The 67,922-nt window shown below is 40.6% G+C and overlaps 4 protein-coding genes across 4 annotated transcripts in view; 2 read left to right on the top strand and 2 right to left on the bottom strand.

Moving 5' to 3' along the window:
• On the top strand, positions 7,289–12,150 carry LOC109706839. Its single transcript, XM_020227850.1, has 3 exons — positions 7,289–7,547; positions 7,671–7,850; positions 11,692–12,150. The coding sequence occupies exons 1-3, from the start codon at positions 7,399–7,401 to the stop codon at positions 11,933–11,935; spliced, it is 573 nt and encodes a 190-aa protein (XP_020083439.1). The 5' UTR covers positions 7,289–7,398; the 3' UTR covers positions 11,936–12,150.
• LOC109706550 (nifU-like protein 3, chloroplastic) lies at positions 12,822–26,541 on the bottom strand. Its single transcript, XM_020227467.1, has 4 exons — positions 26,256–26,541; positions 25,992–26,151; positions 25,326–25,615; positions 12,822–13,215 (listed from the first exon to the last, which is right to left on the bottom strand). Exons 1-4 carry the CDS (start codon positions 26,364–26,366, stop codon positions 13,024–13,026), a joined length of 753 nt encoding a protein of 250 aa, XP_020083056.1. The 5' UTR covers positions 26,367–26,541; the 3' UTR covers positions 12,822–13,023.
• LOC109724357 lies at positions 31,806–35,392 on the top strand. Its single transcript, XM_020253155.1, has 9 exons — positions 31,806–31,809; positions 32,044–32,270; positions 32,377–32,580; positions 32,690–32,752; positions 32,855–32,953; positions 33,041–33,406; positions 33,868–33,999; positions 35,084–35,138; positions 35,226–35,392. Exons 1-9 carry the CDS (start codon positions 31,806–31,808, stop codon positions 35,237–35,239), a joined length of 1,164 nt encoding a protein of 387 aa, XP_020108744.1. The 3' UTR covers positions 35,240–35,392.
• LOC109724283 overlaps positions 67,318–67,922 on the bottom strand; it is a 645-nt gene continuing 40 nt past the window's right edge. Inside the window, exon 1 of the mRNA XM_020253058.1 lies at positions 67,318–67,922. This exon is cut by the window's right edge and continues 40 nt beyond it. Coding sequence (XP_020108647.1) covers positions 67,318–67,922 — 605 coding nt within the window.

Raw genomic sequence — 67,922 nt, 5'->3', positions numbered from 1 at the left:
GAAATCTCTTCCAAAGCTCCAAAAGAGAGCTAGAACCCTTCCAATCCAAGCCCAAGGAAGGTTCTAAACCAAAGAATCTAGCCTCAAAAGCCCTAGATTCAAAATGCCCAAAGTTAACCCTAAAATCCCATTCTAGGATTCCATCTACTAAAAATCCTCAAATCAAGGTCTAGAGGGAGGGAAAGAGCAACAAACCTCCTTAGAAGCTCCAATCCAAGCTCCAAGGGTGAAGATCTCCCCCGTTGCAAGCTCCAAGTCCAAGCCTTCAAGCACCAACGAAGAAGAGAGGGTGAGGAAGATGCCCCAAGTCCACTATTGCTCTCAATCTTCTTATTCCTTCCTTCTTCTCCTTCTCCTCCTTCTTCTTCTTTTCTATCAAGGGTGAGGAAAGAGTTGAGAGAAGAGAAATGAGGAGAAGAGAGAGTGGATGGGTCATATAGACCATCTATTGCAACAAAATCCAGCTAGGTCCCTCAAAAATCCAAAATTGCATCAGCCCGATCTGGGCAATTTTCGCCCAGAGGAACCGGTCTCTCCTTAGCAGGGACCGGTCTCTCGTGTCGCACCCGAGAAACCATCGTTCGGGAACCGGTCTCTCCCTGCGCGGGACCGGTCTCTCACTGCGAAGACGCGCTCGGGGACTGGTCTCGCCCGCAAGGGACCGGTTGCCTCGCCGACAGCGCAACACTGCTCACTGGGGGACCGGTCTCTCCTATCAGGGACCGGTTCCCGAGAGTGAAAACTCTCAGGACTCGTCTAAAACTCGAGTTTTCGAACTTTTTAGGTAAGAAAACATTCTACGACCCTCTACCAAGTGTGGAAAAGCTCGAAACACATCCAATCACTCGAACCTCGCAATTTGCAAAGGTCCAGTGTGCTACACAGAGAGTAGACTCCACGGATAACGTGGCAGGCCCGTTGACTAAACCACTTAGCCAGCAGAAGACTGAAGTCTATCTTGAGAAGATGGGGCTTAGGTATATGGCTGATTGGCTTAGTGCAAGTGGGAGATTGTTAGATGTATGCCCTAGAAGCCAACCAGGCCGACACATATATTCTTTTTAGGACATAAATTTGTATTTGACTTTTAAATATTATGAATAACTTTGGATTTTTATTTCCATTCATGTTGTATATGTGTCCATGAATCGTCCAAGGAATTAATAAGATGATGACATATATTCTCAAGTGTTGAGAATTTGAGACATGTGTCATTAGTGGTTAATTCCTAAATGCTCCAGATCAATGGATCATCACGGGGACGGTGATTGATCCAGTGAGATTGGTGCATAGGTCGCTTCCCTTTTGGGTAGACGAGTCTCGAGTCGACAGTGTGGGGACACTGAAGCGAATATGCAGGTGGTTGTTAGAGAACAAGGGTACCGAGCGTGACCAACGCGAGAAGTCACTTGGATGTCTACTCACTCGTCAGTGACTTACTCAATTGTTGCAGTAGTGTGACTGGTCCTTTGACCTGCGGTGCCTCGGCTATTCACAATGAGGTTACTGTAGTTTGACTGTACATACACTTGGTCCCTAGCCATTCGGGTCCTTGCGGTGCATGTTGGCTGCAGTAGGTTCATTGTAGGAATAGGGTGCGCACTTAGATGGAATCTATCTCCCTTGGTAGATAGGGGTGTTAGTCCTATGTGATTTATGAGACCGAGTTTAGAAGACCTTGGCCAGGGCAGAATAAATAGCGGAAAAGGGTTTCCGATATTAGAAACTCGAGTCGAATAAATTTAACATATGACAGACGATGGGGTTTGACGAGTTATTCCATAACCTCCGTCTAGTCGGGACTCATGATAGAAGGATTGTATCACACGGTAACTGCACCAAGAGGTTCAGTATTCCATTCTACTGGAATGCCACTACATGCTGCTAGGCGTCACTGGTGGATTGTGAGACTCATGAGAATTATCTAGATGATCGATAATTCTCATTGGGCTGAGTTGGAATTGTTCTAATCCATTGAAAGGAGTTTCAGTGATATTGTTGATAGTGATCAAAATATATCTCACTACCAGATAGAATAGAACCTATGGGGTCACACACATAAGAGGTTGTGATTGATCGGATAGCTAGATCGCGATTATTGAATCGCCGGAGGACCTAATTGTCAATATGTTGATAATTGGACTAATTTGTAATTGTTACAAATTAGTGGTATTAAAGTGTAAATGTTACAAGAGAGGACTTACTAATAGTTAGTAAATTATAAGAGGACTTATGTGCAAATGTTGCATTATTAATTTGATAAGATCAAATTAATATAAAATTCAAGTCGAATCAAATTAGGATTTGATCGATCTAACCAATTAAGGAAAAGATAAATTTAAATCTAGATTTATACTTATCCTTAATTGTCATTATATTATTAGGCATAGGATTATATTCCTATATATAATATACGGGAGTTTTTAGAAAACCCTAGCCGTCATCTATCCTCTCTTCTCTCTTCCATCTTCTAGCAAGAAAGACGTCCTTTTGCAAGGAAGCTAGCACCCCGATGAGGACATCAATCAAATCAAGAACCTCGTGTGGATACCTATAGAGGCCGGACGCGTGTGCGGCTTCAAGAGAACCGAATTCCACGATCATCAAATTGAGGTGAAGATTTATCCGCGAATAAAGTAAAGATTCGATCTTACTTTTCTCCTTTAATCTTAAAGGACATGAGGGATCCTAATTCCGTGGTTTTTGAGATTGGATCTCGAGAGTTTTCAAAATCAAATTTGTTTGATTTCTTTTTCCGCTGCGTTTTTTTTATCGTACGCAATTTTCTAACACGTTCTCAGCCAGGGAGTGGAGGCCCAACGCGTGTGGGTGACTCTGAGTGGCTCACGGCAGAGATGAGAGGAACCAAGGTGGAGAGATCGATGAAGGGGAGGCAATGCTGGTTTTCCGGCAGCTGGGGGCGGTTGCCGGCGGCCGGGGTGCGCACGTGGCTAGGGCACGGAGGCGCTGGTGATGGCTGGGGCGTAGCTGAGCTAAGGGAGAGTCCGAGGGCTAGGGTTTCGTGCATGAAACCCTAGTTGCACCATATATATCAAGTGAGCATTTTACAGAAAGGTCCCCCAAAACTGATTATTTTCAACCAAGTCCCTCACAGCACGAGCGATTTGTGCTTACCCACCTTGACATTCGAAATCACGCAAAACGGTACATAAAATGTAGGGTTTTTTTTTGCATATTTTCCGTTTTGCCAATTTCGACCTCTTAGCAAACATTATGCGATTCTTGAAGATCCGTCCATCAGATTTTCGATCGAATTGCGCAAGCGCGTTAAGAATGTCTAGGGCAATGAATCTACAATTTTGTTTCATCAGATTTGGTCGCCGATTTGCGACGAAACCCATCCCCTCACCAATTTTCCAAAAACCACACATATATATGTGTAAATCCAATAAAACCTCTTTTTCTCGAAAATCGTGCATCAAAACCCAAATCTGTCTGTGCCATTGCATCCAGGATAGTCGCACCATCGAAAACGAATGATTGGATCACTATGAACGTAGTTCAATACGCACTAGAAGTTATCTCCACTGATTGGCCTCTCCGGAAAACCAGAGTTACTATTCACTTTAAGTGATTAGTACAAGTCGCGTAACTTCTCCATCCTAACTCGTTTTCTCCTGAAACTTGACGAATGCGTACGTAATTAAATTACACACAAAAATATCATCAACAAAGGGTTTATCTGCACCGTAAAAATCTCAGTCCTCACACCAAGGGCTAGAAACTCAAAAGCACCAAGGGGTTGGTGTTTTTGAGAGTATTCTAGCTCAATTATATATATATATATATATATATATTAGAGGAAATAATTTATACATGATGGGAGTTTTGCAAAAGGTCAATTATTGGAATTAATCTATGTTAGTTAATTCGCGAATTATTCGCGAATCATTGACAATTCGAATTAAACGGTCCGTTTACGAATTTTTTCCAAAGATAGAGAATTATTCGCGAATTTTTTGGCCAGCCTTATTCGCGAATTATTCCCAAATTATTAAAGATATGAATAAAAAATATATAATTTTATATTTAAATATAGATTATCTTATATTTTATATCTTATATTTTATATTTTATACCGAATCTATTTTTTAAGCCGAATTTTTCAACGAATTTAAAAATTAGAAAACGAATTTTATGTGTATTATATCTGTACCGAATTTTTACCGAATCGGAATTAACTAACTATGGAATAACTTATGTAGGAGGTCCCTAAACTTTTGCGCACGTTTTAATTTATACATGATGGGAGTTTATTGGCTTTAATTAGCATTGGGAGCCGAAATCCCCGACCCTTGACCCGATCAAAGATCCTCCTCGAGGAGCATGTAGGGATGAAAAACGGCTTAGTATAGTGACCCTCGAAGTTTGCGCCCTTCGATTGATCAAACGATTCGGCTAACGAGGGATTGGATCAGCCGGGTTCGAAACCTCTACAGTAAATTCGGTTCGGCTAGATTGAGCCGAATGTACAGAAACACCAGATCTGGGGTCGGCTGATGAGCCGAATAGATGGAATACACAGTGATTGGTCGGCTGAAAGAGCCGAATGCCTTTATATATTAAAATAAAGTTGGAAACTCATACAAAACAGTGTGCCCGAAGGGCATGCAGACTCTGAAAATCTAGTTTACAATAGAGTGTGCCCGTGGGGCATACAGACTCCAGAGATCTAACTTAAAAACTACTCCTAGGAAAAGAGTAAATGCAAGAAAGGAAAGATATGAAAATGCGGTGGTCTTCTCGTTCATTGGAGAGAAAGACCTCTATTACAGGCTTTGAAGTTACTATTTATAGTGATGTCTTCTCAGCCCACATTATTGGTCGATTTTTAGTAGTGGGGGAAGTGGTGTAGACATGATCTTGGAAGTTACACCCCACTTCTCTCTCATGGAAGTTACGCCCCACTTCTCATGGAAGTTACACCCCACTTCTCAACCGTTCCGGCCTAAACGCTCTTAACCTTCAGGCGTCTTATTGCCGACTTCTGGTGTACCATGTGTCCTTATTTCTTTCGCTCATACGTTGGTTAGGTCGGCATGTGTTAATTTTTTGGTATCAACAATTAGTAAAACGATCAAAGATTAATTGGGCAATTTATCCAACGGAATTTTTCTATATGTATGTTGGTTTGAATTAATAACAAAATCAAAAGGGGTAACTTTCATATATGTTCCTTGCTTTTCGAGCAACTTTAGAATATTTTCATCTTTTTATATAGGTTCATGAGTTCTTACCTATTTTTTCCATGTCTCTTTTGGAGAACATGCTTCTTCTATGACAATTATCATTGCAATATTATAGTATAAAATGGTGAAAGATTAATAGAACGCTTCCAAATTTTTGGATCTTCCAAACTACAAAATAGGAGCTTTAAGTTCCGACATTATCAAATTAGAGCTTAATATCTTTAGAAAAAAAATTATGAATATTCAAGTAACCTTATTAAATATTATTTTCATTTTCTTAGATTTATCATCATAAACATCAAAAGCATATCCCTTCATGCATTGGTGGTCCCGGCCGGCGGCGATGCAAATCCGAGGAGCTCGAGTCACCTCTTCTCACAGCAACAAAAAATGGAGAGAGAGAAAGAGAGAGAAGAGAAGATGGGTTCTCTCTGCTTCCGGCAACAGCGATGGTGGTGACGGTGCGGCATAGGAGGGTCAAGAGGGGGAAGGGGAAGGCTGGCTAGGGTTAGGGTTTTCATGAAGAAACCCTAAAATCCACCTTTATGGTATGCCGACTTCCTTCACAACTCTCTCAAAATGCAATATTTTCAGTTGAGGTCGCGTCCATATGTGTATGACAACTTCCCGCATTAGCCCGCCGAGTTTCATGGAATTTCGCGCATAAAATATAGGGGATTTCGTGCAAAATGTGAAAATATCAATTCGACCCTTCCTATATAAACACGCGATATCTAGCGATTCGTCTGTTGGATCTCCGAACGGATTGTGCCAGCACGTTTAGGACGACCGACACATCGAACCCACAATTTTGTTTCATTCGAATTATCGCCGATTCATGACGAAAGCCATCGTCTCTCCGATTCTCCAAAATCACACATATATATATATAAAATAATAGTCCCTCCGAAACCCCTCAAACAAGCATATTTGCAGCCAAGATCCCTCTACACAACCTCCTCTTGCAGAAAGGTCCCCGCCCGACGATCCACATGCACAAAACGGAGTGACAAGAAGTTTTAAAAAGAAAAAACGATAAAGAATAAAAGTCCACTTTGTGATAAAATTCAGTTTTTTTGAAAATCGTGTGTCAAACCCAAATCCATCTGCGCCATTGGGTCCGGATAGTCGTACCGTTGAAAATGAGCTATTGTATCACTATGAACGAAGTCCGATACATGCCAAAAGCCATCTCTACTCATTGGCCTCTCCGAAAAATTTGAGTTACTATTCACTTTAAGTGAATGGTAAAGATCTGTAACTTCTCCATCTTAACTCGTTTTCTCCCGAAACTTGATGAGTGATTATGTAATTGAAATACACACAAAAATATCGTCAACAGAGAGTTTAGATATACAGCAAAATTCTCAGTCCCCACACTTTAAATATAATTAAAGAATCAAAATTACAAAATTATAGTTTTCATGTTTCGTTTTATAGTCAACCAAATAATTGAACTGAAAAGCTATTTTTGCAAAAATGACTTTTTTCATTTCAGTCACTTTCGGACAACCAAACTTGTCCTAAACCAAACTTTTAGAATTTTCTCTATTTTCTCTCATTTCTTTTCTCACTCTCTACTTCTATTTTGATTTCTCTAATATTCTTAAGATAAGAAGTTATCAAATATGGGATATTAAATCAAAAGAATCACTATCCAAAAAGTTACAAGTATGAGACCCATATACATAGTAAGAGAACATAAAAATAAGAGATTTCACTTTACCAGAATTACATAATCCAAGTAACGAGGCTCTAAAATAAATAAGCCTAATGTAGTTAATTAGCTCAACATAATTAATAACAAAAAACTAATAAAACTATAAAATTTAACAAAGTTTTAAAAATTAAAAAATTAATGGGTGTCAAAAAAAAGGTGTTAAAGTTGAGGAGTCGTTTTCAAAATTATATATAAGTTCAGGGGGTTTCTCAGTACACAAAATTATATATAAGTTCAGGGGGTTTCTCAGTACATTTACCAGACAAAAATCTCGCCTCTTGAAACTTCCAACACACCATTGCTTTCCTGCCACGTGGTAACTTTCGAATCTCTACAAAGATAAGCTTCCCCGTTTGGCAGCTTCACTCACCGACGCAAAAAAAAGAGGAAAAGGAAGAAACCCAATTCTACTTCAATAATAAGAGAAAAACTGATACTCCCAGAAGCAGAAGCAGAAGCAGAAGCAACATGGCTTTAGCTTCCACTTCCCAACACAGCTTCCTCACAGGGAAGCCCCTCTCTTCATTAATCCCCAGCAGCAAAACAAAGCTCTCATCATTCCCTACACAGATCTCATGCAGGTCCACACAGGAGAAAGATCGTAAAGACCCATCTCAGTAAGTCTCTCTCTCTCTCTCTCTCTCTATATATATATATATGTTTGATCCGTTAGTTAGAGATTGATATAAGGTGCGGGATGCATGGGTGTTTACTCATTTGTTGCTGTTGGAGATGCGCAGGAAGAATATTGGGAGCGATAATAAGTTGGCGAAACTGGCGATGGTCACGCTCGCAGCCGGGGTTCTTGCTCTTGGACCAGTCGATGGTGCGTTGGCGGCAAAGTCTGGTGGTAGAGTTGGGGGGCAGGCCTTCCGGTCGGCTGCGCCGAGGCCGTCAGGACCGAGGATCAACAATTCAAGGTACCATATTGAATACACAAGATATATAAATGGCAGTATATATAACAGTTGAGCTAGAATATTTTTAGAAGTACCAATCTTTTGGTATTTATATATAAAAGTTGAGCTAGAATATTTTTAGAAATACCAATCTTTTGATATTTTTATATCATATTCAATGATGGAGCATTCAAATTTACGATTGACATGGTTAAATATGATCTATATTTCATAAACTTGGAAAAATCAAAATTCATGGTTAATCAACATCAACATAATTTATCTATTGTTTGAGTGGGCTCAAAATAAATGAATTTCACCATATTTATAAGGCGTATTTAAGACTATATATATGATCACCGGTAAATAACATTAAAAAATTATAATTTTTAGGGTGTTCACAAGGCATGGTCTTGGATAATATATAGTGATGTCAATCGATCCTTGATTGGGAGATGCTATCATATTAATATGAAAGTATAAAAGGTTTGTACTTTTTGAAGTATTTTAGCTCAGTAGTATATATATAGCCAAAGACGGAGCTATTGTGAGACTCGCAGTAAATCATGGCCCTCCTCAACTTTTAAAAATTACATATAAGTTCTTTATAGTAAAAATTATAATATTACAATATTTAATTTTAGGGAGGCCAATTTTTTTTTTTTAAATAAAACTTGTGTCGCAATTTTTTTTCAAACCCCTCGGCCATTTTCCTTCAGCTCTTATAATCTTACTTCTCCTTAAGTTTATTGTCGCTGCTGTCGCTGCTTAGGTTATTAACTAGATTGAACTAGTCCAATATAATCCAATTGTTGCTTAGTTTTTTAATTAGATTGAACTAGTCCAACATAGTGCTCTTTTTGATAAATATCCTGTATAGGATGATCCAATGAAATGGTTCAACAAGGGCAGGGGATCCTAAGTAGTGTGCATGTGGAGAGTACGTGCAATGAGCTTGTGGAAGTGTTCTCTTAAAAAAAATATATAAATATTAATATAAAAAATTAGGGGAATGTATGTTGATAAGCCGCGCTGGAAAAGTATATATAACATGATGAAACCATCTTTATAGATACAAATGAATACATGTTAAACAAGATAGATAAATAGATTTGGAGGTGTGTGATGAAGGAGACCATACAGGGCTCATTATTGATAGCTCAAATAACTTAATTTATTCTTTAGGTGGAGCTCACCTTATAATACATGAAAGTACAACCAATATTAATTTGTAATATTACTTAAAGCCATTTCTAACCATCTAGCATAAACGAAGAATACAAATTGTCAGTTCACGTCACTAGGTAGCTCGCTTTTTTATCTCTAAGTGGCTTTGTAACTCTTGCATTAATTTGCATGTCTTAATTAATAAGTTAAGAATTTTCGATTAACTTCAACAACTCCCTTAATTCAATATTCCTTCTCATAAGGTTTTTCTCGGTTTTTTCTTCTTTTTTTTCCCTTTTCTCTTTTTTTTCTCTTTTGTGTGTTGTATCCTAAGGCTATACTAGCTTTTCTCTTTTTTTCTTCTCAAGGGTGTATTACCCCCAACTTTAGGAATTGCACCAAAATTCTCTTCTTCCATAGATAGCATATCTGAATTCTTATTTAGTAGGAATCCTTATATTCACTCTCCCAAATATGCTAGAGGAGCAATCGAAATTCACTTTGCTTCCTGCTACATAAGTCATCGCCCTTTTTGAATTTGAGATCCAAATTTCATCTTTGTGGATCAGTGTCGAGTCTTTCACTGAACTTCAGGCTCTTGTATGAGTAGCAATCATTCTCACACTATATAATTTTTCAAATCTTCAAAGTTTCTCCTTCAATTGGTAGCTAGAGCAAGTTGTATAGCCTCTTGTTGATAATCTTTGACGAAGAGTATTATAACTTCTTCTTCCGAAATAAGAAATACTCGATATGTAGAATTGGCACTAGTTTTTCTTTCATTTACCACCACAATATGGTACCTATATCTTCATTGAGATCTTGAACAAATTTTGTTTTGTTTTAATGGCCTCTTAAGATTCCCATGCTCTGATACCACTTGTTTAAGTGGCATAGCAAGTATAACATGATGAGGCCCTCTTTAAAGATACAAATGGATGAATATAAATAAAAAGAGAGAAACAGATACGAAGATGCATGTATGATCACGGTTACCACACAGAACTTATTATTGAAGAGAAAATTACTCCATTATCTTAAGGGCGCGTTTCGTTCACACTATAAAAGATTACTAGAAGTAAAAAGATATCCGAGAATCTTATTCCTATTCATCCTATTACTAAGAATGTAGTATTCCGATGTTTGGTTCGTACGATCATATTATTTAGTCATGTTATTTAAAATTACAAAAAATATACAATTTATTTATTTATTTATTTATTTATTTATTTAATTTTAAATAATATTATAAAAATTTCAACTTCTTTTTAGAAAAAAAAGAGAGAGAATATAGGTTAGAAAGAGAGACCATAATTAAAGAAATAGGAAGAGAAATATAGTGAGGTTAGAGCTAGAGAATGAGAGGGTTGAGATTTTAAAAAAAGAGGGGGAGAAATAGCTTAATTTAGAAAGAGAAAATGAGTTGAAGTTTAGAGAGAGAAAAAAATAAGTTTAGAGAGAGATGTGAGGTTAGAGTGTGAAGAAAACAATACCCACTAGTCGGCGGGTAGAGAGAAAGAAAGAGATTAGACATATTATAATTACTCTAATCCATTAATATAAGGATACCACCCTCCTCAAAGGAATGAGATTAGTACTTTGGGATGCATCTTATTTCCAATTAAATCCAGTATCACCAACTAGATTACTTAGTGCGTTTAGCCAAGCGCCGTCATATTTTTTTATTCCTATTGGATTATTAGAAATCTTAAAAAGATATCACGAACCAAACGCACCCTAATCGGTGGAGCTCACCTTAATACATGAAGTTCAATCAATATTTATATTATCGCTTGAGCCTTTTTACCCTCTCGCATAAATGAAGAACATAAATACAAATTGTTAGTTCATATCACTAGGGAACTCTCTCTTTATTTCCTAGGTAACTTTGTTACTCTTGCATGACTTAAATAAGTTAGGAAATTTGGATTAACCCCAACAATGTATTCCATTTGTATGCACCTTTTTCTTCTCTTGGGTAGCACTCAGTGTTGTTTTGAGATTTTAACTGTCCTCTAATAGAACAAAAGAGTGTGTTCACAAAATGCTATTATTTTAATCTAGAGAACCGACCCTGCTATTGAACCAGTGAGGCAAGAGGCTTACGGGTCACAAGTTCTTCAACCAAGGTCGAACTGGATGCATGCATGGAACCATATTATAATATATAATATTTTTAATCGATACATCTTAAAGATCTTGTTATTTAACAACAAATTTGTTTCTTATTAGGTGGTTAGCTTCCAATCTTTTATATATGAAGACATGAAGTTCAAGTGTTGAAATTGCGTTTTTTTAATTTTTTTTTATCTGAAATGATTAGAAAATCGCCATACCACATAGAGTTGGAAGGGTACGATAAACTTTTTTTTTCTTGTTAGTGAGAAACTGATTCGATCGGATACTCGAATATCAAACTCCCCTACTTCATGATAATATAAGATCCCTATTAGTTGCGAATTTAAAATAATTCCATCACTTCCTCAAAGCCTCTTATGTCCTTTCAACCCAAATTGCATAGCAACGCTCTCGTCATTTGAATAGAAAATATATATATAAAAAAAATTGCATATTAGTTATAAATCGGTGTATTACGAATCAGCGAAACGAACGGGTTCACGGAGTAAACGTGAGCTTATCAACTAAACGTGAAGCAACCAATACTGCTCACAAAGGGTTTTCAATTTTGGTGCAGGACCAACATCTACATCAACCCCCCAGTAGCACCACCTCTGGTCGGCGGGTACGGCTACGGCGTGCCGTTCTTTGGCGGCGGGTGGGGTTGGTCACCATTTACGTTCTTTGTGCCGGGTCCCAGCGTTGCCGTCGGCGTCGGAGGGGGATTCGATATCTTCGTGGCATTCTTAGTTCTTGGCACGGTTGCGACGGTGATCAGAAGTTTTTTCAGTCGGCGGGACGACGACGATGAGGACTACTGAGCCATTTCAGTCGACACCACCATGCAAAATTTGTATAACTGTACGTTTATAGTATGTGTTGTAAAATTGAAGCCTAAATTTTGTATTTTTGACCTTACTTTTCTATTTGGTATTTGAGGATACAATTACATTGTAAGCCTACTATGGAATGAGATGCATCTTTGTAAATCCATACAAGTGTTTAAAGTAAAGATGACGTTCTTAATTATTAAGCATCCGTAAGGGTCGATTATCCTCTCTGACATCGTTTTGTTCTCTCAAAGCATCTACTGTAAATCTGCCCCTGCCCTCTGACTCCTCTTCTACAAATTTCTATTAATGCCTCTCTTCTAGCCAGCGAAGAATTTTAAACCCTTCGATGACCCAACGACTCTTTGAGGTCTTGGAGCGTGCCAATGTTTTGGCTAGACCTTGTTTGAGAAGCTGAGTTTCTTGCGCGAAATCAGTTAATGACGGTATGCATGCAAGTCTATTGCACTGCTAATGGATGTGAAGAAATAAGCAATTTATTGCTATTAGACTCTGCTGCTGGCTGACGCCTTTAGTTCTCTGAATGATCCTCCCCATAGCTTTCGACCTACAGTCAGCAGCTATTAATCTCCTCGCAGAATCTACGGCCATAGAACAGCGGGCCAGCTAAAATTCAGATGGAATCATGAAATTTTCAAGCAATAAAATTGACAAAACGTATGGATATCCCACTAAATACATGTCATTTCGAAATAGCTCGCTGAATGTTTAACTTCTCAAATTTGCCGTCGTGACTAATAAAAGAACGATTTATCAAACACAGGTTCCCCCGAATGATCTTTTAGAAAAGGTTCAGAATATTCTTTCAAAGTCCAGGGATCACTAAGTTCTGGCAGAATTCACTGAGATCAAATGATTTTTTAGCTGCGGAAATCAAATCCAAAAAAGAGATTTTGCGATCACTTTGTACAACTGAGCATACACTAAATAAACATATATTAACAGTTTCATCCTGGTGTAACTGAAGGTAAGAAGTGAAACTTGTGTCATTGATTAATCTATGATTATGCAAAGAGCCAAAAATTATGTTATACCAGTGATTTGCTTGAATTTGTATACTACTCTGAGATCTGGACAGCTGCGATTATAGGAATTTTTTCTCTCAACTTTTGTGTTACAGCTACTCGGACAGTCATAACTCCTGCTGCAGGCCCGCTAAGCCGGATCTTCACAATATAATCGGTGATCTGAACAAGCTCTAGCGCACCACCTCCTGTTCCAGCAAGGTATGGTCTGATCTCATCAAGAACCTGAAATAACAAAGGAAGTTCCATTTTAGAAGATAAAAATAAGCTCTCATGCCCAAAATTCAAAAGCTCCAACTAAATCTTCTGCATCTGACTTCAACAAACGAAATAATTGGAGAGGGATTCAAGTGAAATAACTGGATTTACTAAAATTAGTGTATGTTTAAATAGTGATCTTATGAAGCTCAACCAAATCAACCAGGCCCCGGATATGGCAGGACAAATTTAGGCCAACATAGAGTGTGCTTTGGCCGTGCTGTTATGTGACCTACTTGATCTCGTCGGTTGTTCAGATAATCTGACAGTGAATATAGATATTGATATTCTCATAGGTGCGATCAACTAGCCTTAATCTTATATTATGATCTCCATTACAATATTGTTGTTATATAGTTTGTGGACAGTGGTCCTCCATTCCGTTAAATGTCTTCTTTTATATAGGGTATAATGGTTTATTTGGTGGATGAAGTTTTGAAATACAATAGAAACATGGAGAGCGGGGCCTATTTACTCGGGAATAGGTGTGCTAGCCTATTTATCGAAGAGCATGTATGCTAAAATTTTATGGCCGGTGGTGACATCTTTCACATATGTATGGATACAATTAATGGCAAAAGATGAAGAGAGAGTGCATTCTGACTTACTCTTCATCACATAACATGCTTAAGCACGCATAGAGGATGTTTCTTTTGGCTATATGAGAATACTAGAGTTGATACGTGTTCAGTGCCTAAAAACTAGAGTTCTTTTTTCACTTAGACAAAGAACCTCCTCTGCTTCTTTAGGTATTTAAAGAAATACATTTAGGATATCTTTTGTGGAACTTCTCTTGTAACAAGGAAGCGTGGCTACACTATTAAACTATTGTATTTAGATTGAAAGAATTATAATTATGACTTGTACTCTGGTATCTTCAGATTAAGGATACATCTCTCTTGCTCTTTCCATAAACGTAGGTAAGTAGTTGAACCGTGTAAATTGCTGTCCCTTCTTTGTGTATTTGTTAACTATTATTTTTCTGAATATTTTTGCCATGTATTTCTATTAATAGTACATGCAAGACGATCCTAAATTTGAACACATTATATAGTGCCCCACGACCAAAATTTAAAACCAACTCCAAACCTAAGATGATGGGATCACTATTAGGTTATCAAACTAAATGAGGGGAAAATTTAAATAGAAACCTAGATAAGATAAATTATTATATCTAAAGGCCTTTAATTTCTAATTGAGCAAACATAAGTCCAATTATAGCTGAAGTTCTAAAGTTTACGGAGAAAATTTTTCCAGCCACAGTTATTTTACATGAAATTGGTAAAAACCACACAAACATTTAGTATGACAGATCTAGCTAGCGTTTACTAGTATATATTTAAAGGGTAATTGCCTAGGTATACCCTCATGACGTTTGAGAAATATTGCGATTTACACCGCTACTTTTTTTTCTTTCTAAACCGCCTCATATGTTCCACCGTTATTGCAAAATACCCCCGTAGTTATTCCTGTTAAAGTTAACCTGGGTTAAACGTGAGTTTAAATATCTCCACAGTTAAAAAAATTAAAATGCAATTTTGCCCTTAACTAGGGCAAATAGAAAGCGTTTGGTGCGGTGAGGGGTCATATTGAAAAAGACCAAAAAGTCAAATACTTTTTATCCCCCTGACTTTAAGGACAAATAAGAGAAAGGAAGTGATGGTGTGCAAGGTAATATTTGAAGAGCAAAAACAATAGTATTTTACAGGAGATAACGAGTATTACTTATACAGATTTTAACTCTAAGGGTTATTAGAAATAGGTGGAACGTGGAGGTATTTCAATAGTTAGCCTCTAAGAGGGGTAATGGAAGTCCAGGGAACTTTTCAGGGGTATATAGCAATTGCCCTATTCAATATGAAGAAATAAAACGAAGGATTTAAGTGCCGTGTACCTCAGTGGTCCGTCGTGCGAAGTGTCTGGCATGGTACGGTGATCTGCATGTAGGGCGTGTCAAACTGGCTGCCGCGGCCACAGAGTGGCAGTTGAACGGGTTCCGTGCTGGGCCTTACTCCGCGTGCGGGCCAGTGGCCGGCACGGACACGGACCTTGGCCGTGCGGTCTGAGAGTGAGCCCCGGCGCACGAGGCACGGCACCGGGCCTAGGCCCATTGTGGCCAGTGCCTCTCGAGCCAGGCCCGGGCAGGAGTTGGTTGCAGCCAACTCCAAGCCCTGCCACCACCCACTCCCCTAATGCACATTGGGAGTTGGGTTTTTGGCTTTGGCTGTTCAAGGGTATGCTTTGACAGGACCTCTTGGCATTGGCCAAATGTCCTTCCCAACAGACAAAAAGTTGTTCTGTTGGGAAGAGGATTTTGGTCCAAAAAATTTAATTTAAAATAATTTAAATTTTAATATTTTTGTAAATGTATTTTAAAATTTTTAATTTTTTTACTATATATTTTTTTAATATATTTTTATTTTTATTTTAAAAAATTAAATAAAATTAATAAAATAAAAAGGGCTGGCCGAAGCCCGGCCCGGGCCGGCCTGTACAGTCGGCGGCGTGCATGGGGGGCCGTGCTGCGGCGGTCCAAGAACTTTGGCCGGCCGCAGGACCGCTTGGGACTGGGCCGTGCCGGGCTGGCCTCCGGCCAGTTTCGGCAAGAATAAATATAGGTCGTGCTGACCCGACACGGCCCACATTATATCCCGCGTGTCAGACCGTGCCGATGCATTCCGATCACAAAAAATACAAGTGTGCCGACACATAATGGCATGAACTATTTATTTTATTTAGCAACAAAATACTCCAACTGTTTATTATGTATTTTTATCAAGTAATTTAAATTTTATTGAGAAAATTACTTACTAATTTAAAGAATAGAGGGTTTTAAACTGTGTCATCGGCACACAAGAGTTGTATCGTACCGATATTTTGCTGGCACGATATGGCATGGTGGATACAACCCGTACCAATGGGCACTTAAATTCTTGTAAAGAACAATATATTAATAGATTTTAGTTTACAACAATATTTGGTTAAATTGCTACTATTCTATCATTTTGTGTATTTTGTAATCTATTTTGTGTTGTGTAACAACAAAATAACGAACTTTACTATTCAACTATGAAAAATTTAATAATACATAGCATTTCAATTTCAACAATAAAATATTCCCAAACTTTTCACAGTATAAAATTCTGCTAATAACTAAATAAGTACGTATAGATAGCAATATATCACATTTCATGTAATGCTGTAACTTCCAGAAACGTAGTATTTATTGGTACTATCAAGACCAATTTAAAGAAAAACCTACCTGTACACCGTATTGCTGATGCATTGCTTAAATAAGATGAAATAGCCTCTACTGTAACTTAGTTCAACTAATACTTATATTACCAAGTTCTTCAGCAAGGACTATCTGAAAGAAAATTCCTCTACTTTAACCCAATATTGGAAAAATATAAAAAGTTGCGAACTTTAGCCTTAGCAAAGAGATAGAACTTAACTATTTTAAAACTAAAGACCTTGAGTTTTTATGTTCCATTAAATATCTAAGAACCAGATCATTCATTGAATGTATTCTCTCTAAACCCTAATTCAGGAGAATATAGTTGGAATATCATACTATCAATGTTGGGTGACAAGTTCTTGAAATTTCCTTCTAAAACTAAGTGATAAATCCTATGAAATAAAATTACAGTCATTGTTCACTAGTTTTATAGATAATAGTCTGAGGTCTTTAAACTCAAAAAATTTGGCCTTGTAGAGAGGATGCTGGTAAAGCTAAAAGTTAAAGGGCACTATTTTTTTTTTTTTGAGAGAGAAAGGTAGCATGCTACCGTTTCATTCATTTAGAAAATGAACTGGGCTACAACCTAAGGCAACAAGGCCTCGAGAAAAATAAAAAAGAAAATAAAAAAGAAAATAAAAATAAGCAAAGAGTAGATTATAATATATATATATATAGATATAAATATAACTAACAAAAAAGATTCCAGCTGTTCCTAAGCGAGCGAATCCCAGACGTTAATAAACTCGTCGTACGTGGTTTTTTGGAAGATTCTTCTATTGCACTCCAGCCAAACAACCCACCATGTTGTGGCGATTGTCGCTAACTCCTTTCCTCCAATCGCTTCCCCTTTTCTTCTACTCAACTCCCAAAGCAGACTAGCAGAAGTGCAATTACGCAATCTTGCTTTATTTGGGAGAAAACCCTCCAGCAGTGCTCTAGTGCCATCACATCCCATGAAGAGGTGATCAATGGTCTCAACCTTGTTCAAACAGAAAACACAAGTCCTCTCGCCACACCACCCACGTTTCAGCAGGTTGTCTACAGTGAGCACCTCTCCTCAAAACTAACCAAACGAAAATCTTAACTTTCAGAGGGGATTTAAGCTTCCATAGTTGTACGTAACTTCTATCTTTTACCCCACCATCTTGCAGAAAACCGTACAGCGATTTAACCGTGAACTCTTCCGACCAGGTCCATCTCCATCTTACTTCATCTCTTCCGTTGTTCAAGATAGTCGCCGAAATTGCCTCCTTTAATTGCAAGATCAGGCCAAAGTCGCACTGGGAGCTAGGGATAAATCCAACTAAGATTTTACGCCACCTCCATCCTGTCTCCCCCCAGCAGTTCATTACCTTAATTATTTTGTTTACAACATTTTCATAATTGTTGTGGTAAAGAGTTCGAAGTGAAACGTGGTCGCTCCATATTTCGTTCCAGAAGTTGACGTTCTATCCATTCCCGATTAGATATGTCACACCACATTTAAATATCTCTCTCGTCGCTAGAACCCCCCGCCACCAGTAGGAGTACGGTCTAAATGATGTCCCTTCTCTAAGGGGCTTCCTCCGTGTCTAGTAAATACCTTCGAGTAGAGGGCCCCACTGATGATTCCTAATTGTAAGAAATCGCCACCACCACTTGGCAAGTAAGGCTATATTCATATTCTCAGGGTCTTTTACCCCTAATCCTCCCTCCACTCTACTCCTACAAACAACCTTCCAACGCACAAGGCAATAGCTCCCAGCAACAGATACAGCTCCTTTCCAGAAGAAAGCCTTCCAAACCGCTTCGAGTCGACGAATTACCTATTTGGGCGCTTTAAAGATAGAGAAGAAGTACAGTGGCAGGTTCGTGAATACAGAGTTAACCAGGACTAACCTTCCTCCTTGCGAGAGGAGTTTAGCTTGACACCCTTCCACCCTTTTCTCTGCTTTGTCAATAACAAACCACCAGTCCTCTCTTCGTAGCCGACCTATCGTAAGTGGTAGGCCAAGATACCGTGTCGGGAATGACCCCACTTTGCACCCTAAGATCTCCGCTAGACTCTCACCCCGATGTTCTTGGTGCCCCAAATAGAATAACTCCGATTTATTTTTATTAATCTTCATCCCAGACGCCCACTCGAAGATTTGCCAGACAAAAAGCAAATTACTGACTTGCTTCTTCTTTGCTTCACAAAAGAAAATTGTGTCATCTGCATATTGGATGATGGCTACCTTAGCTCCTTCATTGGGTCCAACCCCTCTAATCAACCCATCGCTTGTGGCCTTTTCCATCAATCTCGCAAGCCCTTCCGCCACCAATAGGAAGAGGTATGGAGAGAGTGGATCTCCTTGTCGCAAGCCCCGCTTCATTTTTATCCATTTGGCGGGAACCCCGTTGACTAATACTGCAACTTTGGCGTTAGAGATACATTGTTCAACCCATCCACACCATTATGATTCGCCCCGAGCCACAACATGACCTTTCTCAAGAAGTCCCATCCAACTCTGTCATAAGCCTTCTCGAAGTCCGCTTTGATTCCAACACACTCCTCGCCCACTTTCGAGCACCAGCCGACAATTTCGCTAGCCATCACAAAGGAGTCTAAAATGGATCGTCCTTTGAGAAAAGTTGCTTGCACTGGCGAGATGATCTCTTTCATAACCCCTTCTAATCTGTTTGCGAGAACTTTAGAGATAATCTTTTGCACTTCGTTGATGAGATTGATGGGCCTGAAGTCACTAGCCGATTTTGCTCCCTCCCTTCTATGTATAAGGCAAATGTACGAATAATCCATAGGCTCGGAGTTCAGTCTTCCATCGTAGAGGTCTTGGAATATGTTATAGAGATCGTCTTGAACTACCTCCCAAAACCTCTGATAGAATCTTATATTGAACCCATCCGGCCCCGGTGCCTTGTCACTACCTAATTGGAATATCGCCTTTCTAATTTCTTCCTTTGAGAAAGGTGCAGTAAGATGATCCGGGTTTGAAATTTTTCGAGTCCTAACTAGCCCGCTCCAATCACCTGTAAGCGAGTTTTTAGCAACATCGGGGGCAAAAACATCTTTAAATTTATTGTAAAATTATTCTCTTTTTTCCTCTTCTCTATAAAGGTTCCTGCCATTATCTTCCACCATATGAATAGCATTTTCCCGTCGCTTCCTGTTGGCCCTTGCGTGAAAAAATTTTGTATTACCATCCCCTTCCTTTAACCAATGTTGTCTGGATCTAGATTTCCAGAGGATCTCCTCGTCTACTGCGACTTTCATAAGCTGTGTCTTAAGATGTTTTCGTTTCTCAAACTGTTGTGATGTCAGGCTTTGGTTTTCCTCCAGGTGATCCAACTGCTGAATCTCTTCGTATATAGTTTTCATAGCTTTAGATATATTGTAAAAGCTTGTAGAACACCATTCTTTAATTCGTTTGCGACAGTGACGTAATTTAGCCACTACTGTGAGGACACTGGATCCTTTTTTCGGCATCTCGTTCCACCATACTGGTACAAGGTTATAGAAATCCTCTCGTGCTAGCCAAACCTCCTCTATTCTAAAGAGACGTTTAGTCATCTTGTCACTACTGGAAAGCAGTATCGGCGAATGATCAGACGTAATTCTGGGTATCACCATAACTTTGGAGAGAGGGTAGGTGTGATCCCATTCAGTAGAGATTAAAAAGCGGTCAAGTTTAGCTAATGTAGGATTACTCTGCATGTTAGACCACGTGAAATTCTGGTTCCCCATTGGCAGATCGATCATCTCCAAATCATTGATTAGATCAGTGAACAATAGCCATCAGTCGACCACTCCATCTTTTACCCTTCCTCTCCAGTTGATTCTTGGTTAGGTTAAAATCTCCGCACATCACCCACGGGCCACTGCAACAGGTTTTCAGCGCAGTCAATTCAGAACAGAACTCTTCTTTTCCATCCCACGTAGGTGGACCATAAACATTCGTTACGTAGAAAGATGCATTACTGGCATTATGAGTGAGTCGAATAGTTAGGGAGTATTTACGCAATAGGACCTCACTACATGAAAATTGTTTCGAACTCCAACAAGTGATCAAGCCTCCCGAAGCCCTCTCCGATTTGATATAATGACATTTATCACAAAAAGTGCCGACAAACGATCTGAGGAAAGAGCGAGACACAGATTCCACTTTGGATTCTTGAAAGCATAGAATAGACTTCCTCAACTTAGAGACAACAACCATCACTAGACTCCTTTTACCTAGATCATTGAGACCCCGAACATTCCAACTACAAATCTGGAACATAGAAAATACTAAAAAACAACCGACTTCAACGACAGCACGTAGCACTCTAACATCCTATGAAGAAGCTCTCATGAAGTCACTGAAACGGCGCACTTCATCATCGCTAAGAATAATCCCACACTTAGCACTTTTGCTTTTGATCCTATTGTAGCCCGTGGCACGCGAACCGATCGGCACAGTCGCTTTGTTTTTCCCCCGCACAGTCGAGCCAGGGTCCAAAGATGCGCCCTCCCGTAAATACACTTTTCGTTCTTTCGCTCTATCCAGTACACTATCCTTGGGGCGAGTAGCCAGGCAGGCGCACTTCCTAGGAGAGGAGTTCGTATCACCCGTATCGACCAAAGTCTTTGTCTTGCCCGTACTTGTTTTGTTAGTCATAGAAGCTATTGAACCCAGCGTGCCCCGATGAACCATCCCGGCTTGCAGATCATTGAATCCCTGAGTAGTTGTCCCCCCTAGTCCCACTACATCCATGCTAATGCTAATGCTCTATGCGTCCTCCTCCAACGTTAATTCCTGGTCTTGCACAATATTTCCTTTCCTCCTCAATTGGTCAGGAGAGCCCAAGCCATGTAAGGCCAGCTTTGGTCCAATAGCTAACCAATTTTTATTCACCTTGACCATACTAGGCAAAATCCTAGCTGGAGTGATAGCTGGGTTGTAGATCTTAATCCCCCAAGTTCCACTAGTAATTTCAGTCCAAAGCCAACAGCGGCCCAAATAATCTGGCCGAGCCCAAATCCTCACAGTGTGCTCCACGGGCCCTCCCATTTCAGGTACTTGGCCCCTTGATTGGGTCCATCTCCGAGCTAAAAAACGATAAGCCCGGCCTAATAACTCCACCCAATTGTAAGAACCCCCACAATCCCCATCCTCAAATCTGGCATCGCGAGGCTGCGCCCCGAAAGACTTCGTAGCACGACACGTAGCTTCCTTTCGTTGATACACGATCACCTTCCCTGTACACCGCGAAATCGAGGTCGGCGTCTTCATGCTTCCCACTCGTTGCACTCTGACACCCGCCCCTACTCGAATACCCAGATACTCACCCATTTCCTTGCTAGCGCCGATCTCCCCATCCTCTCCGCCATGTTTTTCCAACGCAACATCCGCAGAATTGCTGGTTTGATCTGTCATCGTACGCTACCGTGTTAAACCCTCTTTTGAATTTTTGCTAATTCCGTCGTCCTCACACCTCCCTATGACAGTGTCGATTTGCAGGTTGTCGCCTTCAACCTCGCGGATAATCTTGTTCCCTGGTTGACTCTTCTTAGTTGTGTTTACCAGCGGGTAATAGGGAGTCACCTTCTTCGCACAGGCCTTTGTTCGCGGCCAGTCACTGTCGGGATCCGGGGAGCGTCGTCGGACATCTATCTTCCCAACAGAGCTATTCCGCCATCTATTCCGCCATCTATCCCGAAGTTCCAACGAGTTCCACGTATCGCTATGACCGATGGCATCTCCGTTTGTCGAATCATTAATGTTCGCTTCTCTACCCTGATGATTAACTCTCCTATCCATATGTCGGCCAAGGGTGTCCGTTTGATCTCCACCTTCGTTGGGGTCTTCTCCGGCGAACGGGGTGCCTCGATCATCTCATCCAAATGGAGCTGTTCTCTCCACCAAAACTGTAACGGTGATAACAATGTCGCCTAATGTGATTGCAAGAGTCTCCGGAATATCCGCGATGTCTTCGACCGCGATCTGGCATCTATATCCAATAAGATCAAGCATATTGCGACTATTTTCGTCGCTTCTTAGGTACCTCCCGAACCCATTGACGATGGCTGCTACTCTATACTCAGACCAGCACTCAAACGGTAGGTTAACTAATTTAATCCACGCTTTGTAGGTGATCCGGGAGCGCGTTGCATTTCTGTACGGGTTCCATTCATAGAACCGTAGTTGGCAGTGTGGATATCTAATGACTTCTCTACTCCCAGCTCCTCGAGGCGAACCCATTGAGGGAGGAAGATCACGAAGTCCCTCTCACGGTAGCGCGCAACATGGCAGTCGTCGGAGAGCCCGTCGTATCTACTAGCGAAGTCGTTCGCTATCGTTTCCTGTGGGCAATGCCCCAGGTTCGCCGACCCGATGACGTTGGCAAGGACCGCATTCCGCCAACATTGTTGACCAGCATGAAAACCTTCCGTCAGCGGAATGAAGATTTTTATCGACTGGGGACGGAATCGCAAGGCCCTCTCCATTCTTGCCCGCTTCGATACAGGACGATCGCGACAGAGTCGAGCCGAATGCCCGAACTGGAAGCACACGGCGCACCGCAAGGGGTCTCTACACCAGCGAACTTTGTGATCTCTAGCTAGACACCTAAAACACCTTCCAACAAAAGCGAAATTGTTGGGTTTTAAGGGATGTGAAGATATTTTCTGGTGATTCTGCAGGGGTTGGGAAGCTTGGTGCTCAGGATGGGGTAAGTGTTTGAGAAGGGCCTGTTTATAATTCGGTCTCGATGGACTCTTCTCCCTTAAAGTAGCCGCCTTTTCTTTCCACTAGTTAGAATAGACTACTCCATTACCCCTCTCTCTAGAAGGTCGCTGAGAAGAGGAGGGGCATGATGATCCACTGAGGGAAGCAGGGATGTCGTTGTTGACTAGACAATACGAGGTTAAGAAGGCCCCATATTGATCCGCCTATGAAACACTGAGGTTTGTCTTCTTATGTTTGACCCCTTGTACATCGAATCTGTCCTTCTCCACCTTCCTGCATAGCGTGTGAGAAACTCCATACTTCACCTCACGAATCCTATACTTCAGTCTCTGAAACCTTAAATCCAGCTCGTAGTCTAGATTCCCTTCCTTGTGACTCCTGTAAGAAACAGGTAGCTCTGTTGCCTCGTGGAAATCCTGTCTGTGTCCAACTTGATCGCTTCTCGGACCTGGCTTCGTCGACGAATCTCGCCCCTTGCACCCACGAGCACCTCCAACCATCTTCCTCGCAACTGTTAAAAGAATGTTTTTGTCAGTTTCACAAGGGTTGAGAGTTAGTCTGCTCCCAGGAAGGCCCAACCAAAATTTTGGCTTCTTGACAAGCTAGCTCTGATTCTGCTGTCAAACAATCTAGATCTCCTTTCGTTCCATTTTGAAAATTTTCCTTTTTTCTCTTTCTTTTTCTTTCGAGGGCAAGTTTGAGTTTACTGGGATTGGTTTTATCCTTAGCAATCAAACGTTTAAGCCTCCGAGCATTTCGGGCCCTACTATTTCGTCGGACAGGAGGGTACTATTAGAAACAGCATATGCAGAAGAGATAATTCATATTCGTAAACCAAAGTTGAATATAAATAGTAAAAAATACCGTCCTTTGATAGCATATGCTTTTGGAGAAAACGGTTATTTCATATTCTCACAAACACCATGTGTCGATTATGGTGTTTCCTTCACCTACTAAAACAGCACACATACTCGTTCTAGAAGGATACATAGTTCCCTGGACATTCACCTCAACAACTACCCAGAATTAAAGTCAGAGCTAATGCAGGTAATTCATCTAAATCATGGTGTGATATAAAAAGGGATACGAAGATTTAAAAAAAAAAAAAACAATTTTACCAAGAAGAGTAGAAAGAAAAGACAAATTTATAACATTTGATTTCCCAAGCCAATTATTTCGGATCAGGTGATGTAATCAAGTAAGAATGGATGAACGATCAGATGTTTACAATTAAATCTTATTGCAAGTCATTGAATAATGGAGGATTGAAAAACACAATACCAAAGAGGATATAGATTCATGTTTTTATCTGGCTGGATTATATGCAAAAAAAAAATATTGATTGCTGATAAATTAGTAAAAAAGAGGATGGCCGGCTTGAAGCTCTATCAAATTGTGTTTTGTGTAACTTATCAAGATTTAGCAAAACAAAAAAAAAAAAAAGAAAGAAAAAGAAGAAAAACTGTTCCTTCAATATATGTTCACTAAGATGGTCATCAACCCTTTATTCCACTTAGAGAGAAGTAGAATGGATGAGGATTAAAAAGAGCCTTTGAAAGGGTTGGGATCCCCTAAGCAATATGGTAGTGAATTGGACTAGAGCACAATAGTCTAATCTTCTCTCACAACAAAATTCTCTTAATGAAATAGAAGTCAAGTCCGCAATACTTAGAATGACGAGATAAAAAGGAAACTTTCGTTGAATTTACTGCTCTTCACGAGTTAGCACCCAATGCTCCTACGTCGGTTTGTTTGTTCTGTTTTGTTCCTTGCAATCATTTTTTCTTGTTTGTTTATGAATTTTCTTGTTTGATTCTTTCTACATTTTTGCAATATCAAACATTTGTTGGATCTCTTGATGTGCTTGTTCATCTCCTCAATAAAGGAGCCAGGTTTAGGTTTTTGCCTCTTACTTATTTCTCAATGTGTTGCCGTCTAGATCAATGAGAATTCCAGTTCATGTAAAATTCGGGTATTTACTAAAAAATTGAATACAATCAACCATAATGGTGAATATAATTACGTATCATGCTTCATTAACTGCTTTGACAGATAGATAGAACAATATATCTAATATCCAAATGTGAATAAATCGAAGCAATAGTAAAGAATTCCAAGCAGTATCTAACCTTTTCAACATTTTCCTCGCTAAGCTCAAGCCCGGTCTCAGTGTCAAGTATCTGCTCTACTGCCTGGATCTCAGGGATCTTGTCCCTCAGCCGGGTCTCGATGCCCATCTTGAGAGTCATCGTCGAGCTTGGGCAGGAGCCGCACGCCCCTTGCAGCTTCAGCACCACCACAAGCCCATCGATCTCGTGCAGCACCACATTCCCGCCATCCGCCATCAGGCCTGGCCGCACCTCATCCAGAACCTTCTCGACATTCTCTTCAGTCAAGGGGAGGACACACACAGGCCAGCCTACGCTAATTCCACAATTAGTATACAAAGAATTCACACAGTAGAAGTAGGCCCTGTTTAGCACTATGGATTGAATCTGATAGCATAAGACGATAAAGGAGGGTTTAGAGACTCGGAGGCAACAGGAGTTTGCAATACATTGGAATTACTGGATATATTAGGTCGAATAATTCGTCGGAATTGAACAGAATTGTATTTGGTAAGCACCACTTCCTTTCCCCACTAACATTCCAATCAGCAGGATCCTGACGTGTATGACAAGCCCAAGTGTGTATCTTCGCATTTCCTCAAACAGCTCATGTGCAAGAGCAGAATGTGAATCCTAGGAGGCGCAATTATAATTACTATGTTACGATGATGGTACAGTCAGGCATACCTCTCCGTCTTCTCCTCCGACCGAATGAAACCAAGCGAAACGCGAAGCGAGCCGCATCGAACTGGCCTCTGGAGAACGAGCTCCTCTTCGGTAACGATAACGATGATGATGATGACGATGGTGATGCAACAGTGCCGCCGCCGCACTCTGGAGAAGAGCTCTTGCGAAAGGGCAAAAAATGGATCGATAATTCGGATTAGCTTCTTCTTGAGGCGCAAGATGAGGAGAGAAAGAGAGCGGAAGATGAACGTGTAGCTAAAGTACCTTGTGGAGAGTTGAATGGGATCGTGAGAGGGGGAACGGGATCTTGATTACCGCGGCGCACGTTGCTCGAAGATGGGGTGGGAGCGGCGCCATTGCGGCGGCGGTGGCCATGCCTGATGTCGACGCGCCCACGGCCGCGGCTACCGGCCTGACGGACTCATTGGAGGAGAGGAGATGAGATGAGACTAGGGAGGAGGTGGAGGCGCCTGTTCTGCGTTGGCGGGGCGCCGGGCAGCCTGCTGACCTGATTGGTTATTCGTGTGTGTGGACAGGATTGGTAAGATTCACAGCCCGCGTTATCCTCCAAGGGTAAACTTCCAAATCACCCGTTGTAGTCTGTAGCGCATTTTCACTTCATGACGTATATAATATTGTACTAGTATACTAATTCGCCGTATGCGACCAATAAATACTGCTAAAGTTAACATTCTATCTTAGCAAAAAAATAAACAAAAAAATAATTTTAAATAGTAAAAATTAAAATATAGATATAAAAAAGTGATGACTTTGTATAAAAAATTTACTTATTTTGAAATTTTGCAAAAGTGGGCCTTTATTTTGAATTTTACAGATTCGAATCTGATTTTCAACAAACTGATCAAAATACTCTCGTTGCTTTCTCTCTCTTTTTTATTTTTTCCTTCGTTCTTTTTTTTTTCTCCGACCCTCATCGTCTCCTTCACTGCCTCCATGCCCTCGGTGACAGTAATGAGGGCGGCGCAACCTCCGCTTCCTCCATCACCACCTCCACCGAAGCCGGCAGCTATCTGCGACTGTAACTAGGACGGCGCCACCTCCTCTCCCTTCGCCTCCGCACATGGCGGAGAAGGAGAAAGAGAACTCAGAGTGGGCTCAGGTCAAGGCGGAGCGGACGGAGACGATGTGATCGTTGCCTCTGAGGTGCTCGCCATACATGACAGTGAGGGAAAAAAATGCGCTCATCTCCAAGGAGCGAACAAAGATGCAGAGGATAGGAAAAAAAAAATAAAAAGTAAAAAAAATAAAGAAACTTTTTTTTTCTCTTTGAAAAACCATTATATATTGTTACTACTACCGAAAAGTTTAAGAATTAAAGAAAAAGGAAGAAGAAGAAGATCAATGTTGCACTATTAAAATAAAATTGCACTGTTTTACAAGAAAACATGCCGACTGGGGTCGGCCGTAGAAGGGGAAGGAAGCCTTGTGCTCCCTTGGCTGGCAGTAGGGTGCGGCAGCGGCGGTGGTTCGTGAAGCCTGGCCTGCGTACAAAGGAGGTGGAGCTCGGGTTCCCCTGTGGCGATGGCGGCCGATAGGGAAGGTAGTGGCCGACGGAGGCAAGCTACCTGAGGCCAAGGGAGGCAGTGCCGAGGATCGGCGGTGGCGGCGGCCGCCGCTAGAGAGGGCTCGGGTCACCTCGGCCCGAGCTGCTCGAGAGGAGAAACCTGTGGCGGCGGCGGCGGCGGCTCCGGCTCCGGCGAGGCACGAGGGTGTAGGAAAGGGTCGCTGGAGTACGGGAGGAAGGCAGCGGCAGTCCCGATGGCCGGCGGCATGGTCACAAGGGTGCTCGGGCTCCCCCTTTCACGCCACCAAAGAAAGAGAGAGAGAGAGAAAGAAAAGAAGACCCTCCGGCGGCCCGGCACGAACCCTCCGGCAGCCCGGCATGACGATGACGGTGGCAGAGCTCCTCTGGTGGACTAAAGAGAGAGAGGGAGAAGGGTGATCTAAGGTTTTTTTTTCTTCCAAAATCCCCAAATCCACCCTTTACTGTAAAAAAATAACTATTCATAGGGGATAATCGCTCCAAAGTTCCCAACTCTCAAAATTAGTGATTCAGTTCCTCTCAACTTCATTCCTCTCACAGAAAGGTCCCTGTCTGCAAGTTTTCACACAAAACGAAGCACAGATCTATAACACACCGAACTTTAGCAAATTGCGAGGTTCGAGGGTTTGATCTGCGTTCGGAGTCTTTCCGGATTTTTCGGAGGGTCGTTGACTGTGTTCCGGCCTCTGACTCGCATCCCGAGGAGCAAAGATGTGTATTTAGCGCCGAAATCTCAAAATTGCAGATTTTGGGCTGCTCTCGGGTTGGACTCTGCAGGGCAGAGTACCGGTACTGCATCAACGGAGTACCGATACTAGACCCGGTACCAGTACTACATCGCGCTGGTACCGATACCCAGTGCATTTTCCCGCTTCGCAGAGGCTCGAGTTTGCGCGTGCAGCTGCCTAGTACTGGTACTCTTTCCCGCATACCGGTACGCAGTGCAGATACAAACTGCACATTGTTGGAAGGTGTTTTTGGAATTGTTACAACTCTATATAACACCCCACAGCCCTTAAGAGAGCTCTTTTGAGCCCTCAACCGTGGAGATCTGAGGTAAGAGCTCCCCTCTCTTGTTTTTCTCCCATTTTCTTGGGATTTAGCTTGATTTGATCTTCTCTTTTTGCTTCTCCTTGCCTTATGTTGGATTTCCCACCTTGGAGAAGTCTTGGATTGAGGATTGGAGCTTGTTGGAGGAAAGATCTTCAACCCTATCTCATTTCAAGCTTGATTTGGAGTTGTGGAGAGGTTAGTATTTTAGATCTTCTCTTTAGATCTTGCTTTTGTGGAATTTTTGAGATGAAACCTAGAAATGAGAAATCTAGGGTTTATTTGGAGATTTTTGATTTGTAGCTTTTGAAGCTTAACTGCTGGTTTAGAACCTTCCTCTAGGTTGGATTAGAAGTGTTCTAACTTTCATTTGGGATTTGAGAGGGTTTTTCCAACATTTAGGTGAGTTTTGATTCTATGTTGGGTTGATTAATGTTATGCTCATGAGGTGTTCGTTCTTTACTCCTAACCCTCTTATAAATTCTCTTAGGGTGCTAGGAGCTTAGGGGACAACTTCGTTCAAAGGAACGAAAGGGTTCGAAGATCATCCGGTGGGTTTGACCTCACCGAAATGGGTGAACTCCTCCTATGCTATTTTTTCTTGTTATAAAAGTAGAAATTCATGCATATTCATGCTAGATAGAGTATATGAGAATTTTAGAATGCTTGAGATACATATGTTATGTTTCATGAGAATTACCTCTATATAGTAGACAATACAACAGAATAGGGTTATAGGGACATATTTTTGGGACACTTTTGTACAAGTGTCCCATTATGTACCATTATGTTCAAAATTTATGAGAAGAAAAGAAAATCTACCAAAGCCCAATCCATAAATAAAAAAATATTTTCTTAGAAGTGTTCCATTCTCATCAAAAAAATTTTAGGCCCAAAAAAAGGCCCTTTCTATCACACATCACAACCTTTGAGCCCAAAGGCACAAATTTTTAAAAAACCCAACCACACCTAATGAGAATAAAGGGAGAAAAAAAAAAAAAAAACCCACTGCATAGAAGAAAAAAAAAAGAATAGAAAAGAAACCCATAAAACCCACCGTGCTCCTCTCAGATCCTCCTCCCCGCGTCGTCTCCTCTGCCGCACCTCCCTCGCGATCTCCATGGCGAGCTCTCACCACTACCTTTCTCTCATCTCATGTCGCAACATCTCGGCGTAGTAGCTCGATTAGCACCTCCATCGCCGCAATGCCATCCTCATCACCTCCGCTCTCCTTCTCTACTGGCTCCTCTTCTGGCCCTCTCCTCGTCACCAACTTTGGAGAAGCTCAAGAACTCGAAGAGGGTGCACAATCGGTTCCCGATCTCAATCTAGGGTTTTTATTCTTGAAATCTTACAGTGGAAGAGAACGTAATTTGGTATGCAATTATATTTTTCAGATTAAGATCCTTATTCATATCATTTTGTTCTTGCATTTGGATGAAAATTTGATTGATTCCTTCTTCATAGGCCTTTGTCTTCTACTTTCTCGAGTAGTTTAAATAGGTACTTCGTTTGTGAAATTAATTGATAGCTCTGTTACCCACTTTGTTTAGATGTTATTCTAATGCCATGTGATGAATGGTTGGTTTTTTCCATTTTCTTTTCCCCTGTTATGAGTAGCTCATATAGAGGTTACAGTGTGAAGCATGTTATTCTAATGCTAATTGAGAAAGCAATTCTAATTTAATTCCTTCTGATTCTGATCCCTAATTTCTACCAACTTTAGTATTCTGTTATCAAATCTAGTTGTACTTTACAAGCTATCATTAATAATCAGTTTAGTACTGAACCATTGATCAACAGATTATTCTACAATCTGCATTTTCCTTTCTAATAGTTCATAAAGTTGTTAGTGGCCTTAGTTATCTCAAGCACTATCATAAAGAGTCATGATTGCATTAGGCACCCTAATGTGTAAAATACTCTTACATTAAGACAACATAATTATAATGAATTTGCTTGTTAAATTCTTTATATCATATCATATTGAGAAAATAAAACTTTCTACCAAATTAAATAAAGGACATGAGAAGAGTGTGAGATAAGTAGGATATGTCCTTCTTGTGTCTATTCTTTGTGCTCACCAAGTGTTTGAAACTATCACCAAGTGTTGGAAACTATCTGGTTGTTAAAGGTTAGTTCTATTTGAATTGTTCTGTTTCAGATGAAATAAAAAGCCTTTGTTAGTTGATTGCATGTCCATAAGCACTTCTACTAAACATGCCGTAGAAAATGGTCTTTGAGAAATGAGCATCAAACCATATCACACTTCAAAATATCACGCCATGTCATAAGAATTACCAAAGACTTGATGTTGAGTGATTGAAAATGATATTCGTTCTAAAGAAACCACTACATCCCTATTAAACACACTTCAAACGGACATACTTATAAATTGGTGATTAGCAATATATTTGGAAGTTATCTGAAGTTCTGAACTGTACAATATGCCAAGATAGTCTGAGGATTTTGAATGTAATGAAAATTGAAAAAAATAAATTTGAGTAGATTTTTGATTAATGAGCCTAAACAGGGAGCAAATAATAGAGAGGGTTCACGTGCAGGAAAGGTTATGGGAATGCATCAATGTTACACTAGATTATAGGATTGGGTAGAAGATATGAATTGGAAGTATGTAAACTAGAGATGTCTCTCGAAGAACTGCAAACAGAACTCTATGATGTTGCAAGTAAAATTGCTTCTTTGCTCTTTCTTCCTTTTCTTTGACAAGATCAACAAGGAAACAAATTGGTTATAGCACCATATGCAACACAACAATACCTTTCAAGCCTCTTTTAAGGCTCTTTGATATTTTTTAATTTTGCACATTGTCCTTCATGTATTGTTGGTCTACAGACTATGTGAATGTTCAATGTTATTACAATATGTTTTATACCTGATGCTCCTATCGACTTGAGTAACAGAGTTTCTTTTGAAGGGTAGATTTTTTGATTGAACATAATTAAGGTAATCTTAATTCTCTATCCTAAATTTTATCCAACCATCTCTATATTCAGTCCAATTATTCAAGTGATATTCAAGCAGTAAATTACTGATGCCTTGCCATATTTAGCTTTACCAGATCTTTTGTTCCATATGAATGAGCAGTAGCAAATCTTTTAATTGTTGCTAGAGGTTCCTTCAGAATAAGTATATTATCTCCTCGAAAACATCCCAATTGTGTCCTTCTATTGTTATAAATGGGTTGCAATCACCATGCTTAGAAGAAAGTTGTTTGTATTTTTCGTTAAAATGTAAAATGGATCTTTATGATTCGTAATATAATGCAACTATGCTGTACTATAGAGTAACTATGTTGTACAGATCTACTCTACAATTATATAGGAGTATAATTAGATTGATTCTTTTTCTCATTAATAAGAACGTATGCATCTCTGTTAATTTAATAACCATTACTATTTATGCTTAACTATGCAGATGAGAATGGGGAAAAACTAAAATTAGCTGATTTGTGGAACCTACCACAAGGGCAACGAGTTGTTGTAGATTGTAATACTCAAGGGCAACCTATCGGAAATGAAGGTGGATTGTTGGCTCAATTTTTGGGAACAATAGCAAGAAATGGAGGAATATGCACTTTAAGTTATAAAGATTGGAGATATGTTCAAAAGGATGCTAACGATGATATAATAGCACAAGTGAAGGTATAGACAAAAACTGAGCACTGCATTTATTCATTAAATATTAGCTAGAACTCATTATGAAATATTTTTAGAAAATCTATTTCAATATCCTCTTTTCTAAATATAGGAAAAGTTTCTATATCCAGTCAGAATCGAGAAGTGGATCATGAAGTCAACTGGAAGAAAGTGGAGGGATTATAAGTGCGATCTTAAGGCTGCGCACTTTGATGAACATGCTAGCCTGAAGGAGTTATATAAGAAAGTACCTGAAGATGTGATTAAGGATCAATGGATTTATCTTGTAGACTTTTGGACATCAGATGAAGGAAAGGTATAAATTGTCTTATTGCTAAAAAAAATGTTATTATTTGTTGTATTAAATTACTCTTGTACGATTCTATGCGGCTTTAAGAGTTTCAATGTAATATGACATGCCCCAGTTACGCAGCTCAAGAACTCACACTGCAGGAACAAAGAGTTTTGCTCGTGTTGCAGAGGAAATGGTAATTTCTATCATATTAAAGTGATTGATAGTGTTAATTTTTTACCTTTTTCTTAATAATTTTAAGACATAATTATTTTAAACTATATTATGTTTATTTTAGAGGAAATATGATCCACAAAAGAAAGAGCCTCAACATGTTGAAGTTTATTTGAAAACTCACGTGTATAAGGATAGAACATTCATGGATAGAAAAACAGCGGTATACTTTTAATTTCATGCTTTAAAAGTATTTTGAATCAAAAGAATATCTTAATGGTGTCTTATATAACATAGATATTTATTGTAGAATGATTTGAAGAAAAAGCTAATTGAAACTTCGGAGGGATCAACATCACAACGAAAAATTGCATGGCAAGGTGATCCTTACTCTGAAATCATAGGAAAAGACAAGCGCGGATATGTGCGTGGTGTAGGAATGGGTCCTACGCCTAAAGATATTTTAAACTCATCTTGTTTGCGTCGATTTGAGGGTTTAAGGATGACAAATTTTGACGAGACAATAGTTGAAGAAAACATACGTCAAATGAAGGAGCAAATGGAGCGATTGAAGATGCAAGTACAAGACCAAAACAAAATTATCTTAGACCAAAACAAATCTATTGCTGAGTTGAAATATATGGTGCAATACTTGGCAAATAATCAACCAATGCAGGTTCTATTTTGCTTTCTCTCTTCTTCTTTTTTTTTGTTTGAATAATATGTTTATTTATCTAGCGTAATTCATCTACAAGGTTGCAAATCTCAATTTTCTACTATCAGTTGTATAGCCTACTGTATTATTTCTAGTTTGAAACAGTAGGAATTAACTTTTCAAGTTTAGTTGAGGTGTTGGACTGTTGATAAACTGACCGTGTCTAAATTTGATAGATATGTTAAATGATGTATTCATTTGGAAAATTTACATAGAAATTGTCTAAATTATTAGCTACTTTGATCCATCTAACCTTTAATAAGTTTTGATTTTGCTTTTTATTTTTTAGATTTAAGTGATTTGAGTTGTTCAATTGCTTTTCAACTTGTGAATTTAAGCTTATCTAATTTGATTGGAGTGCTTTATATGATTCTTGAATTATTTATTTCTCATACGTAGATGCTTGTTTCTTCTTTTTGCAGCTCTTAATGCCAGTTGAACCGAATATCCAAGACATAGGTGGTATTGAAAAATTTTCGAAAAGAAATACTTCAGGTTCGGCTAACTTTGGTACTAACTCAAAGCTTAAAAGGCCTATGCGCTCTAAGGAAATTGTAAGTTCTTTTTTTCTTGCTTAAATTTATGTTTGTTTGCTTCGTGGCTTCGATGCCGAGCAACTTCCACTTCCTTTTAGTGTTCGGCATTTGGTGTATTGATTAGATTTATTAGCTTTGATTTTGTCAAATGGTTGAATAGGCATGGAATTGGACGATTTCTATTGATAATAGGATAATTTGCAATAATTGAAATAAGATAAAGTTACAAATCATTATCGATCAAATCATTTAAAGCTTAATGTAGTAGACTCTTATTAGATATTGTGATCTCTCATATGTTCCTTCTTTTAGGTTGTATGTTTCTCTGTCAACTCTTGTACACATTGTGTGTTTAATTATATCGCCGCATAGTCAAAAAACCTCTGCAGAATTATTGATCAAATGGGTATAATCATGGAGCATGGAATTTTAATCAGGATTAAATATGCATGCAGAACATATTTGATGCATCTAGTGGAGCAAAATTGTACTAGTCTTGGTTTTGTGGATAATTGCTTTTGTTTCCTTGTCCCTAAAATGAAAATAGCTTTATATCTTAAGCATTCGCATTGTGAATTTGTTTCTCTCCATCTCTCTTAGAAGACTAATTAGTGATAGAAATACTAAAGCATTCCCTATATAGTTATTCTTTTTGCCTTGTAGTTGCTGCTTCTATAGCTTTATTTCACTTTTTTGTTGCTGATAAATTTGCACAATATTAATATGTAGTTCACATCATCACAATACAATCACCTTAGTATGAAGAAAATTTCATGTAGTGTATTGTCATTGTCGATTCATCTATAGTATATAAATCTTCTTTTCTTTTATTTTCCTCTTGAAATAGGAAGTCTCTTGAGTATTTTGCAAAACTCGATGATTTTCAAAGGCAACAATATATTTGTAGTCATTTTGAAATATGAAATTACATATGAAACTGCTTATTAAATTGCATTTTGGGTATACGAAATGGAGATACATGTATTAAATTGCATTTTGAGTATGATAATCTGTCACTTAAATAATGTCTGGCTCATTGTCAAATAATGCCTTTTTTTTAAGATGAAATGATTATCTAATTCTAGAAAATTTATTTGTTTAGATTTCAGACGCATCTAGCGCTCGTAATATTCATCCACAACCTCATTGCCCTTTAGGTAAAATTAAACTTATATTAATTGGTTTTTATGTTAAAAGGTTATTTGACTAATCTTTTATTAACTTCAGTATTGTTTAATTTGTAGGTTCAACATCTTAATTGCCGAGCTCACTACGACTGGATCTAATATGATATTATTAGCTTTTGTTTTCATTTCTCTTTCTCTTGGGTTGAAAAGCTAGAAATTGTTGGTACTGTGATTTAGTGACTAAATACTCGCTTAAAGATATATGGATACTATCTTGAGACATTTTGGTATTAATTAGTGTAACTACAAAATTTCGTTTATATGCTTTCTTTGTTAATGCAAATCAAGGTGAATAAAATTAAAGATATGCTTAATGATAATCATCGTGGAGTGGTATTATATTTTAAATTGTGATGCATCAAGAAAAATTTAGATATTTAAAGAAAATTGTACAGTTATAAAGTATCACTGAAATTAAAAAAAAGTGTTGCTAGAATATTATTTTGCATCACTTTTATGTGCTGCTAAAAGCTTAAATAAGTGTCGGTATATTAGTAGCACTTTTTTTAGGCTATACTGACACTCTTAAAAAGTGTCACTATATACCTAGCGACGCCACATATAGCAACACTTTTGAAAAGTGTCGGTAATTTAGCCAGCAGCACTTTTTCTGACCTGTACCGACATTTAAAAGTGTCGTTATATACCGTTTTTGTTGTAGTGAGAGAGAGATATATGCATTGTTATCATGCATGAGAATAGCATTCTATTATATGGTTTGGAAAAATATTTTATATAATGAAAATGACTTGGAAAATGTGCTCTTGGACTTAAAACTAATGTTTGACGTAGTGGACAAAAATGCCATAAAGAGGCATTTAACTTAGCATTACTTGCATGATGACATTATACTTGTTGTAGGCAAGGTAATTGCGACATTGAGACATAGCGCATGATAAGGTCATCTTGAAGCTAAGTTTGGTGCATTTAATTTAGTTGAACAACTAGAACTGGACATGTGACATTGTGACTTGGTGCACTTAACCTAGTTAATTCACTAGTATTGGCCATTGTGACATTATATTCGATCTAGGGATTGATAGTTATGTTCCATGTTTTAGACATGAGGAAAGTTGGATTTAAAGCTTTTGTGATGAACCTAATAGAGATGACTGCATGCAATACTAGTGGAATTAATTATGTGCATTATAATACTTTTACTCCATGTAGTGGGGATGTTAGCGGAATGACATATGCATGACATGCGTTGTGGTACTTGTGGTCATATCGTAATTCATTTGGGTATTAGTAAATATTTCTCTTGACAATTATTTTATTTGCATGTTAAGAACCTAGTCGTAGACTTGATTGAAATAGTGAACTATCTTGAATAGGGTAATGATAAGTACTATGTACTTATGAACTAGTGACTTATACTTGACAAGTAGCATGAACATCATATATTGTTTGGATTAGTAGATGACTAAACCTTCACAATGGGATACTTTATTGGACCTTTGGGTCATTGGTACTTATTTCATATTTTAGACATGATGACCGAGAGCTGGATACTATTGATTATGCTTGCTTGCCTTTGTGCTCATTCGCACATGCTTGTAAGGGTCGCTCCCCACAAGCTGGCACTCCGGAGATAGCGTACGCGACACAAGCTCGCCCGTGCGGGATTGGGCGTCGAAATAGGATACCGTGGGGGAGGCTCATGCCTAGAATGGGAATGTTGACTACTATGGGGTCATTTTTGGCACGCCGCAAGCCGGACTACACACGTGTAGATCCATAACGAGAATTGAACTATGATACTTAGAGTATAATGTAGAAACTACTACTAGAGAGTGCATCATAGTTGGATTAGTAGACCTACATGATAGTGCATATTGTGGACTTTATGTTAGTCATTCTTAGCATTGACACTCTAGTGGTAGTATATCATACCTATATTGATTGGCATATTGTATGATTAGAATAGTAAAGAAAAGCATAAACACTCATTGTAGCATTATGGACATCATGAACATGCATGTAAACTAATATTGGCATATAGTTGGTTGTACGTGTAAACGGACATTGGCATATAATGGGATAAATGAAATTAGAACATCATAAACTTGATAGCTAATTCTTTAGTAGAGGCATAGTAGTTAGTAAGTTTATTCATGTTTTATCTACATGTTGTTCTTTTCATTTACTAGTTGAACTTACTACTTTTGCCTTTTTAGCCTAGTGGTGCATTTCGCGGAGGTCAGCAATTGCCCACTGAGAACTATTCATTAATAGTTCTCACCCCCCCTATTTTGTTGTTTTCTTACAGAGCTTCCACCCCGGGAGAGGCTCGAGATCGTGGCAAAGGAAATGCTACTAGCTAGATAGCAAGGAGTATTTTCTTCTAGGTGGTTCATCTCTCTATTTTGTGCTTGATGTAGAAAGTGTGAGTTTTCTACTTATGAGTAGAGACCACCATTTTTGTACCTCCATCACTTGTATTTGGGATTTCCTATTGTACTACCTATGATTTATGTTAGTGGATTAGTTCTTATATTTACTTCCTTATTCTAGAATCTAGTTGTTGTATGCTCTGATACTTCTAGATGCGCATTTATTGTAGTTTAATTATCGCTTGGTTGTAGACGCCTTATATGTTGTAGGCATATGGGGGGTCTGGGCACGCACCGGGCGGGCTTCCGCTGGGGTCCCGGGGCGTGACAAGATCGCTTCTAAAAAGCAAGAACAATGCGGAATAAAAGCCCTCACAGTGATAAAACCTATTTTCTTGAAAAACATGAGTTGAACATAAAATCCGTCAGCGCCATTGGTTCTGGCACAGTCGGACCATTGAAAATGAGCTATTGGATCGCCCAGAACGGAGTTCGATTCGTGTCCGAAGCCTACCACCCTCTTCGGTCACAACCGAAAACGCGGATTACTATTCATTTTAAGTGAAAAATAATAATCACATAAAACTTATTTTAAATTATTTTTTGCTAAAATTGGACAGATAAGTTTAAAATTAAAATAAACATTATAACATTTAAAAAATATCAAACATACATAGGAAATAAAAATCTCAGTCCTCATATCATGCAAACTACACCCACTATCCTTGGTTTTTTGCTATTTTGAGAAAGTTATAAATAAGACATATAGAGTTTCTTTTCTTAAAATCACCCTAAAACCCGTAGTTTTGACTTTCGGTCGTCACAACCCTCGGCTACCGATGCGCCTCCTCCTTGCCTATTGGGACCACCCATGGCCGCTAGAGAAGCAGTAATTCTTCCTCTCTACCAGCTCCTCTCTCTCTCTCTCTCTCTCTTTTCTCTCTCAACCAACTTGGTGGAACTCCTACCTACTTGGGCTGTGCCGCCTCAGGCCGTAGCCGTCGCACTGCAGGACTCCAGCTGTATATATCTGAGACTTTTAAAAAGGGGGAATTCAAATTAATTTGAATTAAATTAAATATATATATATATATATATTATATATATATATATATATATATAATATATATATATATATATAGTATATGTATATATAGCCGGCTGCGTGCTTTTTTAGAGTAGCGGAGACCTTCGTTGCTCTCTCGAGTCCGTTTTCAATTATGGAATTTTCGAATCGACGATCAGCTCCGTTATACTTGATCTAGTGCAATTTGAAGTTTCTTGAAAATAATTTTTGCGATTTTTTGATATCATTTACCTAGTGATCTAAAGGATTCAAAATCCATAATTTTTAATGGTTGATATCTGCGGTTTAGGCTGGGGCTACTATACTCATATGAGTATAAAACCCTTTGTACTCATAAGTTTTCGACCGTTCAGATGAAAAAATATGCAGTTAGGATGAAAGTGGATACGGTTAGGTTGATAGTGGGTTCCCTAGGGTTGAGTGGGTGGTTGGTTGAATAGTATAATCTAACAGGTGAAAATGATTAAAGGGTAGATCTAACGGCCAAAACTTATAAGTACCATAGGCTCTATACTCATAAAAATATAGTAGCCGAACTATATATATATATATATATATATATAGTGGCTTTTGGTGGAAATGGACCAATTCCGGCGAAACAAAATAGTGATTTCCATGGTTTGGCAGTGCTAGAAGCGCTGGCACAGTCTGTTCGCAAATCCGATGGAGGAATCTCCCGTAATCGCGCGATTACTAAGAAGGGGGTCGATTTTGGCAAAACAAAGTTTTCGAAAAAGTCCCTACATTTTAGGTACCAATTAGCACGAAATCGCACGTGGAGGTGTGTATGCATGTGTTACACGTGCTGTGGAGGGCTTGGCTGAAATTTTTGAGAGTTGAGGGAGTTTCCTGCAATTATACACCTTTGTAAATATGGAACATCTAGGATTTTCTTCATTCTAAACCCTAACCCTAGCTTTTTCTCCCCAAGCCCGAGCCTCAGTCACCTCTCCTCTCACCTTTCTATGTGCCGCGCATTTCTCGTCCGCCGCTGACCGTGCTCCGACCCGCCAACGGCCGGCATGCCATCTTCTTCCTTCCCTCCTTCATCTCCATCGCCCATCCTTCTTCTTCTCTGCTGAGGTCAGGTCAAAGAGCACCTTCATCCTCTAGTTCCCCTATGGCACCTTCCCCGACATCCGGCAAGTAATCCCCGCCGGCCGTTGCCGCCCTCGAGCACCGCCGCCGCGGCTGTTGGATGGTTGGAGTCACCTAGGGCTAGTGCTACCGCGCCGAGCTACGCCGGCTTCGCCAGTCGTCCCCTACCATCTCTGTCACGCCCCGGGACCGGCCTATTTGGTTGGTTAGAGCACATCGAACATACGCCGAATGGACAGCACCTCCCCTGTCCGCCCAAGGCTCAACACAAGTATAAATTATGTATATATAAATTCTACGCAGTGGAGCAAAGATATACATGGCTTGCACGAGGGTAAGTAATAGCCAAAGTGAAAGTACTAAACTAAATAATATACAAGTAATATGATAAACTTTTAACTACATACATGCATTCAACATTCACATTCACATTCTTTTTATCATTTCTTTTACATCACATGAACTCCAAAATAGGACTCTTTACATTCTTTCATTAATACATTTGCATCATTCATACATTTATAATCATCAAAGTACAAAAGATGATATAAAGGGGTATGCAACTATACAAAATATGAAAACCAACTCGGATGGTCTGTCTATGGCGCGAAACCTTTACCGCGATCGTCGGCCGGCTCACTCAGTCCAGGCTCTGTGAAAAATAGTGGGGTGAGAACTACAACAAAGTTCTCAGTGGGTTCGGCCGCCGACCTTTCCGACTTTTCCACTATGTCTAAATCAGGTAAAATAGAAGAATGAACAGATAGATAATAACCAAACTATACAAATGCAGCTAACATACCTGAACAAAATATAATCAATGATATGCTCAAATAGAATGCTCATGATGCATGCAAGATCACCATTCCATTGCTCAATCTCTTGGCTAACCCGTAGGTTTCGCCCTCAATAGACTGACCAACTCAAATCCTTAATATCGAGGAGATACTCGCTACAATCCGACGGGACCGTCCTCTGGGGAGATACTCGCTATAACCCAGTGATGACTACTCCGGAGCTCATCGCTCGAGGGAGAGCTACCACCCTCAAGCCAAGACTTATAGGTGAGTATGATTCAAATCCTTAACTTTAAGGATGTCAAGTTCAATCCATTCCTTAACTATAAGGATGCCTCAACTTTGAGGATGATATGTCACATATGCCATTGTCTTGCATTCTTTATACTCATTCATTAGTGCCACGCACTAAATGTTCTTTATACTCGTTCTCATACATTCTTAACTCGTTAATGCCACACACACTATGTGTTTGTCTCTAGCATTCAATACTCATTAATATGCCACACAACCATTCATGTCATAATGTCATTATGTCTCTAATGTCACTAGATTCTTGTCACATCTAGGTTCTTGTCATCGTTCATGCACGCATAGGGTTTACACTTTTATTCAACATCTCAATTGCAATTTTATACTACAAGTATGCAAATAACATATCTCAAATCAACCCTACAATGCATGAAGATACTATACATACATATACTCAAAAATGACACTTTAGACATAGAAGAAATTCGAGGATTTCGAAAAGCACCACCCACCTCGTATGGTTGCAACGTTTGATTCTCGTGATTTTTGGACGCTTATTTCTCTCAACTGCGCAAAACGAAACCAAATTAGGCTTTTTCTCAATATCTTTACGTAGACTCGTCGGATCGGCGAACCGAGTCCACTAACAAGTTGGAAACATACCCAATTTGGTTTCTACAAGGTCAATCTACCTTAAAACCAACCTAGGGCAAAAGCCCCAATTTTGGTGCCCTAACAATGTCATATATCACAATACACTATATTGATCTCTAAGATAAGTAAAAACAAGCTTACTTCCGTCTAGAGGTTCAAGTTAAACCATTTCTAGGTTATCTAAATCATTCTTAGGGCATTTAAAAAAAACCCTAGAATTCTACCATGAGAACTCATGGACAAACATGGATTTTCATGAGTTCCATGGTCTCTATTAGGTTTCCCTTCATGTAAGAAGATCAAAACCAAGTGTTCTAGGGTATAAAACCAAACCCTAACATCAATCTTACAAGAAACCTCACCTCAGCCAAAAAGCACTCCAAGCTCCACCTTATAGGAGAGCCCTAGACCCTTCAAATCTCCAAATCCATCTTTAAATCTCCTCTTGATCCACCTCTAAGAGAGTTCCTAGAGAGAGAGGGAGAAAAATGAGAGAAGAGGGTGTGTTTTTGGCTGTGAATAAGAGCGGAGAAGGTGGGGTATTTTATAAGCTGCTACAATAGCATTTAAGCCCTCCAACTCTTTTTATTTGCAGCAGACCCAGACTGCTGTTCGCAGCACTACGTACCGGTACTCGGGATTTCATCACTGGTACGCCCCTGGTAATTTGCTCAAATCCGAGAGCTGCTGTTTCTCGGTTTGCTGCCTGGAACCGGTACTACCCAGAACAGTCACCGGTTAAACAGCTTGACAGAGGCCTAACTCGAGAGCTGGTTTCTCGGGTGGCCTACCTGGTACCGGTACGGCCCTGATGCTTCACCGATTAACAATGCTCCATACTTGAGTTTGGCAGAGCTTGGCTCCATTTCGCACCGAGCAATTCTAAAACCTTTCTAACTAACTTAAAACTCAACTCTAACCTTTCCAACATTGTTGGAATGTTAAATAGACTTTGTCCAACTATTTCTCTCTCAAACTTTGGTCAATTTGACTAAAGTTCGATATAACCTACCGAGGTTTCAGTATATTACAATCTCTCTCGGTCCCAGTCAAGGCCCGCGGCCCTTCCCCTGCGACCCCAGCTGTCACCGTGGCCAGAGAAGGGAGCTGAACCCTAGCTTAACCTGTGCGGGCTTGGCTCGTCCCCGTGTTGCTGCCGCCGCCGCCTCCCGCCGCCGACTAGCGCATGCGCTGACCTCCCCCTGTCGACCGCACCTCCCTGCCGCCGGCACACCCGCTACTGAGTCGCCGCCGGCCAAGCTTGGCCTATCTATCCACAGCAAGCCCGGTTAGGGCTTTTCTTAGTGCTTCTCGTTGTTACGGCAACCCAAGGCTGAACCGACGACACCAGGGGTGAGCAGGAGACCCCTGGATAGCGCTGGTCATAGTGCTCACCTGACATGTTGTCAGAGAGGCCTGAATCATTGATTTCGGCTTTATCGCTCCCGGTGCGCACTCTCCGTTGAACTTCGACTTGCTCCCACGCACTCCACAGAGGCTTTCAGTGCTCCGAATAGTGAGCACGGTCTTTGTCTCGACGAGATCTTTCTATTGGTACCCTCGGTTGGCCATGAAAGTGCTCGGATCGAGGTAACGACCCTAATCGCCTCAATATGCATATATATATATATATTGTAATTATTGTGATTGTTAGGGGTATTTATACAATTGTTTCACTGTGGGCTACTGTGGGCTGTACGTATATGTCGTGTGCGACCTCTGGACTGATTCTCCATGGTTTGAAACCTTTTGTAGAGAACGAATATCGATTTCGGCACGTTTTTCAGCAAAATCCGCCGACGAAATGCGATTTCGATTCGGATTTTATTCGACGCTATTGGAATGCCTTGGGTTTTGCCACTGAGCCTTGTTGGCTGGCCACCAATGTCGTCTCAAGTGCTGGAGATGACAGGTGAGCAGCGAAGGGTTTCGTTGTCGAATTTAACACTTTCGGGAACCCAGATTAGAATGATTATTCGACGATAATCGTTTCAACATGAGAGCTTGTGTATGCTGTCGGGACACCCAAATCGGTGTGTTTCAGGTTAGCGAGTGACTCGCGGCATGAGTTGGTGTGTTTCGGGTCACTTCGTAGGTTCCGGTGGCGTCCGAGTGTGATTTTTGAGACTTTCGGCGAGTCACGGAGATCGGATTTTGCGAAACCGATTCTGTAGGAAATTTTGGGGATTGTGAGCGTAGTATCCCTGGTGTTTGGTTGCCCATGGATTTCAGCATTTGAGGCTTGTCGACACATCTGGAGAGTGTCGGGACAAGTCGGAGTCGTTTTGGTACGAAATGGATGCAAAACGGACTCGACGCGAGGCGAGAGTGGATTTCTGACGCTGAAATCTGCAAAGTGCAGAATTTTAGTGTCTTGTACCGGTACGGCATTGGGCTTGTACCGATACCCTCTGTGCGAGCTTGCGGGCTGAGAGGCCGAGTACCGGTAACCAAATCGGGTACCGATACTCCAACTGTAATTGAGTTGGTGAGGGGTAGGGAGGTCATTTTGTTGGTGGTTATCCACTCCACCTACTCCCCTCTATAGTTATCCACCTAAGAGAAATTTTTCTCATAATCCTCTCTCTCTCTAGTTTAATTGTGTGCTTGGTGGAGGCTACGGCTTGAGCTCGGATCAACGTCGACATTGCACCGGGGAGCCGTTCAAGCACGTGGACTTCGCGGTTGCGTTGTTGGAGGCCGGGCGAGCGCGTGTTTTCCCCTCTCTCGACTTCTCGTCGTTGTTGGACTAGCTTTTCGAGGTGGGTTGAAGTTTACCGAAATCGCCAGAACATCTCCTAAGTTTTTATATCGTCAACATGTACATGTGTTTAATTTCTTACTAGTGCTCGAATTCAAAGATTAGGCTTAAAATCTGAATTTGGAGTTAAGTAGTAGTAGTATAATTTTACATATTGGACTTGGAATTGACTTAGGAGAAAACTGTAAATCCTACACTGTCAGTTTCTGAAAACTACCATATTTTGCTTTAGGAGCTGTGGTTTGTTTGTATTGCCGTAGTTTGTCTGCGGTAGATATCCAGAATAGTGTAGAATGAATTTACGTTCGTGCTGGGATGCCGAGTTTATTTTACGGTAGTGTGTAGACTGTTTCGGACTGCCGGGTGCCGTCACGGTTGACGGTGAACCCAGATTTTTGTATTTGCATCAGATTTGTCAAGGGCACGTGAGATTTGGTTGTTAGACCAGTTAGACCCATTTGCTTTGATTATAGCTTGTGAGAGCCTGATTGAGCTTGGCAGAGACACGCTTGCATACTGAGTTGGGTAGCGCCCATGAGTGCCACTCCGGAGTCGGGCTTTGTGCTTTTGCGTTGTTGTCACAGCAGTCCTGTTTGGACGGTGCTTTAGGACAGGCCACCTCAATGGTGGTGTGCAGTATAGCTCGGACGCAGGCGGGACGGGCCTGTTGGCAGCCCCTTGACAGTATAGTCGTTGTTGCAGGGGATGCATATCTACAGATAGTTAGAGTTGGTTAGTGATAGTATAGTGACATATAGCTGTAGTGTTTTACTAGCTTCCTTTACTATCCTTCTGCCTACTTTCTGTAGACTTAGTGCTGAGCCGTTGAGATCGGTAGCGGTACCCACTGAGGACTACTTTTTGTAGTAGATCTCACACCCAGTTGTGGATCCCTTTTTGCAGAGCCTTCTTCTCCAGCTGCTGCTGTCGCCGATACTGATCGTGGAAAGTGAGTTGCGAGCTAGATCCCTTCCCTGGTTGCAATACTAGAGGAGTACCAGCTGCAGGTAGTTTTGGTTTCTGGTTCATGTACATACTTATGCTATTACTCGCTGGAGCGAAAGATGTTGTATTAGGGAGACTCTGTATGTATGGTAAACCTGATGTTTATTTATATACAGTTTTGTTAGCAGCTCTATAATACTAGTTGTAATTTTGTATGATTACAGGTACAGGTACAGCTATCTCTTTGTATACAGAAGAAATTCTTTTGTATACGGCGGGTCTGTTGGCGTGCCCGGGGAAATGTCGTAATCCAGGGCGTGACAGTGAGTATTGTATTTGAGTCAGTAGGGTTGGACTTTGACTCTGTGGACCCTTCGTAGGTTCGATTGATTATCTTGCACATATCAGGGGTAGACACGACAGTAATACAGGTGGGTACTTTGATCTGAAGTCGGTCTAGTAGTGCACGCTCGGTGATGTTCCCTCCACCTTCTCTTTCTTTATTCTTACATTACTTATGATTGTTGAGCCTGACACCATATGACTCTATTGGATATTGCTCTACTTAGTTACTTTCATATTCGCTTATCATGATTTATAAGTAGAGCGGTTGTTTACTATATCTGTGGATTTGTGACATCCGTGTGACCTAGTTGGTCGGTTCTGTGACTCTTATTGTTCGATAACCTATTCGGTCGCTATACCCTTAGGGGTTTGATTATTGGCTACTTGCCGACGGCTATTGATCATATATGTATTGATCGCTATTGCTCATATGCATTTTACGTACACCAGCGGTTTGGCCATCGCAATGGTATTCTTTTTCGGAAAAGCAGTCGGACTTCCAACCCATAAGCCCAGGAGCTTGTGCTAGGGTTATATACTATTTAGAGCGGCATGACTCTTACTTGAGGTCTTTAGACCGACACAGCGGATCTGGATTGGGTGCTTTGGGACTATTGTCCGGTTGATGCATTTTACTTACAGTAGCGGTACTTGTACATGTATCTTACTTTATCATTTATATTGCTATTGTATTACCTTTCATGGTTATACTTTTGGTTAACAGTTAGTATACTTGCCATCGTCGGCTTGCGGTACCCACTGGGAGACCTTTGCTAGTTTCTCACACCCCTCCTCCCCCCTAATTTCAGGTGATCTTGGAGGTATGATTCGGGACGAGGCGTGAGGACGCAGCTAGCTAGCGATAGAAGTCTCGACCTAGGAACATTTTGGGTTCTAGATCTTACCCCTTTTCTTTTGATAAATAATCTAGATTCTATGTGGTTCAGTTTAGTTTTACTTGAATATGTTTTCGTTGTGAAATCTTAAATAAAGCTACTTTGGAAATATTGTATAGATTTATAAAAAATGATTTTCTACCCCTCGTGGCAGCTCATTTTCAAAGAATGAAAGGTTTTCGTGTGGGAGAAAGTTTTTAATAAGGTTTTTCAGCTTTTCGTGATTTTAGTATTTCAAAAATGAGTTTTCGGCTGGGAAACACTTTCAAATGATAGATGTGAATGTATGATGTATACTGTGAATGTGGTTGTGATTGGATGTGGTTGTAACTTGTATTATGTGCGACGTCGTGCAAATACAGAAAAAAATGTCTACATAGACAGAGAATTCTCTGTATTTGTGGCTGGTCTGTCAGCCCTTGGGTCAAAGTTTTCAAAAAAAGAAAATTGGGCTTTTCTGCTGATCCTTCGATTTCAAATTGGCCCTCTTTTCAATCGGCCTTATTAAAGGGACCTCAGGGCATGACACCGGCAACCACGCGCTGACGACCTTCTACGCAGGCGCAGGCGGGGAGCCCTCCGTAACTTGAGTTGGTTGTTGCTGGCTGAGGTTACAAGATCTCCGCTACCACCACCTCCCCGCAATCACCATCGACCTTGACCACTCCGACCGTTGCCAATGCCGAAACAAGAAACCCTAGAAATCGGGTTCTTGTTTTCAGCCGCCACTGACAAATCGCCTCCACCGCTGCCTCCCACCACTGGGCGGTGCCTCCATCGGTCCTCTCCTGTCAGCCACACCCTCCCCCTAGTGGCACGTGAGCCCTCAAGCCATCGAAAGCTGAGGCAGTCCTTCTCTTCCCTAGTACTAGCCCAGCTTGAGTCTTCTTGGTCGTGCCTTTCTATTTCAGTTATCCTGGTGGCTACCAATCTTCCATAAGGTGAGCATGAGCATCCTGAGGTGTTGTGGACTTCCATGCTCACCTTTATTATGATTAGCGAGGCCTTGGTTATCGGATTCTGCGTTGTCGCTCCTAATGACATTGGAAATTTGAGTTTAGGTAGCCCCGACGCCCTCCTCGATCTTCCTTCGTGCTTCAACAATGAGCACAGGCTTCGTATTGTCGAGACCTATCATCCCGCACTACTGGTTGGGTCTGGAAGCTTGCGATGTTCGATAACAACCCTAAATCTTCGTTTTTACTTGTGTAAAATGCAAATAGTATCTAGCTAGGGGCTTTTATGCAAATTGGGCCTTGTGGGCTACCTTGGGCAGTGTGAGATCGCTGTTGGCTACCCCTAAAATGGTTTGTCCAAGGTGCATTGGCCCTCGCGGTGAAAATTTTTGATTTTTGAGCACTTTCCAGCAAATTCATCGACGAAACATGGATTTCATCATGGGTTTTTATTTTTATCGTTTATTATTTGTCCCCTGTGTGTTGTCGAGCGTTGTTGTCTGGTTGCTCATGCTGTCTCGGGTATTCGAAGATAGCGGGTGAGCGGTGGAGTGTTCTGGTGATCTAACAACATTTTTCGGAACATGGAATGACATTTAGTTTGATTAAAATTATTTATAACAAAAATTTTGTATGTTCACTGCCCGGACATCTAAGTTAGTGTGTTTTGGGTCATCGGGCATTTTACGGTGTAAATCAATACCTTTCGTGTCACGCCCCGGGACCCAACGGAAGCCCGCTTGGTGCGTGTCCAGACCCGCCATTTGCCTAAAACATATAAGGCGTCTACGACAAAGTGATAAATAAAGCTACAATAAATAAGCATCTAGAGATATCAGAGCATGATTTAAACTAGATTCTTAAAGCAAGTGGAATAGTATAAAAATTAAGCAACTAACATGTGACGCACTGGACCTTTGCAAATTGCGAGGTTCGAGTGTTTGATCTGTGTGACGAGCCATCTCAGACTTTCTGAAGGGTCGTAGACAGTGTTCCGACCCATGGTTCGAGTCCCGAGAATTGTGGTTTGAAGCGGTGTACCAAAATCTAAAAAGTTGGATTTTTTGGTTAGCTCTCGGATTAGCCTCAGCCAGGCTGTGTACCGGTACAGCCTTGATGGTTGTACCGGTACAGTATTTGTACCGGTACGTCTTGATGGTTGTACCGGTACACATTAGGTCTTCTGCCAACCCGAGGCTCGGGTTGGGCAGTTTCGCAGAAGGTGTACCGGTACACTTTCCCGTGTACCGGTACACAATGCAGAAGCTGGGCTGTTCGGTGGAGGTGTTTTTGCAATTGTTGCGAACACCTACTATATGACCACCCCAGCCCCTTGTGAGCTTCTTTTGGGAGCCCTTAACTAGATATGGAAGAACAGGTGAGGAATCCTGCCCTTGGATTCTTCTCCATTATTTGATGGTTTCTTATGGTTTGATCCTTTTTCTCCTCTCTGCTTGCTTCTTGTGGGTTTCCACATTGGAGAAGCTTGAATCTTGGTTGGAGCTCTTTGGAGATCAACCTTCAACCTAGAGACTTGAGCTTTGTTTGAAGCTTCTAAGAGGTAAGAGACAAGATCTTTCTCTAGATTAGTTTTGGTTGGATTTGGCTAGATCAACCTAGATTTTGGGATTTTTAGAGTAATTGGTGATTTTCTTTTGAGGGCTTTCGTATCAAATTGATGCGGTGTAAACGTTTGTTTAGTTAGATTGAAGGACTCTTAGCTCCATTTGGAGATTGTGAGGTTCCTTACGCAATTCGGTGAGTTTCGTTTACCCTAGCCTTATATGCTTAATGATTGATTTAGCGTCGTTTTTTTCGAGTCTATGTGACACTTATCTTGTACCTCTAGGTACTAGGAGACATAAGACACCTCGGTGGAGCGACAAGGCATTTGTTTGTATGTTGCTGTTCCTGAAATCGCGAGGAAATTCCTCCTAGGGTAAAATGTTTCATTCTCTTCGAATTCATGTCATTTTTTATTTTAGCACTTATTTGAGATTTGGAATGCTTAGAACTCATATTGGTTGTGATTCAGAAGTTTACTCTATTATTAGTAGAGAGACAAATGAGCTTTGTTAAGGATGACATGCAGCACGATACTCTATGTAGGATGATAGAAAAAGTGTCATCTTCGTTTTGACTAGAAATGTAAGTTCTTGAACTTATTACCCTGTTGCGGATCATAATGAGCCATAGTGTCATAAAGACGGCACTTGGGACTAGAAGATATATTAAAACTTTTTGCAACATAGGACTTGATAACTAGGCCACATTGCATCAACTAATATTCATATTGAGATATGATTGAAATAGTGACTTGGCCCTGAGGACATTTGCTAGTTATACCATGATACTGAACATGAGAATTGGTACTGCGACTGATCGTTTGATACTTTGCCGATTCGTACTCATTCGCATATGCTGTGAGGCGTCGTCCCTACAACGCCCGGCACTCCGGAGTAATGGCCATCGCGTTTGTGTTTTTGATTACATAACGCCAGTGCGGAATTTGTGGCGCCGAAGTTGGATTGCGTCGGGTCAGTCTCACTCCTAGGGGTAGGGGTGATTGACTACCACCGGCGGCCATTAGGCCGGCACCGGCCAGACAGCTTTCCTACGGGTGGTCTCAGGGCATAGACAGCCTTCGGAGTGGGTCTCTTCAGATTTGACTGCGGATCATCATGGACATGTGGACAGATGGAGACTAAGTTTATTTCGACATATGCTAGAATAGTAAACAACGAACTTTACTATTTCTATTATATGTATTGGATTATTATGCACATAGTATTTCATACCTATGCTATTTATGCTAAGTAGAGATATCATTTTTATTAGAGTTACTTTTTTTTTTACTTGCTTTCAGTTTTTCCATACATTATAGTCACTGACCTCTCCTGTAGTTTGTTGGCCTTTTGTGGCGCAGTTCACTGAAGTCAGTAATTGCCCACTGGGAACTATTTTTAATAGTTCTCACGCCCCTGTTTTCTGGTTTTCCTTTCAGAGCCTTCGGCACCGGCGGAGGCACGGGATCGCGGCAAGGGGATCGCTTAGCTAGCTAGCGAGGAGCGGTTCTTACTTAGGTGGTTTGCTCTTCCTTTTGTATTTTGAGAGAGGGTGAGGTTTTGTATCCATGTATAGAGACCACCTATGTACTTACCTATAGCACTTGTATTTGGGATTTCCTTTTTGTACTCGCTTTACGTTTTATTTAGTGGATTTGCAGTTTTATCCATATCTCTTGTTGTAGCAATTAGATATTTACTATGCTCTGATACTCCTAGATGTCTTTTATCATTGCTTTTATTATTGTTGTTTTTAGACGCCTTATATGTTGTAGACATATGGCGGGTCTGGGCACGCGCCGGGCGGGCTTCCGCTGGGCCCCGGGGCGTGACATAACATAAACCATAAAGATAGATACAATCAAGTTCCAAGTATAAGAGCTAGATATACCAAAATGGTGGTCTCTACATAAAGGTACAAAACTCTCATCCTCTCTAAATAAAACAAAAGAGATGTGAACCACCTAATAACGAAGCTCCTCACAACTCACTACAGGCAATGCCCTTGCCGCGATCCCGAGCCTCTCCCGGCGTGGAAGGCTCTGAAATAAAAACAACAAACAGAGGGTGTGAGAACTATTAATCAATAGTTCCTAGTAGGCAAGCCGCTGACCTCAGCGAAATACACCACTAGGCGAAAGAGACAAAAGTAGTAAGTTCTAACATTTAAAGGAAAGGTACAAGACGTATGTTAAACATGGAATAAACTTACTAAACTACTATACCTCCACATAGCATGCATATCCACAAGTATAATGCTATTCTAACATGAATATGCATATGAATAAATGGCATGATGTCCACAAGTACCACTAGTAAAATGTCATTATTTACTAACTTGTCCAATGTCTACTTTGCATTAAAGTTCAACTTTATTCCAATCATATAGGACCTACACAAGGGTAGTCCGGCTTGCGCCGTGCCTAATGGCCCCGTGGTAGTCAACATTCCCTCCCTAGGAATAAGCCTTCCCCACGGCATCCTATTTCGGCGCCCAATCCCGCACGGGCGAGCATATGTCGCTATGGCTATCTCTGGAGTGCCGGCTTGTGGGAGCAACCCTTACAAGCATGTGCGAATGAGCACAATGGCAAGCAAGTGTAATCATCCATCTCGAGGCCAAGTCATCATGTCTAAAACATGATATAAAGGCTAATGTCCCAAGGTCTATCATTATATCATCATGTAGCAGTTTAACCGCTCATTAGGTTGAATGCCCCTTTATGGCATTTTGTCCACTATGTCAAACATGAGTTATGTCCAAGAGCATAATATTCTAGTCATTTTCATGATATGAAAAATGATCCCAAACCACATAGGAGAATGCTATTCACTTGCATGCATACTATATGCAAATCTCTCTACTATATAGAAGTAATATTTCATTATACATAACACATGTATTTTAAGCATTCTAAAATTCACATATGCTCTATCTAGCATGAATATGCATGAATTTTTATTTTTAGAACAAGAAAAATAACATAGGGGGGATTTCACCCATTTCGGTGAGGTCAAACCCACCAAGAGCTCCTTGGAACCTTTCTTTTGCGCAGAAGAAGGTGTCTACTAGCCTTCTAGCTTCCTAAAGATAATTCTAAGAGGAATAAGCGTAACGAACGAACGAACACTCCTATGATCAAACTTTAACCAACCCAAGAAAATGGCAAAAACTCACCTTATATGGTGAAAATCTCTCTCAATCTCCAAATGAGAGTTAGAATCCTTCTAATCCAACCCAAATGAAGGTTCTACACCTATCAATTAAGCCCCAAAAGCCACAAATCAAAAATTTCCAAATAAAACCCTAAATTCTTATTTCTCGGTTTCATCTCATGAAGCTACCAAATCAAGGATCAAATGAGGGATTAAGGTTACTAACCTCTTTAGAAGCCCCAAACCAAGCCAAAAACAAGCTAGGGTTGAAGATCTTTCCTCCAATGAGTTCCAATCCTCAATCCTATGCTTCTCTAAGGTGGGAAAACCAACAAAGAGTAAAAAGAAGCAAAAAGAGGAGATCAAACCAAGCTAAATCACAAGAAAAGGGAGAAAATCCAAGGGAGAGGGTCCTCACCTGTGTTCTCCATGTTCTTGGGCTCAAAAGAGTCCTCAAAGGGCTGTGGAGAGGTTATATAGAGTTGCAATATTTGCAAAAACACCCTCCAACAATGTGCAGTCTGCACTGCACTGCGTACTGGTACCACGGGCAGGCATACCGATACCAGGCAGCCGAGCTCGACAACCCGAGCGTCGGGTTGGCCAGCAGACACACTGGGTATCGGTACCATCGCGATGCAGTACCGGTACCAGGTCGATGCGGTACCGGTACCCTGTTGTGCAGAGCCCAACCCGAGAGCAGCCCAATCTTTTCAATTTCAAGATTTTGGCGCTAAGTTTTCACCCTCGCTTCTCGGGATGCGAGTCATAGGTCGGAACCCTATCTATGACCCTCCAGAATACCTGAAAAAACTCAGAACACAGATCAAACATTCGAACCTTGCAATTTGCTAAAGTTTAGTGTGTTACATTTCGGGGTACTTCAGTACTTTCAGAAGTGTTCCAGTGAATTTTTCAGATATTCCAGAGGTTTTGGGATTGTGAGATTAGTGTTCTCAAGTTGCATAGGGTTGGGCTTTGACTTTGTGGATCTTTCATATGTCCGGTCAACGATCTGGTGCACATTGGGTGTTATGTGCTTCGACTATTACAGGTGGGTGCCTCGATCCGAAGTCGGTAAAGTGGTGCTAGCTCACTAACATTCTTTCCTTACTCCCTTTTTATTAATTTTACATATTATATGATGAGCACTACACCACTAGACTGCGTTTTACGTTTTCTCTACTTCTACTCGATATTCTGCCATAATTTTGTAGTAGAATGGTGTCTTATAGTGCCTTTGCATGACCTCTACTTGTGGGACCAGATTGGTCGGTATCAATGGTATTTGTGAGATAAAGGTGATATGTTTGGACAAGTGGTTACTATTGACTAGATATCGGCTTTTGCCATTTTGTTAGCTATTGAGCATGTTGCATCGATTGTCATAGCTTACATAGTATTTCACATACACAGTAGTTTGGCAACCATAATGGTGTTCTTTTTCAGAAAAATGGTCGTATATCCGACCTGTGAACCCTTTGCAAGGTGATTAGCTCGGGTTATATGCCGGTAAGTGAGAAGTTTGTGGCATCACCTGAGATCTCTAGATCAATATGGCAGGTGATTGGGTATTTGCACTTTATATACAGTTGATGCATTTATAATTGTTTACAGTAGCGATAGGTGATTTACTCTTGTTTATTCCTATTATTTATCAGTTGCTATTGTACTTGTATATACGTCTCCTTTGGCTATATTAGTTTCTGTTTGCCATTGAGTATAATCACTATCGTCGGCTTGCGATACCCACTGGGAGATCTTTTTTTGGTTTCACACCCCCTAGTTCAAGTGATCTTGGCAGTGAGGATCGGGATGGTGCATAAGGTGCGGATTGCTAGTGAGGTTTAGAGGTCCTGTGCATTAGTCATTGGAGTCTGGTTATTCTGATCTCTACCCTTATGTTTATTCATTAATAAAGTAGACTGTGTCGTGGTTCAGCTATTTGATTGCTTTTCATGTGAATGTTTGTTTTAAGAATAATGAATGGTGATTTTCTATTTACTATCTGTGATAGTGGTGATGTTCTAATTATGGTTTTATGACACAACGATTTTCTACCCCTCGAGATAGTCGGATTTCAACAGAATGAGTTTCCGTGTAGGAAATGATTTTCAAAATGACTTTATGGATTTATCGCTGTATTAGATTTTTAAAATAAAGTTTTTAGGTGGAAAAGACTTTTAAAAGATAGAGCTAGTTAGTGTATTGTGCATCTGCATCACCTCTCGCCTAAGGAGTGCTTGAAACATGCATCATCTTAAGGATGGTTAGTTGATTGATGGCATGAGTATCGGTATTGTGTTCGCTGATCTGTGTGAGTAATATTGTGTATTGTGGATATTTTATTAGGTGAGACGCCGTACAAATACAGGGGCGACTCTATTCGATGAACAAAGGAATTTCTATATTTGTCGTAGGTCTATTTCGTCTTCTAGACAAGGTTGTGTTTCAAAAAAAAGGGCACTCCTTAACTCTATTTTCAAACTAGTCCTTTCTTCAAAAAGGTTTTACAAAATGGGCCCGGGGTGTGACAGATTAAGATGGTACAGAGATAGGTCACAACCACAAATTCACTCACAGGTCTTTAACTAAATCACACATGAGCGTGAGGTATGTTGGGCTTAAGTCTCGATGAGTTGAGTTGAGTCGGCTTATTTTACTTGGTTGTGGCTCTCTATTGACATAGATATGGCTTGTGGTAGACCTTTCCACAAGGGCCGAAGTGGTGGACGTTCGGATGCAGAGCCATTCGACGATATATAGACATATGCATCTACTGGCAAGAGTAGTGGTGACCAAGCAAGCACCGAGCAAATAGGCAATGCTAGTTGCACCCAGTAGCTCGAGGCCCAAGTGGCAGATTTGACGGGCTAGGCGACAGACCTCATTGGGATAATATAGCAGTTTATGTAGTAGCAAGCTACGACTGCTACAGCCTAGGGCCTACCCCCTATGCAGGGCAGACAACCACCATGAATACCCCTGCTGAGGCGGTACCTGTTGCGACGACGGTTGCTACCACGACTGTGACAACTACTTCTATTGGGGATGATGACCCTCTAGCAATAAAGCGGGCCCATATGCGGGCTAGTTTGGCGGAGTTCAAGAAATTTGATTCGTCGAATTTTTCTAGCAAGGGTGATGATCCATGGACCATCAAGAAATGGATCATGTAGATAGAGAAGTTGTTCTGAGATCTATATATCGAGAAATAGAAGAAAGTTCCTCTAGTCATCCATTTCCTAAAGGTCGAGGCTTATAACTTGTGGCTGCAGCTTCTCAAAAAGCAATACGCTATATCCTATCCGTCTTGGGAGGAGTTCAAGAAGCCCACCACTTTAAAGAAAGTGTCAAGCAAAGCCTAGACCGAGAGCTTGAGTGGCTCAAGCGGGGCAACCGCACTGTGGCGGAGTATGAGTAGGACTTCTCTCACATTGTCGGACTGATTTCTTTTGTTGTCCGCGATGAGTATCATAAGGCGAGGTTGTTCGCTAGGGACTTGAAGCACAGCATTCGGAGACTGATTGCGTCCCACGGCACCTTGACCTTCGATGAGTGCCTGGATCGGGCCCAGATAATATAGAGTGATATAAACAAGGTGCAGCCCTAGCGAGAACAGGCAGAGAAAAGCGGGGATAAGAAGCGTCCTCATTCCAAATCTGCAAGTAGGCTCTTCCTCCAATAAGAGGCCACCCAAGCACCCTCGCATCCAGTAGTTGGCCAATAGCGCACTTTCAAGCGGCTACCAGCAAGGTGATCAACCATGCGTCATCTGTGGATAGGGGCACCTGATGTGTACGTGCCCTCAGCAACAGGATCACTAGTTCCGATGCGGCCAACATGGTCATATGCGTCATAGCTGCCCTAGGGGCGGTTGGTTGACCTAGAGCGCTGCTTTATTTCCCACTGCTTCGCATTAGAATCGTGGAGTTCCTACTGTTGCAGCTTCATTTGGGCGCCCTTCCACCTCACGCCAAAATAAGGGGAACATGCCAGACATGCGGTAGGCGTGTCTACAACATATCCCAGCCAGAGGGGGACACGACTCAAGATGTCGTTGTAGGTATTACCTCCCTCTATGTTACTAGCTAAAGCTAGAACTTTATTTGATACTGGAGCTTCCTATTCACTTATATCCTACTATTTTGCACCCGATCACACTTTGATTTGAATCTGAGTCCACTTCTTACGACACTCCAGATACAAACACCAGGAATTAATCATGACGCGGATAGGTGCATCCAATCATTTCTGGCGAACCTGGTGTTATTGTTAATAAAGAAGTTTGATATGGTGCTTGGGATAGACTGGTTCAGCAAGCACCATGCTACCATCGACATTGGGCAGAGAATGGTGACCTTCGCTGTGCCCGGTGAGGAGTTCGTCTACCGAGCATATAAGAGCTTCTTATTTGCCATGAATATTTCTTCAGCTAGGGCAAAATAGCTTTTGATAGGCGGATGCATAGCCTATGTGGCCTTAGTGTTCATCATCCACTGAGCCACACCTACATTAGAGGAGGTTTTGGTAGTTCAGAATTTCCTGGTGTTTTTCCAGCCGAGCTACCTGGGATGCCTCCGGATCGGAAGATCGAGTTCTTTATCAACTTGGTCTCCGGCACCACTCCCATCTCGAATGCCCCGTACCGAATGGCCTTTGTAGAGTTAAAGGAGCTAAAGGCTCAGCTTGAAGATCTCTTGGATAAGAGATTCATCAAATCCAGTGTATCTCCTTGGGGTACACCAGTTCTCTTCGTCGGAAGGACGGTAGTTTGCTGTTATACATCGACTATCGAGAGCTCAATAAAGTCACGGTGAATAATAAGCACCCATTGCCTCGTATCGATGATCGTTTTGATCATCTTCAAGGATTGTCAATCTATTCGAAAATTGATCTGCAGTCTGATTATCACTAGCTCAAGATTAAGGAAGATGATATAGAAAAGAGTGCTTTTAGAACTCATTATGGCCATTACGATTTCATAGTGATGCCTTTCAGGCTTACTAATGCTCCGGCGGCGTTCATAGACATGACAAACAGGGTCTTCGGCTGGTTTTCCAGATTCTTCGGAAGAACAAGCTCTATGCCAAGCTCAAAAAGTGCGAGTTTTCATTTTGCGAGGTGTCTTTCTTGGGCCACATTGTGACTCAATCGGATATTACAGTGGACCTGAAAAAGCTGGACTCGGTGGTCGAGTAACCTAGATCGACTAGTGTGATTGAGATAAGGAGTTTCCTTGTTTGGCGGGCTACTATTGGTGATTCATCGAGGGCTTTTCTAAAATCGCTACCATATTGAACAAGCTGACAAGAAAGGGTGAGAAGTTCTAATGGACTCCTCAGTGCCAGAGTAGTTTTGAGAAACTGAAAGACAGGCTGACCCGCATCCCCACCCTAGCTTTGTCATCACTTGGTGAGAACTTCGTGGTCTATTGCAACGCCTCATAGATTGGCTCGGAGTGCGTGCTCATGCAGCAGGACCAGAACATCGCTAACGTATTGTAACACACTGGACCTTTGCAAATTCCGAGGTTCGAGTGTTTGGTTGTGTTTCGAGCTTTTCCACACTTGGTGGAGGGTTGTAAAATGTTCCCCGACCCGAAAAGTTCGAAAACTGGAACTTTGGACAAGTCCTGAGAGTTTTTACTCTCGGGGACCGGTCCCTGGAGGGAGAGACCGGTCCCCCCAGTGAGCAGTGTTGAGGCAGCCTGAGGCAACCGGTCCTTGGCAGGCGANACTTCCGCTTCTATTGTAGACGCCTTATATGTGTTGACATATGGCGGGTCTGGGCACGCTACCGGGAGGGCCTCCGCCGGTCCCGGGGCGTGACACGTATTGTGCAAGATATAAGACTATGAGAGGAACTACCCAACATATGATCTCGAGATTGAAGCTGTGGTGTTTTTCCTTAAGTTATGGAGGCACTATCTCTATGGGGCACACCACGAGATGTTCAAGGTGTTAGAAAATTGCGTACGGAAAAAACGCAGTGGAAAAAAAAAATCAAATAATTTTAATTTTGAAAACTCTCGAGATCCAATCTCAAAAACCACGCAATTAGGATCCCTCATGTTCTTTAAGATTAAAGAAGAAAAGTAAGATTGAATCTTTACATTTTCGCGGATAAATCTTCACCTCAATTTGATGATCGTGGAATCGGGTTCTCTTAAAGCCGCACACGCATACGGCCTCTATAGGTATCCACACAAGATTCTTGATTTGATCGATGTCCTCACTGGGGTGCTAGCTCCCTTGCAAAAGGACGTCTTTGGCTAGAAGATGGAAGAGAGAGGAGAAGAAAGATGACGGTTAGGGTTTTCTAAAAACTCCAGTATTATTATATAGAGGAATATAATCCTCTTTTTAATAATATAATAACCATTAAGGATAAGTACAAATCTAGATTTAAATTTATCATTTTCTTAATTGGTTAGATCGATTAAATCCTAATTTGATTCAACTTGAACTTTATCTTAATTTGATCATATCAAATTAATAATGCAATATTTACACATAAGTCCTCTAATAATTTACTAACTATTAGTAAGTCCTCTCTTGTAACATTTATACTTTAATAAAACTAATTTGTAATAATTANGCAACATTTGCACATAAGTCCTCTTATAATTTACTAACTATTAGTAAGTCCTCTCTAGTAACATTTACACCTTAATACCACTAATTTGTAATAATAACAAATTAGTCCAATTATCAACATATTGACAATTAGGTCCTCCGGCGATTCAATAATCGCGATCTAGCTATCCGATCAATAACAACCTCTTATGTGTGTGACCCCATAGGTTCTATTCTATCTGTTAGTGAGATATATTTTGATCACACTCAATAATATCACTGAAACTCTTTTCAGTGGATCGGAACAATTCTAACTCAGCCCAATGAGAATTATCGATCATCTAAATAATTCTCACGAGTCTTACAATCCACCAGTGACACCTAGCAGCATGTAGTGGCATTCCAGTAGAATGGAATACTGAATCTCTTGGTGCAGTTACCGTGTGATACAATCCTTCTATCATGAGTCCCGACTAGACGGAGGTTATAGAATAACTCGTCAAACCCCATTGTCTGTCATATGCTAAATTTATTTGACTCGAGTTTCTAATATCGGAAACCCTTTTCCGCTATTAACTCTGCCTTGACCAAGATCTTTTAAACTCGGTCTCATAAATCACATAGGACTAACACCCCTATCTACCAAGGGAGATAGATTCTATCTGAGTGCACACCCTATTCCTACAATGAACCTACTGCAGCCAACATGCACCGCAAGGACCCGAATGGCTAGGGACCAAGTGTATGTACAGTCAAACTACAGTAACCTCATTGTGAATAGCCGAGGCACCGCAGGTGAAAGGACCAGTCACACTACTGCAACATTGAGTAAGTTACTGACGAGTGAGTAGACATCCAAGTGACTTCTTGCGTTGGTCACGCTCGGTACCCTTGTTCTCGAACAACCACCTGCATATTCACTTTAGTGTCCCCATATTGTCGACTCGAGACCCGTCTACCCAAAAGGGAAATGACCTATGCACCAATCTCACCGGATCAATCACCGTCCCCATGATGATCTATTGATCGGGAGCATTTAGGAATTAACCACCAAGATACATGTCTCAAATTCTCAACTCTTGAGAATATATGTCATCATCTTATTAATTTCTTGGACGATTCATGGACACATACACAACATGAATGGAAATAAGAACTCAAATTTATTCATTCATAATATTTTAAAATCAAATACAAATTTATGTCTTAGAAAGAATACATGTGTCGGCTTGGTTGGCTTCTAGGGCATACATCTAACACAAGGACCACCAAAGCTTGAAGTAAAAGAACCCAAAAGGAGCTGAACCTCAGGCAAAGGCGGTGGCTTGAGCTCTTAAAGGACTATGACCTCTCTATCCAATACCATTCGGGAAAGGCGAACGTAGCGATGGACGCCTTAAGCTGGAAATAGTCATCAGTTGAGTTATCATTCATGATCACTAAGTAGATTGCTTGGTAGAGGAGTTCCGTCATCTGGAGTTAGAGGTTGCACCTACTAGGGCCACTGCCCAGTTGTTGACCTTGGTGGTGCAGCCCATCTTGGCAGACCAAATTTTGCTCGGACATCAGTCAGACTCGTATTTGCAAAAAAATACGCACGGATATCAAACAAAGTACAGTGGGGGACTTTACGATCCACTCGAATGGCTCTCATCGTTTTCGGGGCAGATAGTGTGTGCCTGATGATTCAGAGTTGAGGAGGGATATCCTATCTGATGCACATCAGTCTCCATACACTGTCCATCCCGGCAAAACCAAGATGTGCAGCGATTTGAATTAAAACTTCTAGTGGCCAAGGATGAAATTGGATGTAGCTTAGCATGTTGATCAATGCTTGGTGTGTCAATAGATGAAAGCTGAGCATCAGCGACTGGCAGGAAAGCTGCAACCACTTTCGGTGCCTGTGTTGAAGTGGGAATAAATTACCTTGAACTTCGTCACAGATTTACCTTGATCATAGTGAGGCTACGATGCAATCTCGGTCATTGTGGATTGACTGACAAAATCGGCCTACTTTCTGCCGGTGCATACTACTTGGTCCAGGAATTGACTATCATAGCTCTACATCGATGAGATTGTCTGACTTCATAGAGTGCCGGTGTTGATTGTGTCGGATTGGGACACTCGTTTCGTATTCCAGTTCTAGAGGAGCTTATAGGAAGCTATTGGTACGAATCTAAATTTCAGTACTGCCTTCCATCCGTAGAGCGACGGCTAGTTTAAGCATGTCATTCAGATTATCGAGAATATGCTTCGAGTGTGCGTCTTAGATTACGACGAAGGATGGTTCAAGTACGATGTCATTCTACCAGGCGAGCATTGAGATGGCGTTGTGTGAGGCAATGTATGGGTGTCGATGTCATTCCCCTATCTGTTGGGACGATATCTGTGAATGTGGAGTGATCGAGCCAAACTTGGTGGAGGATGCGGAAGCCAAGGTGCGCATTGTGAGGCAACGGTTACTGACTGCACAGAGCAAACAAAGAAGCTACACAGATCAGCAACGACATGACCTAGAGTTTCAGGTTGATGAGCATATGTTACTCAAGGGTGTTGCGGTCTAAAAGGATCAAGTGGTTTGGTTTGTGGAACAAGCTTAGTCTGTGATTTGTTGGACCATTTGAGATTCTGGAGCGTATTGGTCCGATGGTGTATAGGTTGGCTCTTCCTCAGAGTCTCGCTCGTGTGCATAATGTGTTCTACGTGTCCATACTTCGGAAGTATATTTCGGATTCGTCCCATGTGATCAGCTTTACAATTGTTCAGCTGTGAGATGATCTGAGCTATGATGAAATTTCGAAGTAGATATTGGCATGTGAGGTGAAGTAACTGCAGAATCAGAGCATTATATATGTAGAGGTACGGTGGGAGAATCATAAGGAGTGCAAGGCTACTTGGGAGCTTGAATCTTCTATGCAGAAGCAGTATCCATAGTTATTTGTGGAGGATATGTAATTAAGTTTAGGGATGAAATTTTTTGTTAGAGGGGAGTAATAACTGAGTTTTTATTGGAATTTAGATGGAAATTGAATTTAAATATTTGATTTGAAATTGATATTCAAATTGATCGAGTCAAGAGAGGGATGGATTTCTCATGAATCTGCGATTATTTCTGACGAAATGAAAACACTAGTTTGATGGTTCGGCAGTGTCGGAGGTCCTGGCATACTCTATTTTAAAATCCAACATGCCGATTTCCTAGAAAAATGTGATTATCGTTGAGAGGTTTATGATAGAGTTGGGCATTTTCATAAAAGTCCCCATATTTTATGTGTTAAATCATGCGAAATTCCTCGTGTAGTGACCTTCATGTGAGCTACACATGCTGTGGAGGACTCAGTTGAAACAATAAAGCTTGTTGGACTTTTACACAATTTTGCAAAAGCTATAAATAAGACATATAGGGTTCCTTTTCTTAAATCAACCCTAGAACCCATAGTTTTGCTTTCCAGCCATCACAGCCCCCTCATCCACTAATGCTGCCACCTCCCCAACCACTGGCAACCACCCATGGCCGCTGGAGAAGGAGTATTCTCCCATCTCTCTCTCTCTCTCTCTCTCTCTCTCTCTCTCTCTCTCTCTCTCTCTGTCTCTTTCAACCAACCTTGGTGGAACTCCTACTTGCTTGGGTCGTGCCACCTTAGATCTCAACCGCCGGAACCATAGGACTAGCGACATCACCCTGACGACCTCTGGCACCGACGTGCGCTAGCATAACCGGAGAGCCCTACCCAGCCCTAGTTGGCTATTGCTGGCCGATGTTGCAGGATCTCCGCCACCACCCCTTCCCCACCATCGCTGTGGACCATGAAGGGTCCCAGAGAACCCCCAGTGCTGACCTCGACCAACTCCACCGCCGTCAATGCCGAAATAAGAATCCCTAGAAATTGGGTTCTTGTTCTTGGCCGCGTTCACAGATCGCCACCTCCGCTGCTTCCTGCCATTGGCCAGTGCCTTTATCGGTCCTTTCCCATTGGCTACACTCTCCTCCTGCAGGTCCGCAAACCCTCAAGCTGCCAGAAGCCGAGCCGGTTCTCCCTTGCTCTAGTCCTAGCCGAGCTTGAGTCTTCTTGGTCGTGCCTTCCTGTTCCGGCCATCCTGGTGGCCGCCGATCTTTTGGAAGGTTAGCACGGGCATCCTGAGGTGTCTTGGACCTCTATGCTCACTTTTGTTACGACCAGAAAGGCCCTAGTTGTTGGATTCTGCGTTGTCACTCCCGGTGACAATAGAAATATGAGTTTACGTAGTCTCGGCGCACTCCTCAATGTTCATTTGTGCTCCGGACATCGAACACAGGCTTCGTCTTGTTGAGATCTATCAGCCTGCATCGGTGGTTAGGTCTCAAAGCTTGCGGTGTTCGATAACAACCCTAAATATCCATTTTTTTGTGTAAAATGCAAAGAGTATATAGCTAAGGGATTTTATGTAAATTGGGCCTTGTGGGCTGCCTTGGGTAGCGTGAGATCACTGTTGGTGACCCTAGACTTGTTGGCCAAGATGTGTTGGCCCTCGCGGTGCAGATTTTCAATTTTTCAACATTTTTCAGCAAATTCGTCAATGAAATGGAGATTCCGGTATAAGGTTTTGTTTTTATCATTATTATTTGTCCCAAGTGTGTTGTGGAGCCTTCTTGGCTAGCTACTCATGTTGTTTCAGGTATTTGTAGATAGTGGATGAGCGGCAGAGGGTTTCGGTGCCCTAACGGCATTTTCGAGAACCTAGAATGGTATTTAGTTTGATTAAAATTACTTATAACACAAATTTTGTGTGTTCGCTGCTCGGACACCTAAGTTGGTGCCTTTTAGGTCAGCGGGCATTTTACAATATAAATCGGTACCTTCTAGGGTACTTCGATAGTTTCAGAAGTGTTCTGATAGAGTTTTTTGATAATTTCAAGTTGCCTAGGGTTGGGCCTTTCATTTGTGGATCTTTCATAGGTCCGGTCAATAATCTGATGCACATTGGGTGTTAGGTGCTTCGACTGTTACAGATGGTGCTTCGATCCAAAGTCGATACCATGGTGCTAGCTCGGTTATGTTCTTTTCTTACTCCCTTTTTATTGATATCACACATTACTTGATGAACACTACACCACGAGACTTCACTTCACGTTTTCTCTACTTCTGCTTGATATTCTGCCATGGTTTAGTAGTAATAGAGTAGTGCTTTATTGTGCCTTTGCATGACCTCTATCTGTGGGACCAGATTGGTCAGTATCAGTGGTATTTGTGAGACATAGGAGACATGTTCGGACAGGTGGTTATTATTGACTTGTTCTCAACTATTTGCCCTTCTGTTGGCTATTGAACATATTGCATCAATTGTCGTGGCTCATGTAACATGTCACGTACACCAGTGGTTTGGCTATCGCAATTGTCATCTTTTCTAAAAGAGTGGTCGTATATCTGACCCGTAAACCTTTTGCAAGGTGATTAGCTGGGGTTATACGCCGGTGGGTGAGTAGTTTGTAGCATCGTTTGAGGTCTTTAGACCGATATGGCACGTGATTGGGTATTTGCACCTTATATACAGTTGATGCATTTATAATTATTTACAATAGTGATGGTGTTGTTCATTTCTGTTATTTATCAATTGCTACTGTACTTGTATATACCTCTCCTCTGGCTATACTATTTTTTGTTTGCTAGTGAGTACACTCACCCTCGTTGGCTTGCTATACTCACTGGGAGACCTCTTGTTGGCCCCCCCTCCCTAAAGATTTCAGGTGATCTTGGCGGTGAGGATCGAGACGGTGCGTGAGGTGCAGATAAGTAGTGAGCTTTAGAGGTCCCGTGGATCATCATTGGATTTTGTTTATTTTGATCTCTACCCTTATGTTTATTCATTAATAAAGTAGGCTGTGTAGTGGTTCAGTTATTCGATTATTTGGTTCATGTGAATATTTATTTTAAGAATAAATGAATAGTGAGTTTCTGTTTACTATCTGTGATAGTGGTGATGTTGTAATTGTGATATTATGACGAAACAGTTTTCTACCCTTGTGATAGTTGGATTTCAGAAAATGAGTTTTTGTGTGCGAAACAATTTTCAAAATAATTTTCTGGATTTATCGTTGTATTAGGTTTTTAAAATAAAATTTTCGGGTGGAAAATACTTTTAAAAGATAGAGTTGGTTGGTGTATTGTGCATCCGCATCATCCCTCGCCTATGGAGTACTTAGAGTATGCATCATCTTAATGATGGTTAGCTGATTAATCGCATGAGCATTGGTATTGTGTTTGCTGATCTGTGTGAGTGATGTTGTGTTGTCGATATTGTATTAGATGATACGCCATGAAAATATAGGGGAGACTGTCCAAGTTGATAGAGAAATTCTTATATTTGTGGTGAGTCTGTCCCGTCACATCGGTAAAATTATGTTTTTTAAAAAAGGTACTTTTCACTAACTCTATCTTCAAACTGGTCTTTTCTTAGAAAAGGCTTTACAAAATGGGCCCCAGACTTCTTATATCTAGTGATCAAATAGTTTAAAAAAGGAGACAATTAATTTCAACTGTCTATATTAATTAGGCGTTTTCTCATTTAATAGTGTAGAATAATTCAAATATGTTGAGTTTTTGATAAGAAGCTTCTTATAAACTATCTAGATTAAAATCTAGAAATCCAAATAAGTTCAGTTTCTGATAAAGAGTTTTTCGTAAACAATGTAGACTAAAATCTACAATTTTGATCTTGGTATGAATGGCCGCGTCCTCTATTTTTTGAAGATCGCTCGAATATTTGACTGTTCTTCAAAGGTCACTCCAACAATGAGTTGGGAGATGATATTTAAAAATAACAAAAAGTGATTACCAGAAAGTTCTACTATTCTAATCATGTTTGACAATATCGATCCAATTATCCGGACACCCAATTACTGAAAATGGCATGAATGTATTATATAGGTGCTTAGATACTTCTAAAGGTATTCAAGCTCAACTTTTAGAGAGGGAGAGAGCGTGAGGAAGAGGGAGAGTCCATCCTGTACAGTAGGAAGGCCTCTGTGCTCTATCATACTTGACTGGGAGAATTTGGACCACTAGGAAATCGAATTTTGTCCTTTTTTAATATTGTTTGTTTAACGGTCAAGAGTGCTCAACAGCGATAATTCTAGCAGCTAATATAGGATGTTTTATTATTTAACTCTGTAGCTACCATTTGGTTCGGGATTAAAAAAAAACTAGTTATTCCAGGAATAGAATTAAGTTCAGGGTTAAGGTGGGATTAGAATATTTTTTGTGTTTGGTTGGGGGTTGGAGTTAGTCCAGGATTAAGAAAAATAATATTTGGTTGGAGTAGATGGGATAAGAAGGATAATGGTTGGTAAAAAAATAAAAAGACGAAAATACCCTCACATTAATCTATTGAAATAAAAGCTTTTATTTTTTTATTTAAAATTGTATGATTGCAAATATTTTTGAGGAGTAAAATTAAATTAATTTTAACGTAATTTTGTACCAAAAAATATTTCTCACTACTCTTTTGTGACTTTGAAAATACTAAAATTTAGGAACAACTATTTTAAAATTTTCTTAAGTTCAAATTTCACAAACATTTGCATTTCACGAACTATTTTAATATTTTACTTACAATTACATTTTAACCCTCAAAAAACACTAATTTTCAACCTTTTAAAATTTTAATATTAAAATTTTAAATTCTAAAATTTATAATTTAAAAATTAAATTTAAAAATTTAAAAATATTAATATTAATTTTAAGATTACAAATTAAGCATTTTAAAATTTTCAAATATAAAATATAAAATTTCAAATTTAAATAATTAAAATTTAAATTTAAATTTTAAATTTTAAATTTTAAAAATACTAATATTAATTTTCAGATTGCAAATTATAAATTTTTAAAATTTATAATTTAAAATTATAATTTTAAAATTATATTAAAAACTAAATAGGGGTGGGATTAACTTTAATCCCACCCCTATTCTTGGGGTGGGGTTAGCTAACCCCACCCCTTATTTGAGGTGTTTGGGAATAAATTGGGGGGTTAAGGGGTTATTCCACCCCTTAACCCCCAGCCAAACACTAAATCTGAACCATATGAATCTTAAATTTAAAAACTTTTTTGCTACTTAGATTAATTAAGATCGATAACTCAGGTCTGGAATTGAAGAATCCTATTTAGTTTTTTTTTTTTGAAGCTTGCTGTATAGTGATTGTTCATTTTTGGTCACTTGATGCATGAAAATATTTTTTAAAAATTATGAAATTTGGTTCGTATGTATTTCAGATATTCTACATCGATCAAGTATAATGGAATTGAGTATACATTAGAGGATTGTAGTATATGACATAAAAATGCCAAATCAAGTGATGGTACACTTAAACACAGTTATACCAAGCTGGGAACCTAATACATTAGTATCACCTGAAATCATAAAGGGCACATCATCGATCAATTGCCAAGTACAGATATGCAAATAACTGAACCTACTATTACAAACACCAAACACCATCATCTTGATTGACATTCATAGCTGATTGTAGCTCACAGACAAAAAAAGCATTCCAAACTACAATGTTAACTCTCCATATCTCTCTCTCTCTCTCTCTCTCTCTCTCTCTCTCTCTCTCTCTCTCTCTCTCTCTTAACATTTAAGCTGCCCCAAAACAACATAAGCAAAGCATACTGGTGGACCACTAGTGTGATAGTGCACTCTCCACATGGCATGCATTCTATAATTACTACCCAAGAGTTCATCAATGGCTAGCTGACAAGAGCTCTGAGGACTTCAACCTGAAACTGCAGGCAACTCACATAACTCTCCACCTCAGTGACCAGCTCACTCAAACACATGATCTCTTCCCCACCAGGTATTATGCTTCTCAACAATCCTAGGCACTCATTAACATCTTCTTTCTCTTTACTCATAACCCACTTCTTAACACTACTTTTGTGCAACCTAAGTGCAGTACTCCTTCTCACGTGTGGTTTAATGGGCTTAGCGTTAGGGTTTACGATTATTTGGTTCCCAGTATCAACAAGCATTCTTTGAACCGAAGGGTATGGGAAAGAGCGGTGTAGCTTCTCAGCGAAGCTAAACATATTCTTTGGATAAGTTCGTATCATGGTTGAGAGCAAAGTGGAATATCCATGAATCTTTTGTTTTAAAGCATGGCTCCATTTGAAGTCATCGCCAACCGAAAGCACTAATGCCATGTCGATTTCGAACCTCACAATCTTCTTCTTCATCTCTTTTCCCTCATCTCCGCGGCAGGAACCAATGCTAGCAATCCTCAGAAGCGACGGCAAAAGGTAACTAATGTACTTGAAGGAGAAACCAGTACGTGGTATATCATTTGGCCGGAAGG

Source organism: Ananas comosus, linkage group 2, assembly GCF_001540865.1.
Source record: "Ananas comosus cultivar F153 linkage group 2, ASM154086v1, whole genome shotgun sequence".
NCBI lineage: Eukaryota > Viridiplantae > Streptophyta > Magnoliopsida > Poales > Bromeliaceae > Ananas > Ananas comosus.
Note: the sequence above shows the minus strand (reverse complement) of the source record. Positions and strands in the feature narration are given on the sequence as shown.

Coding starts and splice junctions, on each gene's coding strand:
- LOC109724357 (XM_020253155.1), top strand. Junction 32,271..32,376: donor ATATAATAGCACAAGTGAAG/GTATAGACAAAA, acceptor TTCTAAATATAG/GAAAAGTTTCTATATCCAGT. Junction 32,954..33,040: donor TCATGGATAGAAAAACAGCG/GTATACTTTTAA, acceptor TATTTATTGTAG/AATGATTTGAAGAAAAAGCT.
- LOC109706839 (XM_020227850.1), top strand. CDS start 7,399: ATGGCTTTAGCTTCCACTTCCCAACACAGCTTCCTCACAGGGAAGCCC. Junction 7,548..7,670: donor GATCGTAAAGACCCATCTCA/GTAAGTCTCTCT, acceptor GGAGATGCGCAG/GAAGAATATTGGGAGCGATA. Junction 7,851..11,691: donor CCGAGGATCAACAATTCAAG/GTACCATATTGA, acceptor ATTTTGGTGCAG/GACCAACATCTACATCAACC.
- LOC109706550 (XM_020227467.1), bottom strand. CDS start 26,366: ATGGCCACCGCCGCCGCAATGGCGCCGCTCCCACCCCATCTTCGAGCA. Junction 26,152..26,255: donor CCCATTCAACTCTCCACAAG/GTACTTTAGCTA, acceptor CCCTTTCGCAAG/AGCTCTTCTCCAGAGTGCGG. Junction 13,216..25,325: donor GCGAGGAAAATGTTGAAAAG/GTTAGATACTGC, acceptor TTGTTATTTCAG/GTTCTTGATGAGATCAGACC.